Source organism: Plectropomus leopardus, chromosome 2, assembly GCF_008729295.1.
Source record: "Plectropomus leopardus isolate mb chromosome 2, YSFRI_Pleo_2.0, whole genome shotgun sequence".
Lineage (NCBI taxonomy): Eukaryota > Metazoa > Chordata > Actinopteri > Perciformes > Serranidae > Plectropomus > Plectropomus leopardus.
This window is the reverse complement of record NC_056464.1, coordinates 8905046-8977134: the sequence shown is the minus strand read 5'-3', so window position 1 is coordinate 8977134 and position 72089 is coordinate 8905046. Positions and strand designations below refer to the sequence as shown.

General features: G+C 38.5%; 2 protein-coding genes across 3 annotated transcripts in view; both read right to left on the bottom strand.

Moving 5' to 3' along the window:
- Positions 1-27233: 27233 nt before the first annotated feature.
- phf2 (PHD finger protein 2) lies at positions 27234-66321 on the bottom strand. Of its 2 annotated transcripts, none has more exons than XM_042499668.1 (22): positions 66005-66321; positions 50865-50950; positions 50534-50648; positions 49910-50070; positions 48415-48556; positions 48129-48315; positions 47728-47890; positions 46101-46188; positions 45623-45729; positions 41762-41853; positions 41582-41671; positions 40473-40826; positions 40178-40294; positions 37754-37869; positions 37359-37537; positions 35738-35805; positions 32830-32996; positions 31610-31938; positions 30670-30765; positions 30478-30587; positions 30083-30398; positions 27234-29103 (listed from the first exon to the last, which is right to left on the bottom strand). In XM_042499668.1, exons 1-22 carry the CDS (start codon positions 66100-66102, stop codon positions 29015-29017), a joined length of 3270 nt encoding a protein of 1089 aa, XP_042355602.1. In that variant the 5' UTR covers positions 66103-66321; the 3' UTR covers positions 27234-29014. The 2 variants fall into 2 exon arrangements, with proteins under 2 accessions (XP_042355602.1, XP_042355611.1); XM_042499677.1 differs by having other exon boundaries at positions 31610-31917.
- A 1683-nt stretch (positions 66322-68004) lies between these two features.
- LOC121952814 (constitutive coactivator of PPAR-gamma-like protein 1) overlaps positions 68005-72089 on the bottom strand; it is a 24658-nt gene continuing 20573 nt past the window's right edge. The window contains exons 16-17 of the mRNA XM_042499658.1: positions 71498-71594; positions 68005-69548 (exon numbers count right to left, since the gene is read on the bottom strand). Of these exons, the coding sequence (XP_042355592.1) occupies positions 69231-69548; positions 71498-71594 (415 nt within the window). The 3' untranslated portion in view covers positions 68005-69230. The remainder of the gene's footprint in view (positions 69549-71497; positions 71595-72089) is intronic.

Below are 72089 nucleotides of genomic sequence, written 5' to 3'. Positions count from 1 at the left end.
CCGAGAGAGGCACTGTTCTGTCAGGAACTGTTTGGCAGACTCCAGATGCCCCTCCCCTACTCTCACACACACACACATACACACACACACAAGGGCACACATACTACTTGCAGACCTCCCACTCGCATATTTTCACTTCATATTCCTCGGCCTGCTCATTTCAACTCCTGCCATCAGAATATTAGCCGTGTGTCAAACTAACCATGAAATAATGAGAGTAATGCTCCTGACATTAGCGTTGTGACTCATGCTGGCTCCGAGCACTCAGCAACCAAAATGGCACCCAGAAAAACTTGAACACACAAGCGAGGCTTTTGGAGCCGAGATATACTGTACTGTTAGGACAAAACCAAATTGTTTCCGTTTCAGATGGGAAAGGGGATACAAACATTTGGATGCTTGGCTTGGGAGTCTGGCAGTGACTGCTCGGTTGTCAGCGTGTTAATGACGGGCTTTGTGTTCTCAAACGCTCTCCGAGAGCGATGAGCCGTCCACGCCGAGCTGCAGCACAACCAGCTGCCTGCAGCCGGAGCAGCCGGAATGAATACAGTGGTGGCCCTCTCAGGGCTGCATTTTCCGCCCAGAACCTGAGCAGATCTGTGCCAACAAGGTTGAGTGATATCAGTCAGGGACTCGGGATAATGATAATGATCGCCTTCCAGGTCTGCAGGGTTTCTGCTCACTGGAAAGCCAGTTTTTCCGCTTTCTCGCTGCTCCTAATTCTAAGGTGATGAATGCTATGTCCCCGATAAGCCTTTTTGAGAGAAATGATCCAAGAAGAGGGTGAAATGAATCAGATTCTGCCGAAATCAGGTGTGGCCGCTTCAATTTCCCACCAACTGTTTTCTTAATCTTTGATAAATGGGCCATCAAAGACAAGTGAATTCATATCCTGTGATGATTTTGTCACACAAAACTCCGGCTCGGATGTTTCAGCAAATAGCCGCAGCCCTGCAGGACCGGCGGGGAAGCTGTGGAGCTCCAGTACTGTGTGTGCTTTGTTCTGGCAGTCACTCACTGAGCTGAAACACATTATTTCTCCTCCCATGCCAGGTCCACAGTAATGAATGTACATACATGCTGCTGTTTCCTCTACCTCCCCCGCTGCTGCTGAAACATGAATGACTCAAAAGCAGTTCAGGACATATTTCACAAAACTGTCTTCTCCCCTCAGAACCACTCAATCAAATGCCATTTACGTAGCAGTGTAACATGTGGTGAGGTGAACGCAGTGTTATTGTGTAATTTCGCTCACTTTTATTTGGAAATTACCTTCCCCGCCCTTCAGTGAAGAAAATGTCAAGGGAGGAAACAGATTTTATACTACAGAACTGACACTAATTTGCACCTAATAACAAAATATTCATTATTTCTTTTTCCGTTTTTTAGGGGGTCAAGTAAGAAAAGCCTTCTTGTTCATATAAATTCTTTGTGAAAGGAAAAATACACAAGGAGAGGTTTAAAGGGAGATGAATTCTTGGACTACTACCATTAATAGGCCCTTCTACTTATTCACTTCTGCCACGACTCCTCTAAATACGAGGCCATTTCCAGCCCATTGCCAGCGACAGGAGGTATTGTTAGGTTAAATATGTCTTCCTCTGCACTCATAAAGACATGTCAGGCCCACAGGACCTGCCTCCAATTTACATCATTAGGCTAAAATTATTGCTTCCTTCAGTCATGGTGGGAACACCATCTCACAGCAAAAAAAAACAATTATCATGCTCAGTATCATCAAAATGTTGGGCACGTAGATGGCTTTTTGTTGGTTGCTGGGGTGATTTTTTGAACTTGATAGAGTTGAACATTTATGGAAATATTTTCTACACTGATGTGGTCAGGTAAGAAAATCTGACTGAAAAGTTGTGCTTTAAAACAGGAAGATTAATGCCTCATTTTCAATGCATGGTTTTGCTCAACTCAACTCACTTTTGTTACCAAGTTTCTTCATTTTATACGGAACTACCCTGACATAACCTTAAATGCAGCACTAGCTGGATCCTTTCATCTGCAACTTAAAGAGGAACGTCTGCACTTTGTCAATTGTACACCATAGTGTGCGACATAGTGTATGGTGTAGTGATGATAGTTTGTGTAGTGTATGTAATCTACATAGTGTACATAATGCACACAGTGAACATAATGTTTGCAATGTACGGAATCTAAATAGTGTACATAATCTACATAGTGTACGTAATGTTTATAGTGTTTGTAATCTACTTAATAATGTAGTGTTTGTAGTGTACATAATTTACATAGTGTACATAATGTATGTTGTGTACAGCGTAGTGTAAACAATGAATGTAATATACATTGTGTATAGTATACATAATATGCTTTGTTTACGGCGCAGTGAATGGCGTACAATACATAACGTGTCTAGCTGATGGAATTATCGGCGTGTACCACACAATGTAAGTACTGTATGGCATAGTGTACAGCACAGTGTATGTAATGCACATAGTTTACAGTGAATTGCATGTAGTGTATGGCGTAATGTGCAGCATAGTGTAAGGGATTGAGTCCATCATGTACATAGTGTAGGACAGTGTAGTGTACAGCATATTGTACGTAGTGTATGGCGAAGTTTGGTGTGCTGCAATTTTTTAAATTGTGGGTCAAGTGAATAAAGAAATTGCCTATTAATGGAATGATGCCCCATGTCACACGAGTGAGGACTCTCTCTGACTAATTACAGGCCTACAGTGTTTTAAATCCACCTTCTCCACCTTGTATTCTAGTATCGGTCCAGGTTGTTTAGAACCACATACCTTGGTACCAAAAGAAGTACCAGGTACTATCCACAACATTAACGAATGGAAAACCATAAAAGAGTGAGTTATGTTGAGAAGAGCCATGCCGTACCATGCAGTGGAAATGCAGCATAAGTGTGTCAACGGGACCACAGAGAGGCAAAAAGGGCCAGGCCATTGGGGGCGGACCGGAGGTAAATGAGGGCAGGACTGAAAAAGGGTTCGGTGGTGGGGGTAGGTTGGTGGGTGGTTAGTCGTTGAGGGGAAGGGGGGCCACATCTGAGAGCAATCGCGCTGGTGTGACAAAATGCAGACATAACAGTCTGCCCCGACACTTGTTACCAGCACATAAACACTTGCCTCAGTGAGATAGCGGGAGAGTACTACAGCGATCTGTCGTTTATCAACCACTAATTAACTGTTAATTTGCCAACCTTTGGGTTCAAGCATGCAGCCAATTCATCACGCCGAACAAACAGCGTGTCCCACCTCTCCCGAGGGGTGGTCCCGCCACCCCTTCACACCATCCATCTGACGCCCTGGCTGAGCCCTGCGCTGACTGCATGAATCATCTGCTCGCTTTGTTCGGCTGCACCGTGATCTTTCCAAAGATGGAGGTACCCTCCTAACAGGAAGTTGTAAAGACTCATATGCTCGTGTTTGCTGATTATTGCTACTCAACAGATTTAGAGTGCAGACATTTTTCTTCAAAGCACATGCCATATATCATCACAAAGAGTATATACATGAAGTTAGACTGATGTATCACTCTGCTGATGTACTGTATAGCATACATCCTCTACAACTCATGCAGAATGGATTCATGTGTTTTTTTATGGCTGCACCATTAACTTTTGTGTTTTTTTTTTTCAATCTTATATGAGCTGTGCACTTTTGGGTGTATGCCACTTGAATAAAAATATCAGTTCATTGCAATTTAAAGAAACTGTAAGTTTTGTGTATCATTTTATACACATTTCCCCCACAGTTCAGCCTGACATATTTTAGATTTTAAGATTTTAAACTTTGTGAAGTTATTGTTAGTAGAATACAGTTTTGTGATTCAGAGATGTCAAATGAGCTGTTTTCCATGTCGCTTGTTAGTAGGTGACGTGCTAGTATGTTAACTGTTACGGTAAAAGTAGGATCGTTACTGCACGTACAGTATGGACCAGGCCCTGCGTTGAAGTCAAATTTTGTAGTGGCCAAACAATGCAATTACAACTTCGAGGTTCATCACATGATGCCAATGGGCCCCCAAACACTTTTTTTCTACTGACTTACTTTGGGAAAGAGAGGTCTGTAAATCAGTAACATGTAAACGTCCACACATAAAAACTGAAAAATCAGCCCAGGATATCACCAATTAGCAACTTCAGTCTATCCAAATCAGCGAAAGCCAGATGCAATGTGCGTGGTGGCAAAGACAACACACACACTTACCAGTTGAAATGATACGTGATGAAAAATGTCTCCGACTTCAGAGCCAGGTCGTTAATTTATTCCGGTGAAAAGCTGTCAACGACTGAAATATTTCTAATCCGGTATATCCTGATCGTTTTCTTGGCAGACAACAGGGGTGTGTGTGTTGGGGGGGATATATGATAGTGGGTGTTCTCCCGAGTGTGTGTTTGCCCTTTGCCAGAGAGTAAAATAAACCTGTGTGAATGTGTGTGTGTGTCCTAACAGCAGTGGCTGTTAGCGGGCAGATGGAAGTGTCTACCACACCGAGGTGACAGCACATGTCAGAGCGGCGGAGGAAATGCCCCCATAAAGCATCGCTGTTGACAGGTATGGCTCGGTCTGCCTGACACCCGACATGAAGCTGTGCGCCTGGCCGGGTCATGTCTGCTAACACACACACACACACACACACACACACACACACAGAGATCAAATCACTCCATTTGCAACTCAACAGGTTGCCTCTTCACAAGCTCAATACTACCAACACAAAAGCACAGCCTTCAGTGTCTGCAGCCAGGTTGGTATTAGCTGCAGCACACACATCATACTTGAAAGCAGGCCAACAGTAACATCCTCATTTTCTCCACTGACAACAAGAAGAGGGAGATTACACTCTTGCTTGTTGTGCAAAAAGCAAATAATTCCAAATAATGAAAGCAATTTTCCAAACCAATCTGTTGCCGTGCATGCTCCACTTAAGCACAATTACTCTGAAACAGAATGCGTGGGGCTAATCCATTTAAAATTAATCACAAATTCTATGATAAATCTCAAGCTAAGGTAAATGGAGCAGCCCAATTAGGGCTATTTGAAATCCTAACTTCCCCGGCTAATCACCTCTCGAAGCAAACACAGAGCGGGTTTGATTTCAGTCCTAGTTGTTATTAGAGGAAGGAATGCCCAGAGATAGCAAAGCTGGAACCCCACCACCACCACCCCTCCAGCAATTACGCTCACTCAAGCATACAAGTTGAAGACTGGTGCCAAATGAGGTCGTTTTGCAGCAATTTCACTTCCTTGAGCAAATCTCCGAGGTCCTTTTGAGAAAGGACAGACTGTTTACAAACAGTCTCTGATTGCATGTGTTAGTCTATGAGGGAGAGGAGCAACACACCTGTCAGACAGCTCACACACACACACACACACACACACACACACTGAAACTAACCTGCAGGCCTGAAAAATACCCCCTTATCGTGTGAATGACAGGAAATCAAGCTGACAGCGACTGAGAAGTAGCTCATAAAAAGGCAGCTTTATCTGCTCTGTCAGGTGAAGGCGGCGGGCTCTTATTTGCTCCTGCCTCACATTGCTATTTGATGATTAACGCCTGCATAAGTAATTAATCCTCGTTACATAGAATATTTGTGGAATAGGTAAATGAAGCCTCTTTTCCCAATTTGCCTAACATATTTATATTAGGATTAAAGCGGCAGCGTTTAGTGGCTGCTGAAATACTGCCCCAGTGTGCTCCGCCTGCAGCTGCGTGCTCCACAGCCGGGGCCTGCTCAGTCTAATGTGCTCTGATAGTCCCACCAGAGGATTTCCTTACACCAACTCCCGGCCGCCGCTCGCTTGATCAGGCCCAGGCCTCAGTGCGCTCATTCATCCCGCGGCCCCCCGAGCATGTGTGTGTCAGTGTGTGTGTGGGTCGGCGTGTGAGAGCTCACCTCGGCGGTAATGACAGCCCACTGAAAGGGGACCTGTGGTGAGCCCGAGCCAGCCAGATCTTTTCAAGATGCCTGCAATCAGGCGCTCAGGACCGTGTCATTGCTCTGCCCTTCGCGCTCGCACACACGCCGGTTCGAGCCCGCTGATGAGCGAGGTTTCCTCAGACTGTGCCACGGTGAAAATATATGCGAGTGTGTGGCCTCGCTGATGGGGATTCAAAGTGTCCTTATACTACTCCTGGACGCTTGCTGGCCTCTTTGCAGAACTCCCACTTTGCATACTGTTCACATTCAGCTTAATCATAACTGAGAGCTGCTGGATATTGCTTTTTTTGAGCGTTCAAAGCTTCAAACACTAACAGTTGTAAACACCAAAACCATTAAATCTGCTTGACATAATCTGAATCAGGGCAATGGTGAAGCATATCTCTCTGAAGTTTATTTCCTGTAACACATCATTTAAGGCCCAGTGTTCCCAACAGGTCATTAAAATCCCTATAAAAGGACAAAACTGCAAATGTTTGTGCCACAGGCTGGAAAAACAGCGTTCAATCAAAGCACTTTAATTTTAATCATTCGTGTTTCCTTTGCAGTTTGGTGCCCACGCTTTGAAACCCAAGAAACAAAAAATAAACACGCCGCTCCTGGTAAAGAAAACATGGACGAATTTACCCCGCTTTGTCTTTCTGTCTGAGTTTGTCCTACATTTCCCCCCCTGCAGAAACACACCACGGGGAAGAAAAATATGTATATTGATTATAAGATATACATAATATAAGAAAGATTTAATGGAATGAAAAAAATTTACAAAATGTACAAAAACAAAGGAAGTGTAGAACTGCCAAGCCAGAAAAAAAGAGATCAGTATTACATGAAAAGTTTCTTGTTATAACAATATATTCTCAGGTTTTTACAAGATACTTTTATGTTTTAACAAGATATGTTTTCAACAAAACATCATGTAAAAATGTGAAAAATATATATTTTTTATTTTAACATGAAAGCATTTCATTATAACATTCAAATTTTTAATTTCTAAAATTTTATTACAAGAAACTCTTTGTGATATCATAAAAGGTGTCTTATTACATGAAAACATCTTGTTATAACATGAAATATCTTGTAAAAAAGTGAAAAAACATCATATTATAAAAACAAACTTTTCATGTTATAACAAGAAAACACCTACTTAACATGGAAACATCTTACAATATGAAAATCTCACAGAAAAATGTTAAAAGATCTTGTTATAACACATAAGACACTAAAAATAAAAACTTTTCTTGTTATAACAACAAAGGTTTCTTGTTATGACGTGAAAACATCTTGTTATAAAATCATCAAATAAAAATGAGAAAAATATTCTGTTGTAGGATGAAAACATCTGGTTATAACATGAAAATATCTTTTAAAAAGGTGAAAAATATAAAATATGTTGTTATAATAAAGATTTTTTTCATGGCATTTATAACCTAATGCAAATCTTTTTTTCTGGCCTGGCAGTTCTACATTTTTTTAGAAAAAAAAGAAACTACTTAAAATTGTACTTTTTGTAAAACACATGTTGATAATATGTGCACTATTTTCCCTCCATAGCCAGGTCTGCCATGTGAGGTGTTGCAGCGAGACTCTGGCCATGTGCGGACACTGTGCAGGCCGGTCTGCGGCCCGGCTGCTCTGCAGCCCTCTCTGTATTATTACAGCTGTAAGTGTGCCAGCCAGGGGAAATTTGTCTGCAATTCACCTGAATTAGAAGCGCTAACCCAGCTCTCCCGTGGCACAACGTAATGGTTTGTTTATTTTTGAGGTTTTGCTTTTAGCAAATCAGTCCTTATCTGTCATGTGCTTATTGTCCCATTGAGTAGCTCCAAAAAGGGGGCTGTGGGGAGGAGGACACCGCCACATGGCCCCTGAAAAGCCCCACCTTTACACCCTTTAGTTAAAACAGTCCAACTCTGTGCAGGTAACACATCCATCCAAGTGCTTGCGTGCATGATGTGTTCTCTGCTCCACTCACTCTGGCCTTTTGTTTATCTGTCTTGTTTAAGATTTCCAACAAAGACAGACTTTGAACAAATGCCACAGTTATTCTAAATGAAAGATCCAAAATGCCTAAAAATAGCCCTTGATTATAAAGAGTTTCTCCGTGCTCACGCTCCCTGCAGTACACATTGTTTTAGCAGTGCAACTTGCTCTGTAATCAGCACGGCGGGCTCTGCAAATCCTCCTCAGTAAGCCACATGAATGAGGCCAACAAGATGTAAATTATCACATGATTGTCTATAAATCATGTCATATGGTGCACAAATATGGTAATGTGGTGAACATCTCGAGTCACCCAAATGCTACATTTTCTTCAAATAAGCATTGGATAATGTTATGCTTATCAATTTTCCATTACGCATTTTATTTTTTTCGCGTCAGTCAGAATTAGCATGTTCCCATAAACAACTTTTAAGCGTTCAGAGGGTCGGCGGAGAGGAAGGCGTAGGGAAAAAAAAAAAAACTGTCAAAGATGTCTAAAATCGCCCAAAGGGGAAAAGATCATTAGCGGACAAACAAATAGCCATTTGGAGGGAAGTTTAGCAGGAGTGGCACTGCGGCCAAGTGTTCCTTGATGTGCGGCTAAGTGTGTGTAATGGCCCTGCAGATGTCTTTAGCGTTCCTCCCCATTGAGATGTGGTCGGTGTGGGATGTGGAGTGGGCTTTTTTCTTTGCCGGGCAGCCTTAGCATTCTAAATCAGCCCGTCACACACCACTGCCTCCCTGTCAGAGGCCTATCTGCTACCACTTACTCAGAAATGCAACAAATTTACTTATAATTACTTAAAATTTTGTCGTGCTTGTAAATACTTGTGCTCTGACAGTTCATTTATTTTGTTTGATTGCTGCTGACTATTTATAGTGGAGGTCCGCCTTCATGCAGATTCCATGTGTCCTCTAGATTCTGCAATAAGACAAAAGTGGCTGTGGTGATTATCCACTAGTTTCGGGGTGTTTATTTACTCACTGAGGTCGAGCAGAATGTGGCTGTAATTGACGTTCATTCAAGCTTAGGATGGCGATCCTCGGGCTCTGTGTGTATAGCAGTGTCTGACAGCAGCTGAGAAGGTTCATTATCTGAGAAACCTGCAGAAAGATTGCTTCCCATCGTTTTTTGCTGTGGTTGGATGTCTAAAGTGAGAGGGTTTTTGGAAGCCAGTGCATGAACCCAAACCAGTGGAACATTTCAGACATAGAGTAGGTGTTAACTGCTCAGCAACAAAGATTTAGCCTCATGGAGAGAGTCTTATAATGCTTTTGGAGCCTGTTGTCCATACTGTCAAAATATCTCAGTCTTAACAGCTCATTGAGTCCATTTGTTTCCATCATTTCCATCAACTTTTTCTCGTAAGCCCTTAATACAAAGCTGTGTCTACAGCACTTGTGACCAGCTGTCCCAATATGCATTAAAGCTTCACTAATTAATATTTTCACATCAACAAAGTGTTTTATGACCGTATGTCATGTGAAAGGGGCGACAAACTCAAAGAGAATTATTACCTAGCTGCAGTTTCTGTCACATTTATGAGGCATTTACATTTCTCTTAGTGCATTGTTTTGGCCCACAACTTTACTGTTTTGGTTGAGTCTCATGGCTCTCATCAGCTTTGTTTCCAGCTGCAGCTGTTTTTAATGAAAAGATCTGATCAACTGTACACTGTACACTACTTGCCCATCATCAAATGGCAGACAGATAATGGTGGCAGCTACTACTACATTAGCAGAGCATTTTACTGATGAAGAGAAACAGTGGAGAACAAAACAGAGCTAAAAAGAGACCAAATATTGAAGTAACATTGGTCATGTGGCCAGAAACACGACTCCAAATATATGTGACTGTTGATCTGTGTCTGCTGGATGTGTACATGTGGTTTGCGAACACGTTTGTAAGGCTGTACCTGACTCAGAATCATGTCAGCTGAATCACATTTGGCTGTTCAATATGAACATTTGACTATTCATACCTTTTTTTCCTTACAGAGTTTAAGAGATTTCAACAGGATGTTCAGGGTGACAGCGACGTTAATGTATAGTAACCAAGTTACTAGACTGATGGCAGATCTTAAGTGCAACAATATTTTTTTTGCCAACAGATGTTATCAAACAAAAACCAGAGACTATATTATATTATGTTGCTGTGAAGGAGAAGATAACGCTATCTCAGAGCTCCGGGCAAAGCCTCTTCTCTTCCAAGCAGCTGCTTCTGTGTCCACAGCTGCCTGTACCGAAGAAAGTGAGGAGCGCTCATCTTGTAGTTAAGTCTGAGGACTAAAATGTCCACAAAAGTGAACTGCAAACTGACTGAAACAACAAACAAACAAATCAACAACAAACCAACAAATGATTAAACTGTATAACTTGAAGGAATCTTATTTTTTTGAGGGTTCTCTGACTGATGATTGAAATCTCCAATTTTCAGGTGCAGCCCTCCAAGTTTGCAAAAAAAGTTTTTTATGGTGATAATATGTCAGTTTTACTGCTGCGTAACAACAAAACAATTCCATCTTTAAAGGGTGTATTCTTATTTATTTATTTATTATTTTACCTTTTTCATCTGAATAGTTTTAGGGACCTTTTAAATCAAGTCCAAAAATATACATTACTTGGGGGAGGTTTTTTTTTTCTTTTCTGCTTCCAACGTAATCATAACTCAATCTATTATTAGGGCCAAAAATTCCTAAAAGTGAGAATATGCTAATTTTGTGACAGTTTTCAATTAAAACAAAAGTTGCTTAACAGGTTACCAAGATTTGTAATGTCTTGATACCTATGGTTCTTCCTTGTGCGATGCACCATCAGGGATTTCGAGACAATTCTTAAAACCATAGAAACTGCACTAGAATCACATATTTTTAATTCACTGTTAAAGTGCAAACAGGTTTTGCGCAATGAATCAGAGGCTAATTGACATGAAAAGAAAAAAAACAAACACATTTTCTCTTTGCTCTCCAACACTTCTCATCGCTGATAACTGCAGCCTCGTCCCTCACATCTCCGCTCCTCCAGCGCATGGACAATTAAGCACAAAGGGGTGACAATGTGGCTGCTGTCCATCTCCTGAGAGCCTCCAGCGGCTGCCACGCTCCATTTCAGCTCCACAAGCACACAGCGATGTTTTACTGATTAAAGGCCTGATAGCGAGGCTGGGGATGAACAGCGGCTGCTCAGCAGTCAAACGGGGTCACCGGTGCTGTGGGAGTCACCACGGAAAGATGAAGCCAAGATTGTTTTAATTAGATAACTAACAACTGAACTGCCAAAATCAAAACACGTTTTAGTGATCTGTAATGTCAAAACCACAACACCATCCAATCATATTTATATTTGTCATTGGGGAATTTTGGTGTGTAGTTCAGACCGCACTATTAAAGTACACAAAGACTTTAGCAAAGAAAAAGTCTCGCACCACAAGCTAATAATTTCCATTTTCAAGTCATTGGGTTCACACAAACTTTCTTGAAAAATCATTTGAATATTTCAGCGCTGCAGTGAAAAATTGGACGAGTTGATCTTACTGATAATAATCTTGGAAACCAATTACCTTGACAAAGGAAAGTAATTAGAACTATTAATCTTCTGTTTACTTTAGATCCAATTGTTAAGTTTATCCAAAATATGTCTGTATTTACTTTAATTTGTGAGGTTGTTGCAACTTAAAAATGGCAATTGAAATTACATTGTTCTTTCTTATTGTTTTCAACTTCAGTAAACCAAGTTTTTCTGACTTAACTTGATCATGACAGGTTTTCGCCAACGATGAAGTTAGGAGATCTGCAAGTTCTGTTTTCTGAATATACAAATATGACTGACTAGTTTGCATTCAGCAGAATAAAAAAAGTAAACCTGGTTTACTTAAGTTGCTAAAAGTTGGAAATTTTTAAGTTGCAAAAACTTTACAAAATCAAGGAAATATACGTAACTAAATTTCAAATATAATTAATAATCAGACATAAAACAAACATAAATCAAGATTCATTTTTGTATCTGCGTTCAGTTTTCAGGACAGTCAGTTTCCTGGATTTTTTTTAAAAGTAAATCAACGTGTCATATTTTGCAGTGTGATGATTTATCATCATGTGCAGAGGTTGCATGGTAAATGCCTCTTTCACTATGGTGGCCTTTAAACTCCACTCTGCCTTGTATTAAAGCCTCAATGTCTGCAAGATAACTGCACTACATTCATGGTCATAATAGAGCCTGGCTGGATTTGTCTCCCATAAGGAGCCCAACTTAGCTGGGTTAAAGGAAAGCATTACAGCCAGCAGGCATGTGACCGCATAATTTCAGCCAGAGAGGCCTACGCTTCCTCTGTTTGCTGTCATTATGCCCTCAGTAAGCCACATAAAGGCCCAGCCATCCTGCGGAGATCACTGCACTCCTCGCCGCTCCGCCTGATTGGCTATTATCTAAATGAACCAATGTTCTATATCAGGGCTTTTGACTACATAACTACCCTGTTAATATTCAGAGGAAGTGCTGGAGGTCAGGGAGCTCTCAGCCGCTTGACCTCGGGGTCGCAGGAACCTGAGCCGCAGAGTGGCACATGGCAATGAATGAGCCCTAATGATTTAGATGGTATCTGTTACACAGCCCGGAGAAAGCCAATCTCTCCGGGCAATCTGGCCGTGGAGAAAAGGCAGAGGTTCGAAAATAAACCCCACTTGTTTCAGAGAGGGGTAATGCTGCCTCACCAGCGCAGCACGTCATTGGAATTCCCATGTATGAATAATTACACACAGATGACCACACAGCAGCTCTGGACGCACCGCCGAGAGATGCATCGTGCGTGCAGTTGTTTAGGGAACTGAGTCCAGGAAATGCAGCGAATGATTTGGATTGTTTGTTTGTTTACTCGGTGCTTAAGTGACTTCAGCACCTTGTTAAAGAGGCCTCACGCAGCCCCTTGACGGCGGGACCCGTCACAGGAGCCTCTCCAGAGGATTAGGTGAGCATTTGCCTCAGCTGAGGCTAAAAACGGGCCCTTTGTGCAGCCGTTTAAGACACTTGTTGATGCGTGGCGTGGCTTTGAGTTTCCTTAAAATACTCGGGTAAACATTGGGCTTATGCACAGCAACAAAACCATGACCTTAAAGAGTGCTTTCAAAAGCAATTTCCCTCCCCTACTACTGCATGTAAACAGAGTAATTGTACTTGGGAGACTCCCAGTGCCAGCTGAGTGTAATTTATTTCCACGTCATCCACAATGAAATCAGAGCCACTATGATAACTGTTATGACAGCAATGCAAATAACATTTCTCACAATATTGCTAGTATTGTAACAGCCAAAATGATTCTGGATTTATATATATATATATATGATTGTATATATATATATATATATATATATATATATATTAGGAACACATAACAAACTAGAATTCATTACCCATGGATAAGCAGAAAGACATTTTAAAGTTGAAAAATATAAATATATAATACCCACAGCAATTATAATCCTTGACCACACTGGAAAATTCATTGAGATAAAAAAAAAAAAAAACAATAAAATAATCTTTTGATCTTTTGATCCTTGTCTCTCTCATGCACCATCTGATTTTTTTTTTCTGTTTTTTGACAAAATTTAAGATATTTGCACCACAAATTGACGCCAACAAGATACAAATTGATGCATAAACATCCCCAGAAAGCAGAATATTACGTGTCTCATGCTCAACATGTTCTGACAGAAGACTCCCAAATCACCTGATTCATGTCTGCCCTCCCACAATTTTAAAATGCCACCTATGCCCTGTCTGTACTGCAATTTCTTGTTTGTTATTGGCTGACATGCAGATCGCAGAATAACAAGATCAAAATTGGCTTTTATTCTCATCATTACCAGTACTATCTTCTACTCACAATGCAACTATTACTAGCCTACGTCATGTTACCAACAAAATCTGAAATTTTCTGTCACAATCCACTATCCTCATTATTGCTTCTGCTACAACTCAAACTAGCACTAATGTCAGTACCAACAGATTTACTGTTTCCAATCTACTGTAGTCTGCCTGAGCTGGCTCCTATAAACAAAAATCCTCTAAAAATAACTGCTCAGCTATGCTAACAGATGTTTGCATTTGTGTGTTTCAGAGTTAAATGTGTTGCATCTGTTGTTTAGCTTCTCTGTTTACAGAGATCTATCACAAAGTGCACATCATAGATGTTTATGTCAGGAGGCCTTGGTGCAATGACAGTGTAAAACACTTCACTCACTCATTTTCTCTTTCCCTGGACTAACGCACGCTCTCTCAAAAACAACTCGGTGTTCAACGCTGAAATGATCACATTTATTTACGGCGTGCAGCTACATGTGTCCAGAGGTTGAGCCAGCGGTTGGAGTTGGATACTAAAATACAAATCATGTGAAATGAAAAAGATGCAGGAGGTCCGTTAATTAGAAAGGAAAAGGAAATGAATAAGTCATTTGCAGTCACGGTTCTGTGAAAAGATGTTAATGTGCTGCAGCTATAAAAATATGTTTTATAGAACACATGCTGAAATGGAGAAGAGAATGCTATGAATGTCCTCGTTCTGCTTTGCTGTCTTTCTGATCTTTAGATTTTTTTATACTAAACTAAACTGTGCGTTTATTTGGAGCCATGTTTTATGGCAAGCCATTTTAACAATTATTGTCAGAGTTGACCATCCCAAATTAACATTACAGACCTCAACAACTTAATTTTGACGGGTTGTACTTACATTTTGACTAGTTTTTTCACACAAGATATCTCTAACGTCATATTGTTTGGTCAAATCAATAGTTATAGATATCTGTAATTCAGTTTTGACATGTCAGAACATTAAAAAAGAATGTTGGCTTGTCATAGTGTTTACCATGTTCAAGACATAAGTCCAAATTAACGCAAAGTCCAAATTCTGTCTTGCAAAGAAGACAGAATCACTGGCGGTCTCTTCAAAATAAAATGCTGAAATTGAGATTAATCAGTCAATTCAGCTACTGCAGCTTAAGAGAATTTATTTGAATCTGTTGAATGATATTTTTAGGTGGAGAAGAAAGTTGTTGCTGGTGCTGGTGCTGCTGTTGCTGGTGCTGCTGGTGCTGCTGAGAAAGATGTCCCACTGACCAGTGAGCATGGATCGCCCCCTCTCCTCCTGCCGTGACAAAGGCGCTGGACTTCATTGAAACAATGCTTGCAATCCTCCAGATAAAGGAAAATGTAAACTTCCTCTCATTTGGTGTGATTTGGTCCAGTGTTGTTTTGAAGTTGATTGGATCCTGTTTCCCGTCCAAGGACACCGGATACGGGGCGTGACATCGGGGGGCAGCGTTGGGCAGCACGGCAATCTTACATGGATCTATTATGAATCTGGATACAGATGGCGGGGCCTCGTTCATTCCTAAGAGAGCTGCTCAGTGGCACATGAGCAGAGAAAACGCTTTTAACCGGGTTTAGAAGTGTAAAATACTGGCCCGTAGAGTATGCGTAGAAGTGATTAACGACAGCCAAACGCGGCGGAGTGTACCCGAGCACTGACTCTGACTCAATGGCTCGCTCGCACAGATGCCACCCTTTACTGCTCACTTTGTATACAAGACGGAGCCATTTTTGGGACGGGTCAAATTTGAATTTTTTGCCATACTATAGTAATGCGATTTTTGTCATTTTTTCAACATGCTAGATTTCACGTTTTTGGCCGTTTTTAGCTTTTCTTTCCACTTTTTATACTATGATACGTCTCTCCAAAGCTATAATATTCATTTTCAGCCATTTTCGGGGACGGGTCAAAATTTTAATTTTTTGCCATACTATAGTATGCGATTTTTGGTCATTTTTTCAACATGCTAGATTGTCACGTTTTTTGGCCGTTTTTAGCCTTTCTTTCCACTTTGTATACTATGATGCGTCTCTACAAGCTAGAATATGTCATTTTCAGCCATTTTTTCGGACGGGTAAAAAATTTGCCATTTTTTACCATACTATAGTATGCGATTTTTGGTCATTTTTTCAACATGCTAAATTATGATGTTTATGGCATTTTTAAACCTTTTTTTTCCCACTTTGTATACAATGACGGATTTCTACAAGCTATAATATGTCATTTTCAGCCATTTTCGGGACGGGTCAAAATTTGAATTTTTTGCCATACTATAGTATGCGATTTTTGATCATTTTTTCAACATGCTAGATTGTCACGTTTTTGGCCGTTTTCGCCTTTCTTTCACTTTGTATACTGTGATGCGTCTCTCCAAGCTATAATATGTCATTTTCAGCGATTTTTGCCCATTTTTCAACATGCTAAATTAAAACACTGTTGGACTTTTTTGGCCTTTGATTCCACTTTGTATACTATGGCGCGCCTCTCCAAGCTATAATATGTCATTTTCAACCATTTTTCGGATGGATCAAAGATTGACATTTTTTGCCATTCTATACTATGCGATTTTTGGCCATTTTTTTAACATGCTAAATATTAACATTGTTGGACTTTTTTGGCCTTTGATTCCACTTTGTATACCATGATGCGTCTCTACAAGCGAAAATATGTCATTTTCAGCCATTTTTCGGACGGGTAAAAATTTGACATTTTTCATCATACTATAGCATGCGACTTTTGGCCATTCTTTCAACATGCACAAATGATGATGTTTTTGGCAGTTTTTTTACGCCTTTATTCCCACTTTGTATACAATGACAGATTTCTACAAGCTATAATATGTCACTTTCAGCCATTTTTCGGATGGGCCAAAGTTTAACATTTTTACCATACTATAGTATGCGATTTTTGGTCATTTTTTTCAACATGCTACATTGTCACGTTTTTGGATGTTTTTAGCCTTTCTTTCAATTTTGTATACTATGACGCGTCTCTCCAAGCTATAATATGTCATATTCAGCGATTTTTGGCCATTTTTTTTTCACCATGCTAAATTAAAAAAACATTGTTGGACTTTTTTTGGCCTTTGATTCCACTTGTATACTATGATGCGTCTCTAAAAGCGAAAAATATGTCATTTTCAGCCATTTTTTGGACGGGTCCAAATTTGAATTTTGTCGCCATACTATAGTATGCGATATTTGGCCATTTTTTCAACATGTTAAATTATGACGTTTATGGCATTTTTACAGTCTTTCTTTCCACTTTGTATACTATTACGCGCCTCTACAAGCTATAATATGTCATTTTCAGCCATTTTTCGGACGGGTCAAAATTTGAATTTTGTCGCCATACTATAGTATGCGATTTTTTGTCCATTTTTTTCAACATGCTAAATTATGACGTTTTTTGGCTGTTTTAGTCTTTTTTTCCACTTTGTATACTATTACGCGCCTCTACAAGCTATAATAATGTCATTTTTCAGCCATTTTTTTCGGACGGGTCAAAATTTGAAATTTTTCGCCATACTATAGTATGCGATTTTTGGCCATTTTTTCAACATGCTAAATTATGACGTTCATAAAGGCATTTTTTTTACACCTTTCTTTTTTTCCACTTTGTATACTATTACGCGTCTCTACAAGCTATAATATTCATTTTCAGCCATTTTTCGGACGGGTCAAAATTTGAATTTTCGTCGCCATACTATAGTATGCGATGTTTGGCCATTTTTTCAACATATTAAATTATGACGTTCATGGCATTTTTACACCTTTCTTTGCACTTTGTATACTATTACGTGCCTCTACAAGCTATAATATGTCATTTTCAGCCATTTTTTTCGGACGGATCAAAATTTGACATTTTTTGCGCCATACTATAGTATGCGATTTTTGGCCATTTTTTCAACATGTTTAAATATTAACGTTGTTGGACTTTTTTACACCTTTCTTTCCACTTTGTATACTATTATGCGTCTCTACAAGCTATAATATGTCATTTTCAGCCATTTTTTGGACGGGTCAAAATTTGACATTTTTCGCCATACTATAGTATGCGAGTTTTTGTCCACTTTTTCAACGTGCTACAATTATGATGTTTTTGGCGTTTTTTACGCCTTTTTTTCCCACTTTGTATACAATTGACAAGTCTCTACAAGCTATTATATGTCATTTTCAGCCATTTTTTTCGGACGGGCCAAAATTTGACATTTTTCCGCCATACTATAGTATGCGATTTTTGGCCATTTTTTTTTCAACATGCTAAATTGTGACACGTTTTTGGATTTTTAGCCTTTCTTTCCACTTTTTGTATACTATTACGCGTCTCTACAAGCTATAATATGTCATTTCAGCCATTTTTCGGACGGGTCAAAATTTGACATTGTTTTTTTATAGTATGCATTTTGGCCATTTTTCAACTTGTGCTAAATTATGATGTTTTTGGACTGTTTTAGCCTTTTTTTCCACTTTGTATACTATATGCGTCTCTACAAGCTATAATATGTCATTTTCAGCCATTTTTTTGGACGGGTCAAAATTTGAATTTTTCGCCATACTATAGTATGCAGATTTTGTCCATTTTTTCAACGTGCTTAAATTATGAGTTTTTTGCATTTTTTAGTCATTTTTTTTTTTCCACTTTTGCATACTATTACGTGCCTCTACAAGCTATAATATGTCATTTTCAGCCATTTTTTCGGACGGGTCAAAATTTGAATTTTGTCGCCATACTATAGTATGCGATGTTTGGCCATTTTTTCAACATGTTAAATTATGAAGTTCATTGCATTTTTACACCTTTCTTTCCACTTTGTATACTATTACGCGCCTCTACAAGCTATAATATGTCATGTTTTTTCAGCCATTTTTTGGACGGGTCAAAATTTGAATTTTGTCGCCATACTATAGTATGCGATGTTTGGCCATTTTTTCAACATGTTAATTATGACGTTCATCATTGCATTTTTACACCTTTCTTTCCACTTTGTATTCTATTACGCGCCTCTACAAGCTATAATAATGTCATTTTCAGTCATTTTTCGGGCGGGTCAAAATTTGACATTTTTTTTCGCCATACTATAGTATGCGGTTTTTGTCCCACGGGTCCAAAATTTTTTTTTCAACGTGCTAGATTATGACGTTTTTGGCTGTTTATAGTCTTTTTTTTCCACTTTGTATACTATTAGCGTCTCTACAAGCTATAATATGTCATTTTCAGCCATTTTTTTGGACGGTCAAAATTGACATTTTTCGCCATACTATAGTATGCGATGTTTTGGCCATTTTTTCAACGTGCTAAATTATGACTTTTGTGCATTTTTAGTCTTCCTTTCCACTTTGTATACTATTACGCACCTCTACAAGCTATAATATGTCATTTTCAGCCATTTTTCGGACGGGTCAAAATTTGAATTTTGTCGCCATACTATAGTATGTGATGTTTGGCCATTTTTTCAACATGTTAAATTATGACGTTCATGGCATTTTTACACCTTTCTTTCCACTTTGTATACTATTACGCGTCTCTACAAGCTATAATATGTCATTTTCAGCAATTTTTTTGGACGGGTCAAAATTTGAATTTTTTTCACCATACTATAGTATGTGATGTTTGGCCATTTTTTCAACATGTTACATTATGACGTTCATGGCATTTTTACACCTTTCTTTCCACTTTGTATACTATTACGCGCCTCTACAAGCTATAATATGTCATTTTCAACCATTTTTTGGACGGGTCAAAATTTGACATTTTTCGCCATACTATAGTATGCGATGCTTGACCATTTTTTCAATGTGCTACATTATGACATTTTTTGCCGTTTTTAGTCTTTCTTTCCATTTTGTATACTATGATGCATCTCTCCAAGCTATAATATGTCATTTTTAGCCATTTTTTGGACAGGTCAAAATTTGACATTTTTCGCCATACTATAGTATGCGATGTTTGGCCATTTTTTCAACATGTTAAATTATGACGTTCATGGCATTTTTACACCTTTCTTTCCACTTTGTATACTATTACGCACCTCTACAAGCTATAATATGTCATTTTCAGCCATTTTTCGTGACGGGTCAAAATTTGAATTTTTTCGCTATACTATTGTATGCGGTTTTTCGCCATTTTTTCAACATGTTAAATTTTGACGTTCATGGCATTTTTACACCTTTATTTCCATTTTGTATACTATTACGCGTCTCTACAAGCTTTAATATGTCATTTTCAGCCATTTTTGGGACACATCAAAATTTGACATTTTTGACCAAACAGTGTTCTGCAATTTTTGGCCATTTTTTCAACATGCTAGATTATGACGTTTTTTTGCCATTTTTAGCCTTTCTTTCCACTTTGTATACTATGACGCTTCTCTCCAAGCTATAATATGTCATTTTCAGCCATTTTTCATACAGGTCAGAATTTGACATTTTTCACCATACTATAGTATGCAATTTTTGGCCATTTTTTCAACCTGCTAAATTTTGACTGGCCTTTTTTTTCTTTTCTTCCCACTTTGTATACTATGACGTGTTTCATTTAGCCATAATATGTAATATTCAGCCATTTTTGGGAAGGGTCTTCCCACTTTTTTGGCCGTGTTTCCACTTCAAATTTTACATTTTTCGATTTATTACCCCATGGCACTTTTGGTAATTTTTTTGACATGCTAAATCTTGACTTTATGGCCTTCTTTGGCCTTATTTTCCACTTTGTATACAATGACGCATCTCTACAAGCTATAATATGTAATTTCAGCAATTTTTGGGACATGTCAAAATTTGTCATTTTCCCCATACTATAGTGTGCAATTCTTGGCCATTTTTTCAACATGCTAAATTATGTTGTTTTTTTCCTTTTTTGGCCTTTTTTTCTATTTTGTATACTATGATGCATTTCTACAAGCTTAAACGTGTCATTTTTAGCAATTTTTGGGAGGGGGCAAATTTGACATTTTTCGATTTAACACACTGTGCCATTTTTGGTAATTTTTTCGACATGCTAAATTATGACTTTTTGGCCTTCTTTGGCCTTATTTTCCACTTTTATACAATGACGCGTCTCTACAAGCTATAATATGTCATTTTTAGCAAATTTTGGGACATGTCAAAATTTGTCATTTTCCCCATACTATTGTATGCGATTTTTGACCATTTTTTCAACATTCTAAATTATAACATTATTGGACTTTTTTGGCCCTTGTTTCCACTTGGTATGTATTTCAGTTTTTGACATACTTCACAATGGCGCTTTTGGTCATTTTTTCAACATGCGAAATTATGAGGTTAATTGCCCATTTTGTCCATTTTCTTGGCATGTCAGAATTTCTGTTTTTTAGACCTGCTATACTATGTCGTTTTCAGTTGTTTTTTCGACATGCTATACTATGACTTGTCTCTACAAGCTACACTATATTTTTGAGTAAGTATCTGGAGGGGAAAAAACTTTGTGAACTGAAAATGTCCCCATTTTTCATTTATGAAATCAGGCCACCTTATCAGAAATCAGGCCACCTTATCTTACACTGCTCAATTCCTGATTGATTTGGTAATCCTCTCTGAAAGATGTGTGAGATCCTGAAAGCCTGCTCTTGACCATGTACCATCCCCCTCAAATAACACTGCAGAATCACAGCAATCTGATTATTTTTACCCGAGGTTTGGTTTTTTAACAATGTCCAGCAGTTGGTGGACACCAAGGTGTTGAAGCTTAAGTTTTTCTTTAAAAGGCACCAATAATCCACAACATTCATGATGACTGCAGTCACTTTATTCTTGAAACAAAATCCTGACTTCTGTAAATTACAAGAAAAAGATGAAAGCACTGGGTAAATTGCTAATCAAATTGCAGTGGGGCAACAGGAAATCAGCCCCACTTGGCATCAAATTTGTGCCATCTCATTTCATTGTTGGCTTTGGTATGTGGTTTTCTCACAATTAGGGTATGTGATATGGTGAGTGTAGGATTATTCCCACATAGCAGCCTTTCAAGCCAAGCACAATGAAAACACCATTTCAAAAGTACTCATCCTCATCATTAAAAGTCATCCACCAACCTTAATTTGTATACAACAAAGAATGACATATTAATCAATTATGATATTAATTTTTTAACAACTCAGTACAGCTATAACACTTTTTTTCTGATGCCAGCAGTGCTTTTAACCCAAATGACCTGTCGCCTCCAGGTGAAACAATTTGGCAATCCGGTAAAATCTGCAACAGAATAAAAAATCTAATTTAGGCCAATTATACAGTATGAGCTGTGACTCATGACATGTAAGTAGGAATGATGAGAAGTTTTTCCATTCCCATGAATGCAGCAATGCAAAAAGCAGTGAAAGAGGTTAAGCTTGGTTTTTAATTCCACTTTGGAGTTTCTGCTTATTTTACGAGTTGTTTTTCCTGGAAATTATACACTTCTTTGGTTTATTTTTTTGTGGTAAAACAAATGTCAAGGACATGTATTTAATCATGACTATGTAGGTTGTGCATTTTGCATTTTGGGGCAGAATAGTCTTCCACCATAAAACCATGATGAACATCTAAACCTTTAATAAACACATAACAAACCATTGGTGTATTATTGATATATAAATTACGCAAAAATCATGTCTGCTCTGACTGCTCCAGCTGTCCCTGTGAGCCGTCAGTGTATAAAACAACCTTTCTACCGAGGCCTTGATCACGCTCACATTAATAATACTCTCATTTGGGTGGGCTCTCACTTCACTCATGACAGTCGTTTCCTTGATGGGCGTCAAAAATTAACGATGAAGTGTTGTTTTCCAGTTCCAAAATTTCAGGCCTGCCAAAGGTTAAGGAAACACGGCACCATAAAACAGAGCCTCTGTGTTTGTCTTGAAACCGGGCAGCGTTTACTTGCACTTCTCAAGCTGTCGGACGTTCATTTTTATGCTGAGGCAACACTGTGTTTTGTTTGACAACGCTTTTCAAGTTTTTGCTTCCTCTCGCTCAATTGAAGGATCTTTAAGCCCTCAAAGAGAAAACGTTCAGAAAATTAACCCTTTCTACACTTGGTGGAGCAGCGCAGTGTCTTAGGAGTTAAATCTAATGGCCAAACGGTCTCAAGTATGATTCCAGTACACTGTGAAATCTGAGGTTGATTTTACAAAAAAAAAGGTCTTCAGTCTAAATATAATATGATTGTCTTAATTGTCTTAATTTATGTTTACTTTATGACAGTGTATGTAAAATTTTGTTATATTAATTTAATTTTTTACCTCTCTTGGACTGCAACCTTGCCGTTGTGGAGAGGCGTGTGTACTCCAGTCACCCTGAGAGTTACGCTGGAGGGGGTTTTATATCCCTGACAGGTTCAACCAAACCGGACAGGTCAAGCGGGAAGAGGCAGACGAACGCAGTCCCTAGTCCTCCACGTTGGGCTTTGAGCGTAGGGCTAACTGTCCTACCCTGTAAAAAAAGAGGGAGTTACAAAAACATCAAATGAAAACCAAATCAAAATAGAAGACAATGTTTAATTTTGTTAGGTTCATTCAACTTAAAAATGACAAGTTTAATGAAATCAATCTTTGTAAGTTCTAGAAACTTCAGTAAACCAAGTATTCTTTGCTATAAATATGTATGGTTGCAAACAGGGCAATAATATTTCTTAAACATGTTAAGAAAACAGAACTCGCAGTTCTCCTTACTTCATCTTTGGCAAAATCCTCTTTGTGATGATCAAGTTAAGTCAGACTAACTTGGTTTACTGAAGTTGCTAACACTTAAAAATGACAAGTGAAACTGCCCTTTTCTTTCTAAGTTGCGTAAACTTCACAAAATTAAACAAATACAGTTGAATGTTAAGTAGAATTAACAATTAGATAAAAAGTAACAAATTAATATTTATACTTACTTTTCTTTTTCAAGGTGATAGGTTTTCAAGGTTATTTTCAGTTAGATCAAACTGTCAGATTTTACAATGTACAAGTCACCTGTCCACTGAAATCCTGCTGACTCAAATGTAAATACACAACATGATAGCAGTCTGCTAAATAACATTATGGATGCTTCTATGAGTAATTTCATGGATACTTTTTGGGAAGAAAACCAAAACACACAGGAAAAAGTGTGTCTATGTGTCGGCAGAAGCCAAACGTCTCTCTGCACTTTCGAGTGAAACCCCAGCAGAGGAGTTCCTGTTGGCTGACAGAGCACTTAATCCACGGAGAGGGGAGCAGCTCCAAACAACTGCAGACTAACACAAGCTACAGGTCTGCCACTTTTCATCACCGCCACAAAAACAGGCAGCCTAAGCCTCTTTGTGAAGCAGATCGCTCCAGGGTCGATACACAGTTGCAGATCTCTCTGGCTTTACCAATCTGTTGGCAGAGGAATCACCCCGCATTATTACTAATGACAGCCCTGAACTCACAAGAATTGGAAAAATAAAAGGCAGAGCAAAGGGGGGGCGTTAAAAAAAAAAAAAATCTTTTAGCAACTTGCATCATTGCATGGCCATACAAAGGCAAAGCTTAACCTGACATTCTTGTGTAATTAACACATCTCTCACATGGCACGTTTCTCTTGACCACTTGGGACTCTCATACAGGACCGCAGGGTTTTCAAAGCAAGCGAGGGCAGCCCATTCACATCTGCGATCACTAAGCCGGTGCAGCGTGGCCATGAATGCAGTTAGACTGTAACACTCTGCAGGCATTGTTTTTAATACACTGACATTTAAATTGTGATCCCACTTGCCCTTTCGAGGGGACCAACTGCACCGGTGGAACTGACAAAGAGACGAGGAGGGAGGGGGCAGTGCTCAGGGATCACAGCTTTGAAAAGTAGAAAGGATACGTTGTGTGTGATTTTCTACATGTTCTACATTTTCTACATGTAGAAATCTACATTTACATTTTCTACTAGTTTTTCTTTCTTATAGGTGAAAAAAGATTATTGTTAGTGTTAGGGACTGTACTTTTTTTTTTTTTTGTGTTCAATATGGCGACCCTAACTGCTGTTTCTACAAATATTTTTCCTTGAGCCTCCATAAGTGACAGGAGGAAATGAATGACCCTTTCCTTCATATTTCAATGTTTATGGCTATGAAAGAGTTATTTTGGATATTTAAAGGCAAAACATGCCTTTAAAACCCACTTACTGGTTTTGGGGTTCTGAGGGTATTGAAGTAAATAAAAGTATAACCACTTAAAGTTGAATGTCCCACCACAGCATCAAATCAAAAAACATAACTCTCTCCCTAGTGCCTTAAAAAATATGTGAAGTACCTCCCCCACTTTTTTTTTTACCACTCCCTCAACTATCATAAGTAATGAACAGTCCCCCTTATTAATATTATCACCAATTACCATAATAATAATAATATATAATAATATATTTAAACCACTTTTTAACAGAATGCAATTGCAGTCAACTTGTTGAAGCAAAGTAAATCATTTCGAGTATATTTTAAAATTGGACAAATTAATTTGTATCGAGAAAAAAAAAGCTTTTTTTTTTAAATAAAGTTTTTATGGGCCACATATATAGACATAAACTATTAGACGAAATGGAAATTATTTTTGCACTACATTTTCTTTGAGTTTACTTTTTGTATGTATGTGTGTGTGTAAGTGTTTGTATAATCTATTAATCTAATATCAGGAAATAAACTATGTAAATTCAATACAAGTCAAAAGAAAATTTTCATCTACTTTTAGTTTCTTGACAACTTAAGATTTTATATTTAATTGCACTGAAAACGCCCTCAAAGTGAAGCCGTCTAACTCAGCCTGCTGCAGTGTGAGTGTGAGCTTTCATGTCGGTGCGGTGAAAATGATCCCTGCAAGAACTAATTATGTGATTGTTTCATTTGCTGATGTCGGAGCACTTCACGTTCTTGTGTGTTAACAATTAGCTAATCATAACAACTCACTTTGATGCTAAACCAGGGTGGAAACGGGGTCATGACCTTTAACAGCCGCACGGCTTCGCTGCAACGCCGCATCTCTTTCACCCACACTTCGGGTCTGATTGAGAAATTTCATAAAACATCAACATGGGGGGGGGGGCAGATTCCCATAAAGATCACTGTGCCTTTTTTTTGGGGGGGGGGGGGGGGGGGGGGGGGGGGGGGGGGTTGGGGGGGGGGAATCACTTGCGTCCAGATGTGTTATTAGGGGCCGGCATTAAGACATAATGTATGAAGGCTTCACATGATTTTCCTATTTATGTAATCAGTCTTTAATTACACAAAGTGAGAGTTAATTGACTTATTTATGTTGGACACACACATTTTCTTATAATCTTTTGATGCCCCAGCCTTCAAAAACTAGTTTTCCTTTCTTTTCTGTAACTGCATTGATAAAATCTCGAACAGAATGTGTATTAAAAGCTGACTGAATGGTCAAACTTTTAAGTCTAAATATGCAGCGCATACTAAAACACAACTGCTCTGCAACATGTGAATCCTGCATTTTGCGGTCTGCTTGAACATGATTGCATTAGGATTTAAAAAACATGCATGAGATGCTGTATTCTTATACATTTTTGGACTCCATCTAGTGGCGTAGACTTGCTGCTGCTTAAGAGTTTGACACGAGCATTGGCTGTCTGACCACAGATTTAAGCGCAAAATCAAACGTTGCGAGGCAGTAAAAAGTAAACATGAGGAAATACGTTTTCCTGACTGAGCAGAATCCTGTAATGAATTTCTGTGTATGTTGTCTTTAAAAACATTGCAACACCTGCTCAGGAGGGTGAGGGGGCTTTTCTCGAGTAAAGAGAGTCTGACTAGATGAGAGCACTTTTGCGTTAATACATTTTTAATGGTGTTGACTTTGGCTTGGTTTTAATTAATGACTCGGCTAAAGCAGCTGCTCAAGCTCGGGAGGCAACATCCTAAACTGAGTCCAGAACCTTGAAAGATTCGGCTGATTTAAAAAAAAAAAAAAAAGAAGAAATTAAAAAAAGAAATCTGCAATCAGTGTGATGTTGATTTGATGCAACTTCAAAGCATGACAATGTGAAGCAGGAGAAACACGCTTTAGTCGTGAGCACAGAAGCCGTCACATTGCGGGTGGGAGAGGAACACATTACAAAGGAGGTTTTCCACAGTTAACTGTATTGCAAAAGTAAACAAGGGCGGACAATCATATCATTCAACAACAATATGCTTGTTCCTCAGAGTTCGCCATTTCTCGATGTCTTAAAAAAGTGAGCCATGATCTCAAACAGAATCGTCTAAATACAGAAAAATATAGATTCAGGTCAAAAAGGATTGTAAATACTTACTAGTACTGCAAATAACAGTAAGGGAAGACAGCTACAACAGGTATCATTCACTGTCCTGGCACAGTGGATGCATTTAATAGGTCGGACATACAAAAATAAACCACGACAAAGCAATACACATATTGTACAAATAAAAAACCTGAAAATATGTCCCACTGACAGTTTGATCGGAGCGCATCTCGTTTCTGAAAGTGGACGCATGGTTTACATCTGTGACGATAACACTGCCGCTATAGAGTATAGCTCATTGAACGGTTCAAAATGTCCGGACCAAAAATAAAATGGTGTGATGGAGGCGTGGACGCAGCTGCTTATAACTATAATATTAACACAATAATAATAATATTAAATAATAATAATTATAATAATTATAATTATAACATGTCACGTTGGAAATGTTTCCCATGATAACATTGACATTGAGTGAAGACAGGATGGAGAGTAAAAAAAAAAAAAGCTAAAGTAGATTCTAAAATGTTCGTGATGCCCCCCAAACACACACACACACACATATTTAAAAAAAAAAAAAAAAAAAAAAAAAAAAGGAAAACAATAACCATCTGCTAAGGGTAATTTTCACAAGTCGATGAAATATTCAAAAACAAAAAACTCTTAAGAATTGTACAAGTATAAAAAAGCTACAAACATTAATAAATTACATCACTGACACATAAACACTTCACAAGGTGCTAGTAAAATAATTCCGAAACCCTTCAGGATACTAGAACTCGAACAAGAGGCTGGTCATAGAAACTTTGTTTTTTTGTTTTTTTTTTCCATTTTATATCATTTTTTTCCTCAAAGCTTCGTCTCTTGTTCAAACAGAATCACAATACAATTAGCTTTGTGTATGTAAGGCCATATGACAATAAAATGTATTATTTCTTCAGTTGGTTTCCAGGCAACACCTTTAAATCTAACAGGGGTAAAAAAAAAAAGAAAAAAAATCTCTGCTATAAAAAAAAAAATCAGGACTATACTGTATATCCATATATATATATTTTTATTCATTTATTCATAATTAGCAAAACTGGTAAAAATGTAGAATTAAGCCTTAAGGGGAAAGGATACAAAAAGTAGTAATTTAAAAGGCTATGTACAAGCTACATTCTATATACTGAAATGTGTGAAGCTGTAAAAACGCAGAGATGACTCGGTGCTGCCTGCGAAAGCAAAAGAAGAGAGAAAGTATCCCCATGTAACTGCAGACCTGACATGGATGAGGCTTATCATTAGCTACAGGTCCCACGTAGTGTCACAAATCCTATACTGGTACTATTTAGTCCTATGTCAGCCCAACTCCTGCTGTTTCACACAGCCTTGTTCATATTCCACTTTGTGCTTTACAGTTGTTCCTTTAAGTCCCGCTTCCTATCTACCACTCGACACGAATAAATAAATATCACAGCTGATAGTGCTCTGCAAATGTAAGTGTTAACATAAAGAGATAAATGCTCGAGTTGACCCCAATCGAAACCACAATACACGGAGAATCTGGGAAGGAAGAAAGGAGCTGATTTTTTTCCACCCGTCGATCATCAAAGTGTGGCTGAATGATAAGCTGCATCCATATATTAGGAATTAACGTGTAAAATCCCCGAACCCTGACCCAAGCGCACATGCAACTGAATACATGCAAGGGATACTTTCAAAAATCTTGGAATGACTGCAATGTACTTCTACTTCATGTTTTAGCAACCCCTGATAAACTGACAGCTGTAGTAAAATGAGACATGTTCTCTTAAAAAATATTTATAGTAGGTTCTGTACACTTTAATATCTGAAAGTTATAAAGTATAAGTAGAGGCAAAAACCTATTTGAGTGATGTTCTTCTTAGAAATTGAAAAATGCATGATTTTCTTTCTTTTCTTTTTTTTTTCTTTTTTCTTTCCATTGTTGGCTTTAATCAGTGAACAGGGGGTGAGTTTGGGATGGGACCCAGCTCATGAATTACCAGTCCAACAGCAGTCTGCTGCATGCTACAGGAGGAGCTTTCCATTTCGATGGATCTTTAAAATCTTTCCAAGTCTCTGTTTGGCTGTTGCCATGCCTTTCTTTAGCCGCTTAGCTGTGAAAAGAACAAGAAAAGACAAGAGGAAAGACAGGTGAGTGTGAGTATTCCTGCTGCTGTAGTAATTTACAACAGATTTTTTTTCAAACATCAAATCTTAACTCCCTAATGAAACAAAATACTACAACCTGCCCGGTCTACATGCATGCTTTCTGGCTCAGAGCTTAATTCTTCCCTGCCTTCATACTGCAGCGTGAGTTTGCTTCATGACCCATTAATGCCACCAACTGTCCATCAGTGGAATAACGTGAAACTGGCAGGAACGTGCATGAGTCTCCTGCATGCTTCCATCGGACCCACTTATGAAAACACTGATCTAAAGCGCCTCAAGTGGTCAAAACCTCTGCAGTCATTATTGTTGTAGTTCCTCTGTGCTGCCAGTAGAGGTCTATTATCATGAAAATGCATTTATAAAAAGCTTTAAGGACGGTAACACGAAACATGCATGATGCTATGTTAATGTTGATGCCGTATTGTTCATAAAGAATGTCACAAAAATATTAGCAAAATAATTCTGTGTTAATTATTTTACAATTTTTTTCTATTAATGTCAAGTCATTGTCCAGCTTGCTCGTGTTCTCAACGTGCGTCAGGGAGCTATGTAACATCCGGCTGTAAATTGTGGACAGAAAAAGTTAAGGTATTCTAACACTGGAAGGAATTGACGTTTACGTTTTCTGTTGTCAACAATCTCCACCAGACTCAGCTAATTTTACCATCCCGCTCCCGTCGACTGATAAGATATTGGGTTTGCCGTCTATCGTTTCCATGACGATGTGAACACAGCAGGATTCTTGGCTGCGATTGTCTGCACACGGCTCTCAACATGGACGTGGCTGAGCGGGTGGCTAGCAGCTGACGGTGCTAACAGCGCTAACAGTGCTAAGAATAGCATTGACAAAGCTAACGACGTTAGCCTGGGGGACATTTGCCTCCGTCAATGAAAGGCAGCAGTCTTACCAGCCTAATTACCCACCTTTGGCGTCTGCTGACACCACGCGATCCCCCTTCGCCATGCTGCTGCTGTTGGTGCTCGTGGAGTTGGTGCTGTTGTTGGGAGAAGACATTGATGGTCGCCTCTGGCTGAGAAAAACCCCCGGCGCCATGGGCTGCGGCCCTCCCGGCGACTTGACTGTTCCAGTGTTGAACTCGTGGTCGGTCAGGCTGCCGTCCTGGGAGTCCAGATTGTGCTCCGGCGAGCTACTGTCCTGAGAGATTTTCGGGGGCTCCTCGATTACTATTGCCTTCTTTTTGGTGCTTTTCTTCTTCTTCTTAGTTTTCTGCTGCTCCTCCTATTGACACATATTTGTCAATGTTGCATATTTACAGTAATATTTAACATTATTACGTCAAAATATTAACAAGACAAACCTGATGAGAAAGCTTTGCTGCAGCCGCGGCCAGTCCCGTTTCTATGGAGGCCACTCGGGCTCCGTCTCTCGCCGGCCGCTCCTGTCGAGGAACTGAGGGTCCTACACGGGCTGTGATGACATCAGTGTGAAGGTTTAAAACATATTTACTTCCTAAAACTGTAATTCTTTCATTAGTAATGCAAGTATTTACCTGTCGGGCTGTACGGAGTGTCGTCACTGCTTTTCCGTTTTTTCGATCTGGATTTGAAAACAGGATTATCCTCTTCGGATTCCAATGAGGGGTACACTGAAATCAAAAGATGAAACCGATTACTAACATGTCAGGCATGTACGTTTTTTTCTGTGAGAGGATGTAGAAAACATTACCGGCCAATTATTATCCCATATGCAAAGCATAGAATGTGACTTAAGTGCACTTATTTCTGCTTTCCGTGCATCGAAAATGGTGGAAGTTTCCAGTGACAGCATGTGGGACAGCTGTTAGACAGCTGTTGACTGCTCCCTTCTCTCCGCCTGCTCACACCACAACTATTCCACCCAGACGTTTAATATCTGATAATTGGATGATCAACTTAAAAAATGCCTGTTTACAAAAGAAGAAAAGAGTGCCGGTGTGGGAGAAAATCCTCATACTGGCTTGAAGATATCAAGGCTGAGAATGTTCGTGCTATGAACAACTAATTAGACACTAATTAGAAGTTCAAAAAGCATGTAAAATAACAATTCGTAACTCGTGTTAATGGCTTATTAACAAGCTGGGAGGGTCTAACAGCTGTGTTTGGACCCAGTTCACAAAGAAAACGTTCCAAAGGGAAAAAAAAAAATCACAGAAAGGGCGGATTTGGAAAGGAGGCATGAAAAATAAACACAAGCCCTATCATCTACTGCTAATGAAAAGGCCAAATTTAGAATTAAAGACCCACATGTTGATCCATCAGGGGTCAATCTGTTTTTAACAGCACCTGTTAGCAGCAGCGAGAATCAGGCATGGCAGATAATTATTTTCTCATTCGTTTGCTCAAAAAATAACCCTGTGACACCGACCTAACCTCCGCGAGCTCCACTTGTCTGGTTCTGAAAAATTCTAATAAAACACGAACGAGAGGAGTGAGTCAGCTCTTGGCGCTCACCGTAATCGGAGTCCTTGAAACACGCGTCCATGTGGTCCTGGTCGTCATCGTAATCCAGACTCTCAATGCTGCTGCTTTTCCTGGGTTTCTTCGGGAGCCGTTTGGTGGGCCGCTTGCTGTTGTTGCTGCCGCCACCTCCGCCGCCGCCGCCGCCTCCTCCGCTGGCCTTCTTGCCGGCCTGCGTGCTGTGCGAGTTGCTCTTCGACTGGCTATTGTTTTTGGACTGGCTGTTGCTCCACGGCTGCTGCAAGCTGTCTGAAGACGACAGGTTGGCCATGGACAGCATGCCCTGAATGGCCTCCTGTGTGCTGGGAGATGCAGGTGGCTGACTGTAAGTACGTCAATAAAAAATACACAACAACACAGCCATTACACAGCAGTCGACACGCTGGCAGAGTGACTGAGAGAAATTATTTAGAGAAAAAATTTAAAAAAGAAAAAAGCCATGTAAGTCCATGTAAATGTCACCAGTTGTGCTATTAAACATCATTATCATTTGACACCGGAAAAATATTTAAAAATGTGCCGAATCTGGTCGAGCAAAGCAAAACTGTCAAAAACTCTCCACGGACCTGTGATTACTTTAAGAAGCAGCTAAGGAAATAAACATATTCGCACACCTATTAAGTTATTAGCTGCTGAGCTGCAACAATGAGCGAAGTGACTGTCAAACACGGCCGTAATTAAGCGCGGCCGCTTCATTCTCTGCGCTCACCGCGCTCCCTCCTCAAAGCGGCGAAACAATTTGAGAAATTAACATATTTCAGCCGATGTTTCGCTCTTTCTTTCATTGCTCATTTGTAGCTTTCAGTGTGGTGGAAACAGACCATCAAGAGCTGAGCAAAACAGCAACCAGCAGCAGGCGGAGGGAAGAGCCTGGAGCCACGCAGCACTTTGATAGATTAAGGCGGGATGGAACAAACATTGACTTAACACAAACCGCTGACAGAATCTGCGTAAATTGTTGCCTCTGTTGATTTTTCAGCTCTGAGCGAAATTATAAAATTCAGCTTTTTCATGCAATTATATGCTCGTTGAGCCGGCCATTTGTTTGTCAGTGGCTTGCCCCATTAAGGAGCGTAAATTCATTTAGCGAGAGGAAAAAAAGGGGCCCCGCGGGAGCCATTCAGAGAGTAACGCTGTGCATGTTACTGTAACCTGAGTGTGTTTAGACGTGGTGTTGAAGGAGCAGAGTGACGTCAGGTGGGGGTTCAGTCTACCTGTTGGTGCTGTAGTCAATCCCTCCCACTTGCTTGCTCGCCTGCAGCAGGTCGAGAATCCCTGCAGCGCTGCCGCCCTTTTTCTTGACCTTGGAGTTGCGACTTTTGACCTCAGGCTTGGCCTCTGTGTCGATGTGCAGGGTCTCTTCGTCTGAGGAGTCCACGCTCTGAGTGTGGGACAACGTAGAAATAGACATGTGGAGAAATATATGTTGCTGTCAGTGTTTTTGGTTTGAAGGTGATTTCTCTGGATTTGACTTTTGGGTCCCTTTTAGGTGATGAATTTATGACTTCTAATGTTTTCATTCAGTTTCATTGTTTTTTACGTGACTGTGGCTGGCTGTAGCAGTGGACTCAAGTAGTGTACTTTAGTACAATTCTGAGGTGCTAGTACTTAAGTGTTTCCGTAATATGGTAATACTTATACTTCTACTCAACTACATTTTGGTAGCTAGTATTCTCCTTTTTTACTCTGTTACATTTATTACAATATAGTTACTAGTTACTTTGCAGATTCAGATTATTAATACAAAATATAGATCATAAGTCACAAAGCAGTATATAAAGTAATTCAGATTAGCTCCTCTTTAACCAGCTGCAACATTAAAGTGATGAACAAATTAATGCATCACTAAGTAAAATCCAATAATAATAAATATATTATTTTGAAATGGGCCATTCTACTTAATGAGTACTTTTGGTACTTAGAGTATATTATGATGAATTGTAAATGCAGTACTTTGATTTGTAACTGAGTATTTCTATGCGGTCCTATTGTTACTTTTACTGAATGCTTGACCAGCTCTCTGTGGTTACTTTAACACAAATGTATATTAAAATATGCTCCGTGTACATTTTGACACGTGTAGACAAAACAGGTAATAATACAGCTGCCTTCAGGCATTGTTCATTTCATTTGATGTTCCCAAACGCATGAGCATTAAATAAAAACCACAAACTGAGAAATACACAATAATCAGGGGTTTCTGTGACCCCTGACAAGGTGGGTTTTTTTTTGCCAAATTAGGCTCCTTTTGATAACGTTGGATGGATAAAATAGCGTTGGGCTGGTGGATGGAATTTGGGCTGCTTTTATCAGAATTTAGCACAGTCTTGAAAATATTGTGAAAATAGTATCAAGGCACGATCTGGTTCAAGGCACGATCAAAGATGACCAAAAAGATGTGAATTTAGAATTGTGACCAGAGTTGCCTGCCATGGTTTTATCAGCGCTGTGGAAGACTTGCTGGATATTAAACAAGATGTGATGAGGGTGTTTAAAATGCACAGGACCAGCTGTACCGTAGCTTTAAAGTCTGTCCTGACACCATACCTCAGAGAGTAGTTAAAGAAGGATATTGGTAAGAATAATAAGAAAACAAAAAAATTATTCATTAATTTAATATGCCATTAAATGCACCAGAGATAATATTTAAAATAAATGTAGGACTTAAATAATTAATTAAATGTAACATAAATTGATATCTCTGATATTTCTGTTTTAATTTTCTTCTGTATTCATTTACCCTTCTATTAACTCCCCTATTTTCCTTTCCCATTAATTTAAAAAATATATATATATTAATTAAATTTTATATATTTATCTGTGTATTTATTCCTGTATTTTTTTCTCTTTACATTTGAAGGCTCTTTTCTTTATTTCCATTTTACACTTCTTCAAATAGAAACATCAATTTATGTCACATTTTATTAAATAAATAATGCCTATATGCCTACTACTATTTTTTGTGCATTCAAAGGCAAACTGATTTATTTATTGTCATTTATTTATTTTTGATTTTTTTGGTTGGTTTTGGTCCCACATTAATCTACAGTTGTTTTAAATGGGTTGGATTTTGGTATTTTTTGAATGGCAGCATTTAACCATGTTATTGCAGTTTCAAGACGACGCCAGAGGTGCATTTTGCAGTATTTGGTTGTCTGACTTGATGCAGATTTAAAACTCTGTGTGCTTATGATGTGTTCTATTGTGTATGTAATGGTTTTATGGTTTTTACACAGGCTTCTGGCTAGGTTATGACTTGGGCATGTTTTTATTAAATTGCTCGGATTTAAGTTGTGATTGGCTGGGAACTTTCAATCTGATTGGGCAACACTGGCCCCAGCGGATCTGGATCCCCCCGAGGTAGTTACTGAAGTTAATTCTAAGACTACATTATGATATGGTTTCCACTGACTTCTCATTAGTAAACACAATAGCATCTGGCAGAAGTCTGTTTCTTTCTCTTCCGCCGTTCATGCCACAGTTATTTCCCTCATTAGTGTGTGGTGGTCCACAGCTTAGGCAGTTTCTTCCTCTGATTCCCCCAGAATGTTTTTTTTTAACATTTTTTTTCTTTTAAATCTGAGCTTTATAGGAACATGCAGCCTGTTCTTATGCATAAACCCCCCTAGAATGTGGTTGAAGAAGTTCCGATGTCACTGAACAGTCTCTCGATGAACAAAGAGTAGTGTAACTGTATTAAAACTGCTCCAACATTAGCTACTTAGCGTCATAACATTTGATAATTAATTAACTTATATTGACTTGTGAAGAAGGGATGGCATTAAATATGTTTTTTAACTTCAGCCCACTCCTTTTCTGACATGTGAACTCAAAACTGCCAAATGCAGCACTATTATTATTATTTTTGTTGTTTCGTTTGTTTTGGTTTTTTGGTATGAGTATATTATTTATTTATATTTTATTTTCTAATTTTGTGGCATTATACTTGTTCTTGTTTGTAAATGCTATTTTGCTTTCCTTGATTTGTTTTCTTCTGTTTGTTTGTGTACTCTTTTACATGTTTACATGTTCAAAATAAAGATTTCAATCAGTCAATCAATCAATCAATCAATCAATCAATCAAAAGACCATCAGTCAAAAATGAAGTCGTGTGGCACGTACCTTGGTCAACAGGGGTTGGAACTTTGGTTTCTTGGCTGGCTGAATGGGTTCTCTGATGTCCGACAAAACTGGGAAGCAAAATGAATTCACTGTTAACAGCTAAAACACAAGTTATTAAATATTATTGTCATCATTGATAGTAGGGCTGAGTATCAGTGCTAATACACAATACCTCATCTCCGAAACAAAATACTTTTTTTGGTGAGCATGTTCTTACTTGGCCTGCTATTTACACTGCATTGTTATTGCTATCATTTTATTAATTCAGGGTGTTATTGTGTTTGTGTCAAGTAAAGTCAGTTTTATTTATACAGCCCAATATCACAAATCACAAATTTGCCTTTAGGTGGGCTTTACAATCTGCACAGCATATGATACCCTCTTTCCTTTGATCCTTGTTTCGGATCAGAAAAAACATTTAACAGGGAAAACAAGGGCATGGCGTACCCTGGACAGACCAGTCAAACATGCAATAGATGTCATGTGTTCAGAGTAACCTGCATAATAAAATTACAGTATAGATAAAGACAAAAAATACACACAGTATGTATGTGAAAAACATACAGTATGAGGAAAAACAGATGGCTTCTCTGATGGTCAGATGATTTCTCTGTATACTCAAACACAGATCAAAAATGTGTCTGGAAATTAAACAGGAAGGCAATCCAGGCCCTCCAAGTGGAAAAACAAAAAAATAAGACAGGAAATAATAAGAGGCCTTTACAGTGGCTTAAAAGAGGCAACATGTTTGAGCCACTGCAGGGCTTCACCAGGGCCTTTTCGGACAGTTTTTAAAACCCAGATGCTATTTTTTGTGGGTGTAGCTCGCTAACTATGTTCCTCAGCCATCCTGTAAGAGATTACGGATCTTAAGCAGATCCATCAGAGCAGCCTCGAGTGGCATTTTAGAACAAAGTCAGAGACGTTGCGACCTGATCACTTAAAATTTGCTGCAACCGCTTTTAAGAGAGATGCCAAATCCTGGTTAATTCAGCAATAAGCTTGTACTCAAGTCTAGTTTTTAAAAGTAATGTTAATAATGTGAGTTTTATTGTATTCAGTTTACCCTCTTTTTACCTCACTGAGGACAAGTGCTGCTAACTAGCACCTGCTGTAAACACTATGATACTTGCACCGTTTTCAGTTTTTCTGTGTATACTACACTCGCACCTACTGAATAAGTCATGAATATATAAATATGTAGGAAGACGGCATCTCAACTTTTAACCCCACCTACAAATCTTTGATTGGTCAAACGTTTTTCCCACCAGGAAAATCAATAAGCTGGAATCTGGATCTGGAATGAGGCTAGTTTTAAGACTTTATTGTCCCAAAATATGCCAAAATGCTTAATGTATCAGTATTAAAAAAAAAAAAACAACATTACCCGAATAAAATATATACTTTATATTTATGTGTAGAAACTCAAGTTCCTAACTAAATTCCCTGACATTAAACATGAAATATCGGATGAAAGAATAATAAATACTGTGACCAGTCATTAAATGCTGATTTTCAACACGATTCTGAGCTCAATGCTACATACACATTGAAGTCAATCCTGAAAAAGAGTTGCGGTTGGATGGTTTAAATAAACTGAAACTCGACACAAAGTACTCACAGGACAGATCCCTCTTGACGGTGTTCTTTTTCCGCCTGATGGGGAATTCGTCAATCTTCAGCTCCCCCTCATCTGAGACGTACTCATACTCGTCTCTCACTGGCTTGGTTTTGTCCTCTTTTAGGTTTTGTAATGATCCAAAAACACTTGAGTTGGTCTGAGGTTTCAGCATCTTGGAGCTGAAAGGAAACCACAGGACAATACAGGAGTGATGCGGGGCTCAGCCGGCCACTCACGGCGAGGAGTCCTTGAATTTGCTCTAATGGATACGGCGCTGATAGCCACATAGCTCCATAATCACCGTAATACACCACATGAGACGGTTAACATGCTCCCCTCTCCAACGACCTTTCATGAAAACGTTTACATGGCAATCGCAGCCATTCCATACATACCCGAGCATTTTCTTGTGAGACATAGTAAAGCTGAATCGGTCTTTATTGCCAGACAGCGGCGTTCTGTCAAATCTGCACTCTTCCTCCATTTTCAGCAGAGAATCTGGTTTGCTGTTCTGTAAAGTTAGAAAGGAAACACATTAACACAGAAGCAAATGAAATCACCACCTTATTTTTTTTTTTACAAGGAATATTCCTTAAAATGCTGAAAATTAAATTAATGTACTTTTGCAATTCATTTTCTGTAAGATAATTTTAAATACATATTTCAGATTTGACATTTCCCTTTGTTTTTTTAATTATTATTTATTTATTTATTGCTTAAAGCTGTTTTTCCCCATGTTTTGAGAAATCAAACCAACTTGTTCAGTGTTTAAAGGTTTATATACTTGTGAAAGGCGTCTTGACGTTGCACAAGAAAACTGAGGACGATCGAAAAGAGAAATAGCTCCAAATAATTTCTGATGTTGCTCTGTGTCGGTCAAATGTATGAATTGGGATGTTAGTTAAGAATTTTACGAGGTGATAATATATCAGTGTGAATACAGGCTTGCCAAAATTACACTGTTATAACTTAGTACAGTCTATTTAATTGTAAAAAGATATTCAGATTTTTTTCATCTAAGATAAACAGAATGTTTTTTCATGTTTTTTTTTAATTACTTATTTAATTTCCACTGAAGCTGACTAACATACGGTTCCTTTTTCTGTTAGTGTTTTTTTTTACAGGTATACTTTTCTGTAAAATGCCCTGCTCAGTACATAGTCAATTAGTCAAAACTAATTGCCAATTTTAAATAGCCCATTTCAAAAGTCTTCAAAGGCAAACATTTTTAAAAAATCAAACAAACAAAAAAGAAACAACTTACACATTATTATTGCCAATAGCCTCAAACATCCAAAATCTTTCAGGGTCTAACACGAATAACAGTTTTACAATATGGCTTAAAAATTAACCTATAATTAATGCAATTTTTTAAAAATATATCCCAACCTACTTTCTTTCCAGAGATGTGCATCTAGTTGTGCAGATGTCACTACCTCCTCCATAACAAATGAATTTTTTCTCTAAATTAACAATAAAAGTGTGTCTTTTGTCATAAAGCGCCTCAATGTATTGTCTTCTGCCAGCCATATACATTTCTAATAACCTGCTTGTATCAAATCATATTAAACAATAAACATGATCAAATTCATCACACTTTGAGATGTTTTGTATGTAAAGCTATGGAGGCCTTCCTCCTACAAGAAACTGCAATCCAGTGTAGATGCCATGTATCAAGAAAACACACTAAGGTCATTATGTTTGGATTTTAATGCCTATTATCTGTCTCAAAACTAAAAAACTCCAACAGTAATTGCCTAAGTGACTCGTTTTAAGACACACAATACAATAACTACTCTGTGAAATAGCAGTTATAGAAGGGCGTATCTTGATTAAAATAAAAACATTTCTGTTAAAAGACTCAAATCATCATGATGTTAATCTCCACAGATGATATTCATTTATGACATTTTCTGGCCCAATCTAAACAAACCAAATTTACTAAGAGGAATGCAAAACGGCTGCCATAAAAATCACCACTGAGAAGACTGTGTAATTAACTGAAATACAAGAACATACATTTTCAAATATTCACTCCACAACCATTTTGACTCCTTAAATTAAAGGCATGTGACAACGGGGTGTAACCCGAAGCCGACATTTCATATTGTCTCATGGACTCTTTTAATTTTTAATTGTATCGGCCTAATTGCCCGGCACACGACACCGAGGAACTGTGAACTGATACATAAATCAACAATGATCACGAGTATAGATGTGGTCTCTGGTGACCTTGCTAAAAATCAAACAGGGTCTCTGCTCCATCTGTAAATGTTTGGCGTGATGTGAAGGAGCAGTGGGATGGAGATCCTTGGAGGGACTACGAGCATTCCTCAGCAGTTTGGCATTGAATTTTCCATGAAACCAAAGCCATTCAGCATCTTCTGCTCAACAAAATTACACTTTTGCTCCACAGAAAGCCTCCCCCTGTTGTTCAACAACAATAATACAACAAACTTTTTCCTGTGAAAATGAGGGCATATGTAAATACTTAGATGGAAGGCAATGGAGTAATTCCATTAGGTAAACTCTGGGAGGCTGTATGTTTCTGGAGCAGCTCTGATGAGCTGCAGGCCTCAAATGTGCGACTCGGGCCACATCATTATTTTTGCTGATTGCTTTGAAGTGAAGTGTGCAAATCACTTTTGGATGATCTTGCGTTTTTTGTTTTTTTTTGTTCAGCTGCTCAGCTTGTAACCTTCACGAGTGTTTGAGTCTTCTTTGCTAAAGGTTTATTTGAGCTTTTAAAGGATTGTGATATTATTTACTTTGGCCTGTAACAAGCAGCCATTAGTTTAAGTCAGCTGAAACGGCCTTACCTTATACTTCCATTTTGCTTCAGTCTTGTTTTTATTCTGCTCTCGGATTTCAAACTTCTCCACGTTGTTCTGCTTTGATATCTCCTTCTCTGACATACTCAGGACATTCTTAACAGCCTAAAGAAAGACACGGTTTTTAACAGAAAAATACATCCAAGAGGAACTAAAGGCTGCTTTCAAACAGGCATCTGCTAGAAGGGATGCAAAATGGCTCAAATAAAGTGAAAACTAAAGATACAAAAAATTCCACAAAATTAAAACACTTCAGATTACGCCAACATCACCATTCGCTCACCTTCGTCTTTTTTGGCTGGTCCATTTTACTCAAGATGTCCTTCGCATGGGACTCCAGAGCTGCGAGGCTGGAGGGTTTAGGAGGCGGCGATGACTCTTTCGCTTTCTTCGCTTTCTTCTTTCCTCCTTCCTTGACCTTGGGCACCTTCGGAGGTTTCGGGGCCTTTGGCATCTTTGGGGGTTTGGGAGGCTTGGGAGGTTTGGGGGGTTTGGAAGCTTTCTTTCTGGCTTTCTCTCTGCTGGGCGAAGGGACGTGGGCCGGGGAAACGGGTTCTTCAGGCTCGGAGTGGGTGGATGGGGGTTCCTCCACCGGTATCTTAATGCTGGGCTCATTCTTAATGGCTTTTGTTGCATTCTAGAGAGAAAAGCAGGAAAGTGAGAAAGTGTGAAGTGAGCTATGATTTTGTAATTGACAATTTAACCCCATAATAATAATAATAATAATAATAATAGTATCTTTACTTATAAATGTAGTACAAAACAAGTTGCAAAATGCTTTACATGCTATTAAAAAGACAATAAACAAATAGTTAATAAAATATTACTAATAAATAATACTACAACTATGAGAGAAACACCGGAAAGTCAATAAAAAGCCTAAAAGAATGAGTTCATACGAGTGTCTTAAAAGAGTCTTAAATTTCTCCAGTAAGTCATTCCACAACCGGTGAATCAGCTGAAGTTTATTGAGGTTTTGTTGTATTAGTCATGAGGAGAGTGCTTTTAAATAATGTAACTGGGGTGAAATAAATGTAAAAAAAAATATCTCTAAATAAAAATCTCTGATTTTTCTGAGTTTAATTGTAGAAACATTAATGCAATGCATTTGTTGATTTATGCAATGCACATATGGAGGTAATTTAATTGATTGGTATTACTAGTGTCAAATGAAAGATATAGTTGTGTATCAGCAGCACAGAAATGGTAGCTGATGATGTGAGCAAGTGGTAGCATGTAAATGGTAAATAGCAGGGACCCAAGAACGGATCCCTGTGGAATCCCTCAAAATTCCACAAACAATATAATTTAAACAAAACATGTAAATTACCTGGAGCATTTAGAGAACAGTTGTTTATGTCATGTTTGTTCCAAAAATAAACCAGAATATACCTCTGACAGTCTGATCTCTTTGGCAAGATCCTTAATGAGCTGTGATGGTTTCATGTTCTCTGGGAGCTCATCTTCATGTTCCAAGAGGGCCTGTTACAAGGAAAACAACCATAACTGTCATCACTCTTCATAGCAGCTTGGAGGGACGACTGACAGACACATATCCTAACGTGTGCACACCTGTTTTTTAGTCCAAGCTCTGAAGGCTCCATTGATGATTTTGGCACCATGTATCAGGTACGGGGCTGGTTGCTTATTTGCTTTATGTAAACCTACAGAAAAAGAAATGCAAATGTTATCATTGAATGAATCCTGACTTTTAAACTTTGAGAAGTCAAGGCCATTAATGACGGTGCACATGCTCAGTGCAGCAGAGTTTTAAGCCTCCTTACAAACACAGGGACGGATGAGCTGACAAAGAGACACCGTGTGAGGTTATTGGATTCTGTCAGCTGGGCGACTGTGTGTTTGGACAAACTGTCCTGTTACCAAAATGAACCAGAGCTGAGCAGTCAAACAGTCTAGTGACATGTTTGAGTCCTCAAGGTACACAAATAACATCTCCCCGCTAACTCACTCAGCTCCATTACTAAAATGTTTAATGTGACTACAGTGAGTACAGTATGTGATTCTGATTGTCTTGATAATTCTTTTGCACTTTTTTTTTTTTTTTTCACAAATTTTGGGGTCATTTCTTCTTAAGTTTCTCATTGCCTTTTTCCCTTGTTCCAGTCCAATAAAGCTGTTTTAAAGAACCATACAATATATATACTATGTAGTACTTCTATACCATACAATATAGTGTATGAACTATATAGGTGACTATGTAGTTTTGTATGTTTTATATATAAATCTTATGCAGCAGGGACATGAAAAATAAAGAACACGAAAATGCTTTACTATACTATTCAAAAAACACAATCAAAATGCCCCTTTGTCCATTTTTGTCATAATGTTCTGCACAAGAGTCTTCTACTAGATTTGTATATCATATGAAAATGTTTGAAACCACTGGCTGCCTAAAACTCTAGGAGCCACAGATATGTTTTGACTTCTCGACTGCTTTCTGTTTTCATTTGTCATCAGCTACAACAGCAAACTGCGCTTGCCATGCATACTTGCATGATAAGCTCCAGAATGCCCTATTTGACGTCATTAGAAGAAAACACCTTTCCTGAGCACTGATTTAAAAACTCACATAAAAAAGGGGTAAAAAGAAATCATTATTTTTAGTTTAGAAGCTACAGCATGCAAACTATAACCTGTCTTATCTGACCAATATTGGGATCTTGAGACCGATGTCAATATTTGTCCAATAAATCTAATAACATATTGGCCAATATTAACTTTTTAAACACAACATGAACGTACTGGATCAAGATCTACAGAAGCCAAGATTGACAGTGCTTGCAACAGTTTTTTTTAATGCTGTTATCTTCACATCACAAGTTAATTATTTCCTTGTCTTGGGATAAAAAAAGCTTGTTTTCTCGTGATAAGAGAATAATTTATGTTGGTTCTCAAGAAAACAAAAGGCTCATTTCTCAAGAAAACAAGATCAATTATCATGAGTGAACGACTTTTGATTCTCAAGGATGCGGGATAATTAGGGAGAACTCAAAAATAAGTGTCTGGTTCATTTGGCCACGCATGATTTCAGTCTTTGAGAACACAGTCATGACTGTCGGGGAGTATTCATAACTGCATGGATGTCAAGGCATAAATGTGCAGTTTTGTTTCCTGCAGTTACATCATTAGAGCAGACAGTGTTGTTTTATGGTTGCCAAATATGCAAGGTCGACCTACACCCATCTCTTTGCTTCGGCCAGCAGCTGCTCACATTAAGCCTGGGAAGCTGCAACTGGGCCAGTCTTCCACTTAAATAACGAGGATTGATCTAAATATTATCTTGAACAGAAAGACACAATGCAGTTTCAGTCTGTATTAGACTCTGATTGTAGTCTGATAGTCTGACAGTCTGATATGTTGATCAGTAATGGGTACTCCTTGAGCTGACATTTTCCGCTTAAATCCATTCCTACAGTTGTTGAGATGCATGCTGGCACAGCACTCTGATCTCTGATAAACAATCTAAGTAGCCTAATAAGAGGAAATGATCTCTTGTTTTCTTGTGATAACGAGTGGATTATCTTCGAGTACCTCCAGATAACAAAGCTTGTTTTCTCGAGATAACAAAAAAATTAACCTATGATCTTGAGATACTGACATTAAGAAAATAAAATAAAATAAACATTTGCAAGCGTGGCTGTTCTTGGCTTTTATGTATGTCCCTAAGAAAAATGCACAGATATTTATGGATTAAACTATTTACTTTGTGGTATTTTGTAGGTGAAAAATGAACTGTCAGTGCTCTCTGTTGGGCAAACTATGTAATGGCTTCAGTGTTTCTGTATGACCTCAAAATTTGTCAATTATTTGTTAACTGACACACTGCAAATACCAATATATCTCCAATAAAAGAATATCAGCCAGGCTAATGCAGGGATACTCAGCTCGCTTTGCTTGGGGGCCACTTTTGCCAAATGACAGAAGGCCAGTGGCCAGTCACAGCAGCCCCAGTTATGTCTCTAGGATTTTAGGACATTTCTTGGATTTTAGGACATTTCTAGCATTTAAGGATGTTTCTAGGATTTAAGGACATTTTCAGGATTTAAGGATGTTTCTCAGAATTTAGGACATTTCTAGGATTGAAGGATGTTTCTAGGATTTAAGGACATTTTCAGAATTTAAGGATGTTTCTAGGATTTAAGGACACTTGTAGGATTTAAGGACATTTCTGGGATTTTAGAACATTTCTAGGATTTTAGGATATTTCTAGGATTTTAGGACCTTTCCAGGATTTAAGGATATTTCTAGGATTTTAGGACGTTTCCAGGATTTAAGGATATTTCTAGGATTTTAGGACACTTCTAGGATTTTAGGACCTTTCTAGGATTTAAGGATATTTCTAGGATTTTAGGACGTTTCTATTATTTTAGGACATTATGGGTTTAGCTAGGACCTCTGTTGTGGGGTGCAAGCAATCCTACATTTTTTTATAAAGAAGCTCTATTTTGATGCTATTTTATGCAACGTGGCACCTTCTGTGTACTAAAAGTACAAAAACAATTCCCAGTATGAATCACTTAATATTATTGTGAATTAGAAAATGGTTAGGGGCCACTCTGCACTCTATTGGGGTGCCGAATTAGGCCTACAGGCTGTAAATGGAGTATGACTGCTCTCATGCAAACTCCCTGATATGGTCCTTTGAACAAACCAACACAAAGTCAGTTATACTGTCAGTGGCACCCCCCACGCAGTACCTCTACATGACTTGGACTATTTTAGTTGGAACTTTTGGCAGAGACTCACCAGTCTAGCTTTAACTGTGACAACTACAACCCTGATTTATGTGATATCATACAATGTCAGCTCTAATGTGGATTTCCTCTGTAATTTCAGTTTAATGGCGGCAAAAGCCCGGTCTGAACATCTAAGTAGCTCTATCAACTGTAAACAGGAAATTATTAATAACATCAAGGCAAAATAGCAGCGCTGAACTGAGTCATTTTCCTGCACCTTGAAGTTAAAAAGTATAATGGTATATTAATGGCGAGGACTTGTGGGTTAGAAGCAGTGTGCACCACACAATAGTAATCTGGCCTTAACACGCACACACATACACAGAAAATAGTGGAAACATAAACAATTGGCCCAGGCCAGCTGAGGGGAGTTTAAACACAGGCTTGTAATGGAGCAAGTGATTCTAGCTGGGCCAAACCTTTTGAAGCTAATCATCTGTGAACTCGGCGATTCACCGATTTAATGACTGAAATAATATTAGAGCATCCAGCTCGTCATCTGTGCAGCAGACACACAGCCATACTCTGACAGTGTTTGTGCTTTCTCTGCCTTCGTGAATTCTTCTGGAGAAATGGTGAGTTAAATGAGGATGTATGTTTACATTAAAATACCACATATTAGAGCAAAATACAAATTTCCAATCTATAAATACATCAAACCGATTTAAGAGTTTACCTTTGAATCGCTCGAGGAGATGTCGTCCCACATACCAGCACGCCGTCTCAAAGTTGGGGAAGGGGGTGAGAGTTTTGACCTTTAGCCGCTTCTCAATTTCATACGCTCTGAGGAGAATAAACCAAGATGTTTCAGCTAAACATAGTCATGCATTACCAACAGGTTTATTGCTACAAACTATGCAGTTCACAGGGTATTTCCAAATGCGGAGAATTCATAAACAGATTGGTGGAATTGGAAGCTCAAAACAAGTCCTAAATGAGGACTCAGTGGAAACTACTGTGTAAGATCAGTCAAGGCCAAATATGCAAGTCACACTAAATCCCCCAAATTAGGACCTGACTGTCTGTAGGAGGCACGCTGGATCACAGCAATTACGTTAAAAACACCAACGATGACATAGCAGCATGCAGGGGGGGTGTGTGTGTGTGTATGTGTGTGTGTGTATGTATGTGTATAATAAGACAGGTGTCCAAACCTCATCTGCATCTCCACGCTCAAGTTGTGGACGAAGTGTCCGGAGAACGCCAGGCAGTCGACCGGAGTCAGTATTGCATTTATCCAACCTGAAGAGACAATCACATTTTAACCACCAAAATAAAAACCATAAAACCACCAAAATAAAAACCATCCATATATACACATATATCTATGTATATACATATTATTATTCCTTCTTTCACTTTACTTTTTAGTTGAAATCCCTCTTCCCTTACCCAGTACATCATTCTATACTGGATTTTACCATAAACTTTTTTTTTAATTTATACTTTTTTTAATCACTGTGATGCAAGACTTCTGAAATTTTTAAAATTTTATTTTTGAATTAATTATGTAATTTTTTAAGTATCCTGAACCACATGGGATCAAGGCCTCACAATCAACAAGACCCAATAGGATTGTGTAATTATGCAATATGACACTATGATGCATCATATTATATATATTACATATTGTGTGAGCTCTCCCTTTAATATCCCTGGTTGCATTGGGCCATTGTGGACAATGTTGCAAATAAATGATAAATAGCATTTCTTTATGGCAGTTATGCTCTTTTGCATGATGATCACTAGGGCTGTGTCTTGGCAAGAATCAGGCAATACAAGATACATATCGAGATACACAGATTACATTTCAATATACTGCAATACTGTAAGCAAGGTGATATATTGATTATTGTTATTTAAATCTAATTTCATGAAACATGTCTTAGTATGAAATACACACCACCATATAAATAAAAAGCTTATTTTCTTTAAGTAATGACAACATTGGGATCTGCATTTATAACTGCTTTTAACCCTCTAGTGACATGTTACGGTGGAGTGGAAGAGTCCAACGCCTGAGGCTAGATTACATCACTGCGATCTTGCAGTCAGGGGATTAAATACAACACAAAAAGAAGCTCTGCTACAATTTTTTGCAGATAAACTATTAATTAATCTGTTCAGTGTTTTTGAGAATTGATACAGTGTGAGAAAACACTCGAGTGTATCAATATTTTCTTACAATCTCAATTTTTTTACATTAATGTAATATAGTACTTGATTTATCAGGTTTTTCATTTGCTGGATTGAGAAAAAAAATACATTACTCTTTTGTTATTTCATCCATAAAGACACATCTCAATTGATTTTGAACTGATTTACAGTTTATCAATATTAAATAGTGGGAAAAAGAAAATTACAACATCTACAAACTGGACAAAAAAAGAACATTTTAAAATTATTTGTTAAATTGTTGAAGTATTTCAATCTCTTGATGCCTGCTTTCTCTTAAATTCAGGAGATTTAAAGATTGAAAAATACAAATTTCTTTTCTGTCAATATATTTTTCAGTTCATTGATTAGTCTTTTTGGATCTAATGAGATCTGAGTATTGCCTGCCCAGCAGTCTAAAACCAAAAGATATCCAATTAACAGCGGTAGAAAAAAACTGAAAAGACACACAAAGTATGTTGAAAAGAAGTGGTTTTGATTTTTTGATTTTTTTTAACATTGAACCTTTAAAAGTGCTCTGACGATGGAGCAGCATCGTCTGTTTTATCAAGTGTTCTCCTAAATCACGTTCAGCTACATTCCTCATGACACGCGTGCGGCTCTGACCTGATGGGATGAACAGAGTCTGCCCTTGCTTCAGAATACACTTGTAACACTTGTCCACCTGGTCTGCAAAGAACATTTCGCTGTGATTGGACGATGATCTCCAGCGCTCGTACAGAGACAGGTTGGCAGAGGTGGGCTTGATGAGGAAGAAGATCTTCTCTCCCTGAAAACACAAACACAATCAGATTGTCTAACGTCATCATAATCATCGTATGATGACGTTTAATTCATTCCACATTTTCCCTTGAAAGCATTCTGCAGAATTAATTCAGAATTGAAAAAAAAGAGAGAGCCATATAAACTAATATTTCTCATCACATCAGAGGTAGACGACTGTCTGATTGCTATTTCTGTTTACAATTCTGACTGTTCACCCTGGTCTGATCATACGTGTGACGGACCTTTAGGACGTGGTACCAGACAGAGGCGCCAGCGCACTCGATGTGGAAGTCTGTGTAGCTGTCTTTGACACAGATGAGACAGTATTTGGTGACTTTTGGCTTCCCCAGCAGCGCGTCATCGGGCCAGTAGTTTTCTACCCAAGACAACCGCCGCACAATCTGTGGACTCTCCACTATACTGTTCATCCTGTCCCAGGAAAACAGAAAAAGAAATGAGCACCAGCAGTTTTCCATACTGCCGTCTTCAGAAGCTTCATTTCAAACACTTCAGACACAGAGCACGTACCTCGCGTCAGAGAACTCCAGGTTGATGACATTTAACACTTTCTTTCTGTTTGTGCTGTAGTAATAATCGACAAACTCTTTGAGCTTCATCTTGCTGTCAGTCTGTTTGGTGACGTCGACCACGTCCACGCCGACATCGGGACCTGAGACAATAACAGAGGACACAGAGGACACGGTAAAATATGATGAAGAAAAACTGATTGCCTACAAGCTAAACATTCCCTCTAAACAGGAAACTGGAGAACAAAATATGTCTGTAGCAGTTTGCTGCTGATATGTGACAAGTGATCTCATCAGTGAGCACCAGTGCTCGGAGAAGAGAGAAAGAACACATGCGCCCCCTGTTGAAAAGAAAATGGTATAGTACATTTCTTTTTATCTTGTCTTTCTTTTGTGGGAACTAAATTAAATGAATAGCAGTCACCAAGTAAAACGTAAATACAGTATTAATTCATTGGATAGCCATTAATTTTAATACAGACACTCAGGATGTGCATACGCAGCATATGCTGCTTAAATTACGTTTTTTTTTTTGGTGTGTCCTCTTCTATGCTCTTACTTTGAAAGCACTGCCCAGTTATGACTGCTCTGTATATAAAGATATTTTTATGGATATTTACAGTAATAGCAATAGTAGTAGAAGTAGTAATTTTGTATTTTTAGCAGTAACACTGGTACTGTAGCAGTATTATGGTACTATTGTTACAGCACCCAATCATATCATATCAATCAATCAATCAATCATAATTCTGTATAATAATTCTAGTACTAGTACAGTAGTAGCAGTAATATTATTGGTAATCATTGCAATTATGGTAGTACCAGCTGCAGCTTTAGCAGAAGTAAAATAGTAGTAGAATATATAGTATATATAAATATAAATATTTATGTGTGTTGGCTGTTTTGTTGGTGTGTCCCTGTGATGTCACAGACAGGCAGGAAAACAGGAAAACAGTAGAAAGCAGTAGGAACAGAGGTCTGTGATAACTTATCAGTGGCCTCTTCTCTTCATATATATCTTACTTATTCAGTCTGTCTTTCAAACTTGGTGCAGAGTAACTTTAAATAATATGCGGGTGTTGTATTCTCATCAATGCCGATCGGGTTTTTGTGCAGTGGGAATGAGACTAGAGTGACTGCATACGCTGCTGAGGCACCAATGTACTCTGTCACGTTTGTCACAAAGAAAATGAAATTGGAGTTTTAAAAAAAGAAAAGAAAGAAAGAAAACTGACTGTATGAAAGAAAGAAAACTGACTGAATAAAAAAAAGTGTATGAGAGAGACATGGGTCAAGAAAAGGAGGGAAGCCGACAGAGACGGCTTATGCATAGGGTCCAGAATCTGGTGCTGTAGCAGCAGCTGTAGTACAAATATTCATTGCAGTAATGCAGTGGCAGTAGTACTAAGTGAGACAGTAGATATGACAGCAATGGCAGCAGTTACAGTAACATTAGTAACAGAAGTCACAGCATCAATAGTGACCGAGGTCCTTACCAACATAGTTCTCCACATCACTGATGTAGAAGGTGGGAGCAGGCATGGACATGCCCAGACCGTCCTTCTTCTGGACCAGGATTGGCTCGTTGAAGCCGCCCTCCTCCAGGTAATCCAAGGTCAGCTGACCGCCGCTCAGCTTCACCAGGATTTCATCAGCGCTGGAACACACACACAACCACAGAGACCAGTGTGTTAACCGTGTGTGTTAAAGCGTCCCAAAAGCTTTTCAACAGTTATATCAAATAAAGCGAGATGTGATGCCACCAACGTGTGAAACGATCTGAAGACAGCTCTAAGAAAGTTATCAGACAGTGCCCTCTAGTGGGAATATTAATAAAGTGAGGAATATTATTGATATGCAAGAGTCCCTGGTGAAATTTCAAGGGGCCTAATCAATGAGAGGAATCGTTTAATTTCATTATAACTGGATCCTTTAAATGTGATCCCAATTAGAGAGTCTATTTCAATTAAATGCAAGGCTTTTATCTGACAGTTTCAACCCATTTGTGGTGTCGCCAGTTGTGTAGTTCAATACTGAGCTGAACAGAAACAGCAAAATGTGTATGTATATATATATATGTGTGTGTGTGTGTGTGTGTGTGTGTGTCTAAATGTCATTACCTTGGAAAGGTCCGACTGCGAAGCTCCTTTATGAAAACCTGGCTGCCATTCTGAACAGCTTTGATATCTGTGCTTTGCCCCGTGTCATGTTTGCTCCAGTTCTTTTTCTTTTTCACTGAAGAACAGGAACAGTCAAACATAAAAAAAACACTTACCAACATTTAGAACACAGCACCACAAAGCAGGTAATTTCCTATTATATCAAGATAAATCTTGTTTACCTGTACACAGTCAACACATGACAGAAGGTTGTAAAATGATCACCACAGCAGTTTCACTTTTTCTTTTTTAAGAGATATAACATTTCAGTCTCAGTGTTTTTGCTACTCACATGTGGATTTGCCGTGGGTCTTCTCGCAGTTTGGACAGTGATATATGTCAATATCTGGAGCGTCATCTTCATCCACCCCAACACAGCTGAAAAAACACAAGACACGCTTTTTTTAAAAAAAATGTTTCGGGAATGTGACCTTAAAGGACCCATTTTCCAAAGCAAGTTTGTGCGGTTTCTCTACATTTCCCTGCAGTATAACCATCAACTTCCCCGAAAGAGACTTGAAACCTGAGCTTCATAATCAGTCACAGTGACATCAGGCGTGCTTTCTATTTTTGTCAAAGTCACAAAGTTGTCACTGCATCGTCATTAAGTCATGGTCAGTTTTTCTGACAATCTTGATTAATCATGTGTAAATGAAACATCAGAAAGTAGTGAATAATGCCTATCCCACTTTCATAAGAATAAGGTCTGATCCACAGTCCCAAACCCAGAAACATTCAGATTACAGTGACACAAACACAGGAAAACAGCAGGAAACAGGGAATGTTACAGCTGTTGCTTGAAAAATAACCGAAACAAGTGGTTGTAAAATAATTTTCTGCTGGTCGAAAAATTGATAAATCAAACAATTGTTTTAGCTGTAATTGAAAGTGCATTTGTACCTTTAAAGAGTCTGAACTTGAATCAATAAAATTAAAATATAAAATATAATTAAAATGCATTATTTTGGCTATTAAAAAAAACGAATGTCTGCACACTGATTTTAGGAGTTAAGTGAGCAGAAATCGTGGCCTTGAGCAACTTTAAGTGTTTGCAATTTGTAATAAAATGGCATATGAACCATGAAAAATCACTGGAATAGTCCTTTAAAATGAGTCATAGTCCACAGCAGGAGGGCATCAGGCCCTCATATAAAGCACAGTGCAGGACAAAGGGACAGGACAGTGGAGGACAGCACACTACGTCCACCAGCCGACTATAAATACCCCTCTTCTCTTTAAATGCATAAGCATTGTATATTTTAGCGCTGTGGTTTACAGCTGCAGAGAAATGAGCGCTGGGTAAATTGATGCTTGTGCCACTGATGTAATAATCCTTTTTACAATTAACAGTTTACATCAGACAATAAAAACTATTTTTTTCCTCAAAAAGCTTGTAATGACTCAAGTTTAATCATCAATATCAATAAAGTCTCTTATGTAAAAAAAAATGAAAACTGTATTGCAGATATAAACTGAGTCTGCACAGGCCCTGAAGAGGACAAGTTACCTGTCAGTCTGTATAACTTCACTTTTACTCCTCTTGGTGAGTTTGTAATGAGTCAGTGTGAACTGTGCACTACTAAAATGTGATGATGTATCATTTGTCCCCCATTGGTCTGGACTATGGGCTGTATATAGAGATGGACAGTATGACGGATCGCCCAAGTGTAATTTTTCAATCTTGATCGCCCCCTGGTGTCTGTCTGCAGTAAAGGTCATAAAGCCCGCCCCTCCATGTTAGTGAATGGGACATAGGCCAAACTAAAAACTCAAATTACACACCAAATACATTTTTCCCCAAAAACGGTTTCTGTCACTGAAGGTAGTTCTCATCACCCTGATGTTTGTTCAAGTGTCTGTTTTTGTGAGAATTTTGGTTTTAATGTGTTATTAAATTTAAAAAAACGGGGGTTTTCCACCATGATTGACAGCTGTGACGGTCAAGCCGTGTGCTTGCATTCAACGGGGCTGCTCACGACTGGGCAGGCGGACATTTTGGCGGGAGCTCCCCCACTGCTGATACTGCTACTGCGAAGAGTCTGGCCCTCAATGACATCACAATCGCAAGAAGGCAACAGGTATTTTAACCTCGCTTGAGCATCGTCCATCTTTATATTCAGTCTATGATTTGAACCAAACTGCAGATGTAAAAGCAGCTCTAAAAATTAAATGTCAACATTGTGAATGAAACTTTGAAACTCATACTGAACTTGAAACTATATTGAAAAACAGCCCTAGTAAAGCTGTAATAATGTCTATTCTGTGTATGTTCACTGAAAGCAATATGAGGCCGGAGCCAAATCTCTTGTATGAGCACACAAACTGGTCCAGTAGAGCTGATTCTGATTCTGATCACACACGCTGGCTTCAGCAGTGATGCAAAACATCACAACAACAACAACAACAATGCAGACAAGACAATATGAAACACAAAAGTCCAGTTGACTGATCTGAAAACAATGCGTTTGCCTTGTTTAAAATGATGACAGTGAATGCCCGTCTCTTCCCACTGTTCCAAACAGCAGCTGTCACGGTCACTTGCACAAGCAAATTCCTCCCATTTGGAGCCGCTGCTCCCAAGCTCAAATGAACTGGGAGTTTCCCAGAATGTGGACTCCGTGGCTTTACTACACCGCCTACTCGCTTTCACTGAAGGCAAATACAACAGTGTGTGTGTGTGTGTGTGTGTGTGGACATAGTGAAAATGCCTGTTTGTTGACATCCTTAACTTGGCGCCTTGGGGGAAAACTACAGTTTACACCCAAACAAACAATAGTTAAGACACTTTTACTGACAACTTTTTGTGGTATCAAAGAATCCATTAAGAATTTAGTAAGGTGTGGTCACTTCAGTTTTTTTCTAACTTTCAGAAAAAAAGGGGCATGTACTTGGTTGAGATATGTTTTTACCAACTTTGGAGTAAGTTTCCAAAACACTGAGAATGTCATAAATATGTCACCTTGATGGCACAGCTTCCAACTTATTGTGCTGACAAGTTTCTGTATGTGACTGAACGCATCATAGGATCAGGTTTCCTCAAAATCAGCCTCCATATATTGTTGCTGTTTTAGTTTCAGAATTGATTTCTTGAGTATAGAATTTATTTTTAAACATGCACCAGTTTTAAGCACATCTGGGAGTCTTCACTTTATGAGCTGCAGTGCAGCATCGTCCTCAAACACTTCTGAAACTGACTTCAACCTCTTTCCTTCCTCTGTGGGGTGCACAGTAAATGACTACTCCTCTGCAGAATGATAACGTGCTGTTTAATAAGTTTCTGTACTACATTTTATGTAATAATACATAAAGGAACGTATTCTGTCGCTGTTATGTCTCTCATGTAAGTAATGATATATGTCTAAAGTTTGTCATTTACTGATGTGTAATGTGTGATTACAGTTCAGTGTGGAGCAGTTACTTAAAAAACCTAAAGTTTGAACAAACTAATGAGCATTTAGTTTGAATTCATTTGAATGTGCCACATAGCAAACACTATCTATATTACGCTCTAAATCTGACGCGCTGTGCTCCTGTTACTGTAAGGCAGTATTCGATGGAGTAGCCTTACAGAAATACTGAGTATCAGTTACTCACCTCATGTTACCTTGAACTTGTGTATTTGCATGCCTCAACACTTAATGAAGAATCCGAAAAAGGAGAAAATTCTTGATGAATTGAAGTAAAAGAGTTTAACAACAGCAAAAACAATATTAAAAAATCCTTTCATATTCTCACACAACACACAAGTTTCATTAAACCAGTCTGACGCTCAGTACTTTCAAAACACATGCATTTTCGCTAAAACCCAAAACTCTTCCTCATTTGTCAGTCTCACACACCGAGAAGTAGCACGCGAGGGAAAGTGCGTGAGTTTGAACTCTGCTCGTGCATTCCACTGAGCAGAGTTCACACACTTTAGCTTGACCATGCAAGCTAAAGTGTTTTAAATAGTACGCTTTAAGTGACAATCAATGCGTTTTGAAAGTACTGATCGCACAGCTGGATAAATGAGACGGCGATTATACTGCACGAGTTGTGTTAGAGTTTGTAAAAAAATGTTTCGATATAGTTTTGCCGTTGTTAAATATGGCCCATTGAAGTCCAATTCATGGAAAATCGTCACCCTTTTTTTCTTCATTTGTCGTGGAGGCATGTGAGAAAAGCTGTGCTCTTCATAAATTCAAGGTCACACGGGGTGAGTAACTGACACACAAATGATTTTTTTTTCTTTGAAGTATAACTGAAATTCGCTATTTTTTGATCCACGATGTCAAATCCAAAAATGCTTCCTCACATTACTGGTCGGGTGGTTTGGTGTCATTGTTATCCATTCAGAACAGCTCTCTGCTTGTCTCTTTGTGGGCTAGTGGGTCAGACAGACAGTGTATTGCATGGACGCCTCTCTCTGAACTGCAAGACAGGGTCTGCTGAAAACATTTGTTTTAAAGGGACATTACAAATTATATACTATGTGAATATAGCTTTTTCTCATGTCCCTACAGTGGTACGAATTTTGGATAAAAAGCCACACTGATACTACAGGGGCCATTACAAAGTATCTTGCAACTGGTATCATTTAGACTTTAACAATTATAGTAAGGAACACCAAAAATTAGGGTTTCAATTCATAAGCACTTTCCTTAATCGATTATTGGTAAAATTAACAATCAATTAATTCATAAATTATTTGAAAACAAAGAAAAACATAATAACTTTGCACAATTTTGAACAGTTCCAAATGTTTTTTTTTTTTCCTTTATCAAAGCTCGCGGCAACATATTGCACATTAGGCATTGACAGCAATGCATAACCTATTGATTGATTGATATAATTTCACATTTTCGAATAAAATTTTTAACGACCGATTACTTGATCATTGATTAACTGTTATCATCCCTACTAAAAATATCCCAAAATCTCATGTGGATGCTATTTGGAGGACACCCATAGCTGTAAATGCTGGGATCATCAAGTCCATTGGAGACACTGAAGCAGAGAAAGGTCATCAATGCTATTTAAAGGGGCACTCCACCAAGTTTATGCATGAGGACCAGCTTAGCATTGTTGGTACTACTCAGTGTGTGAAAACAGTTGTGTGCTACCTTCTGTCGCTCTGGAGGAGCTTTTCTGAAGTGGAGGAAAATACACTAATGATGTCATAATGATGTCATCAGGGTTATCTCAGTTGAGTTTTGATTCTTCACATTTTTAACACAAAGTTTGTGATACAAACCGAGGGTTGTGTAGTCTGAAAGATAATAGTGTCTACCGGGCAGGGACGAAAAAAATCACAAGTGAAAAGCATTCTGGGAAGTGTAGGATGCAGCAGTTTTGGAAATTGATGCTAACTAGAAGTCATCTCTGCCCCTCCTGCTTTGATTTTGATCTTTTTTTTTTTTTTTTTTTTTTTTAATAAAAGTCTGTCTCTCTCTCTTCAAGTGCAAGTTAGTGGACAAGCCCTTTAACAGATTCACTCACATATCCGCTGCTTAGAACTAAAGGTCAGGCTACATCACACACTGCAGGTCTGATCATAACATATTGTAGGGGGTGGATTTAGACATAAAACAGAGATCGACATGATAAAAACAGTCTGACATTCAGCTATGGGGCCTTCATTACTACTATTATGCTTTTCTACCACAATTATCTAATAAATCACAGATAAATAAAATAAAGGGCAATATTACACACATGAGCATCTCACTTAATTATTTTCTACATTTAAATTCTTGATTAAAGCATTAAGGAAATAATGCTAATTTTAATGCAGTTCTAGGTTTTTGCCTTCCGGGCAAACAAAGCAAGCAGTTAAGAGTTAACAAGTAATACATGCTAAATAACTTGATACAAGCATCATCAAACAAATATTTAAGTCCATGTAATACCAGCTACAAACAGGAAAACCATGTCTTTGACCAAGTCAAGACAGAATGATACCATCAATCAACACCAGAGAAGTAAATCGCTTTGGATTTAGTAGGCACGTGTTACTCAAGAGCTACAATCACATATCTGTGCACCAGCATGGTCACTCAGACCGACACACAACATGCACACTACACTGTAGTCCTGTGTTTTGAGTATGAAGTATAAAGTGTGTGTATACCTCAAAATACCACAATGTGAAATAAAATTAAGTGAATGCTGACAGCTGATAGCGACAAAAATCTACTGCAGACAGTGGTGTCATAGATCCAAAAACAAGTAAAAAAAGAGCCAAAAAAGTATTTGTGCTTACTATTTGACTGAAATTCGCCTGATACAATTGAGCACAACACAGGAGAATTAAATTGTCTTTAGTACACCACCATTACAACATACAAGGTGAGGTTTACAAGACTATCACAGGCCGCCAAAGGCAAGCTGGCTAGTTTTTGGTAGCTCTGCTAGCTCAGCTACTTGAACTGTAGAATTGTAAGCAGCAAAGAAGCGCCAACACAACTGTCCTTGAAATTAATAATTTAGTAAAACACTTCAGTGCTTTGTACATCAAAAACAAGGCAGCAGAATTATTTGGCTCCAGTGTGTGATTTTAGACAGCATGCAGGCATCATGGAATCAAAAAAAGCTTGGAGGGCATGATGTTGAACACAACAGCATTAGCCTCTCGTGTGACATATAACATGCGTCAGCAGTGCTTCATAAATAATAACAATGGCATAACATGACAATAACAATCATTTACCGTCCTATGACCACTGTTCTTCTTCTTTGAATTAGCCACTAACTGCCAACGGCTGCTTTTTAAGGCCACATTTAGACTAGAACAGCCCTACTAAAACTGGAAAAGTCTTTACTTTGTGATTTTAAAAAAAATCCATGTTTATATGGTGACATTGCGAGAATGACCCTCGTATACACACACAAAAACCACAAAAACAACTGAAAACACTGTAGTGTGCATGCCAGGCCAGTAGCTGGTGGTGTAACTTTGTAATGACGCACCATAGAAGAACATCACACACATGTGCAAAGTGCGGCCATGACATCCCCGTTCTCACAGGATCCGCGCATTGCCAGTTTACACAGCAAAAGGCAGGGTTGCATTTTCAAAAGATAACACCATGGAACCCGGGTTCAAAAGTTTGCGTTTTCAGTCCTCCGAAACACTGTTGTCATGTGAACAAAAGGCCAAGCCGCAACAAAAAGTTAACGTTTCATGCAAGAACTGTTGCCGTGTTAATGGTCCCTAAATCTCCTGTGGGTTGCATACATAACAAGCTGTCAAAATGTCCATGGTCCCCTTCTGCCAGTTTTCATTTTTCTACAGTGACCATTTCAGCACTGTTATTATCTTTCCTGGTGGCTAAAAGGCAAGACCATTCTGTCCCCCCATTCAGTGATCGCACCTTTTAAACAGAACAGCGAGGCGGCATAACAGTGTTATGTCAGAATCCCAAAGGGTTGGGTTGATTGAGGTCCTGTGCATTTTTTGTGACATGAAAGCTTGGGACAATTTATCTTATCATGGATAAATTATAGGCCTATATGAATACTAATAATAATAGGTTTTAAATCTGTGACAAGGCCCATAAAAGCGCTGTGAAAAGAGGCACAGCAGGTCATGTCAAATAACGTCAGCTATTATGTATGCTATACAAACGGTATGGTTACCAGGGAACAAGCGGTGTTGTCTGAGGATGGAGGCAGTCAGGGAAATGATTCGTCACAAATCAAAACAACAAATACATGACTGTACTTAAGGATATGATTAATGTTATTAAGTTGATGTTGATATGTACAATACTCAGCTGTTCTCACCTGTTTTGTCCAATATGACTAAGAGAGCACATCACCCACATAAGCCTGTTACCTGAAGCTAAAAGAATGACTGTTGTAAGGATAAAGAGAGAAATTCAACAGTCACTCCAATGAAAACCTGTTAACATTATTTTCTGGATAAAAACATATTGCTTTTAGATTGTTTTGAATATAAAACTTATATACCATTGGCACAAACAATGAAACTCAATTTACCTGCATTTGTATTTTTGTAGCATGAGAAATTTATAGACACATCTCAAACCCTCAAGCAAATAAAACTAATACTACACAGCCTGATACCACTTCGCTGTGACCATTCACGCTTTTTTTTTTTCTTTTCAATACAGTAGCTGAATAACAGCCAGAACCAAAACACAGTGATGTCAGTGTGGTGAAAGCCCACAGCTAATCCACTGACAGTCAGGCTTTGTGGACTTCAAGTCAAGTCCTGACAGATACATAAGTGCTTTTGACAAACCAAACAAATAGAAAAAGAACATAGTGTAGTTGATTTATTTTGCCAGCATGTCATTATGTGTAATATAGATGTGAATTACTACTTTAATTCTCTCCTTATTACGTATAGTTACAAGCTCATCACATACGTTTTGGCTCAGCGTTTGTGTCAAATTTTGCTTTACACGCACTTATTGTATAGCTCCAGTATCTATCTATAAATCTGACAGTCCGTACAGGTGAGTCACAGACTGCAGTGGCGAGCAGCGGTTACAGTGGGAGACGAGGTAGGTCTGCACTCACACATGTGTATTACATCTGGAATGAAATGCTGCCTGACAGTATGAAGCTTTTAGCAGAGGGAAGAATCCCTGGAGGTCAAGGGTGCCCAAAGTGGGGCATGTTGTCCAAAGATAAACCACGACTATCTTTGACATGATTCACTAAAATGTAATTGAGATAAAATTAACAATGCATCTCCATTTCTGTTACTTTTCATTTTAAGAAATTAGGAATTGATATAAATGGTTCAGTGATTATGAAAGGCCATAAACATGTTGCAGACTTTTTTTTCTCTAATGTTATAAGTCAAGATCCTGTTTTCTGTCCCTGAAGACAGATGTGACATAGATATGCATATCTTTGTGAATTTTGCTTTTTTCATATTGACTAATGCTTTAGGGTTTTTTTTCAACAAAAAGGGAAAATTTTCAATATTATTTTTATTATTACATAATAATTTTAATAATAATAATAATAATAATAATGATAATAATAATAATAACAATAATCAATCAACCCAACAACGCAATTATAATAATATTATTATTATTATTATTATTATTATTATTATTATTATTAATTATCTTCTTACAGTAGGAGACTTTTGGAATCATAGAGACGAAAACATTAACATATTAGAGTAATGTGTTATCACAGATCATTCTGGAAGACACTGATTTTTGTTTGTTTGTTTGTTTGTATTCTTAATTTTCAAAATATGTCAATTCTAAACAGGCATGGGATGATATGACAATTTTGTGTCATAATTATCCTGACCAAAATGGTAGTAATTCACAATATTATCCTAGCAATCATTAAAATATGCATTAAACCACTAAAATGGCACTAAAACATACTGGAAATGCTTTACATTACATTTTGTCATTGTTATATTTTTATTGCATCATAGAAAAGACATTCTTCTTTTTTTTTTAACATCTTTTTTTGTGAAAAACAAACAATCAATCAAACAATATTTAATACTCGGGCCTTTCCAAGTATTTAAAATTGTTTCATCATATTAAGAGATTAAATATGCCAATGCTTGATTAAGATCATTTGCAAGGTTTTTTTTCTTTTATGTTCTTTGCAGAGTCCCTTTTATTGTTGGATGCACAGCAGTCTTTTTGAGTTTTGCCAGATATGATATTTACAATTTCCTATCCCTATAATGGAAATTCACCACGATCAAATCATTGTGTTTTATCGCGATCCGATAAGGGATCTGATAAAGGATCTGATAAGGTCCAAACAAAGGCCAAACCTGACATTACCTGACCAAAACAGCCATGACAATGACATCATGGTGAACTTTCAGTATGTAAGTTCGTTGTCAATGTTGGTTGGAGGTTTCACTCCTACTCTCTTGTTCTTATGACCACCCACTGTTTGTGTTCTGTGCTATCATTAGTCTTAGTGTTCTGCACACTCAGCACTTCATCAGGCTCCCCTCTCCAGTCAACCACCAGAAGGCTTTTATTGTGAAGCAGCAGCAGGAAGTGTTGACTTAGGCTTATTCTATGCTTGGTACCTCAACAGACTTCGATAAATGTTTCTCAACAGAAGATACTATGTCTGTCTACTGAGCACATTAGTCTGCAGATATACCTTTGTAACAATAAGGGAAATGTGTAATTTGAAAAGGGGTCGTGCATAACAACAGATCCAAAAAGAATTTTCATTCCTCTTTTAGCTCATTGTTTAGGTTTTACAGCACATTTACGGTTTGGTTTAGTGTAACTGTTTCCTACACAGTGGATGAGACATTCCCAGTGGGGCTCCTGGAGACCAAAACAGAGATAAAAGAAATGTGAATACTGAAATCCCATTTGTCTGGTGGCCAGAAAACACAACATCAATGGGAGTGCTGGACGTGCAAATAGGCAAATCTTTGCTATCGCATTAACCACTGTAACTTTATAAGATGATACTATAAAGTCAAGGTGCCACTAGCTTCTGTAACTGTAAAGATATACATGTGATTTTGAGTCATCAAAGTAAGAAACTGATGTTACTTTACCAGCCGCTGGCCAGCTTACAGTACATCACTTCTGCACCATTTGTACCGCTGCGTTGCAAATACAGACAGGAAAAAAAGCCACTGAAGGTATGTAGTTCTCAGGGGGCTCCGCAGTGCCTCTAAAGGCCCTGACACACCAAACCGACATCAGAGAACTAGCAGTGACGAAAGCCCTGTGCTGTGTCACTCTCACGACGCAGTGTCTCAGCCCAAAAATTTCACATAAACACACCCAACCGACAGCCAACAAGCACGGACATTCTGCACCTGCATGAGAGGAGACACCACTCCATACCAGCAGATGGCAGTCGTCTGTAATAATCATTCAAAATTGGAAAACGATAGACCACCAAGATGCTATTTAGACAAATAGCACAGTAACAACACACTCCAATACTGAAAGAATAAAGCATATTTACTGTGTGCCACTAAACAACAACACATCCCATCAGGAACCATTTCTGTTACGAGCTCAGTGATTTGTGGAAAACAATCTTACCTCATATAACAAGTTTGTTTTAACTTCACTCCCTCTTGACTTTAGCTGATTGTTTACATTCCTCTCTTCTGTTTCTCTTGTCGTGCGCTGCACTGAACTGCCAATCAGAGTGATTTCATTTGCTGACGAACTCCACTGTTGCAGACACTGATTCAAAATGCTGAATCGCCAGAAAAAAGCCGACTGGTGCTGCCAAGGGCCAACGGTGTGGGACACACCACAGCAACGAGGGTCACTGATGTTCACTGTCAGTCCAACATGGATTGGCTTAGTGTGTCAAGGCCTTCAGCGAGTCCCCAGAACCGTTTGGTGCAACAATGCCTTTTGTGACACTATTATTTGTCATTGTTGTATTTTATAGTTTGAGTTTCTTTTTTTATGGTTTAGCTAAAGACAGACAAGAAAGGTGTGGGGGGTGGGGGGGCATGCAGCAGAGGGTCATGAGTCAGAATTGATCCCTTGGTGCAAAGGACTCTTCACCTATGGGGCCACAGTCTTCTCTACCAGGCGATCTAGAGGTCACCCCATGAAAAATGAGCTAAAAGAGGCTAAAAAGCACAATGCAGCTGCAGAGTTGGGCAATAACTGTCTGTGGGTTTGTCCTTATGAGTGACCTGTTTCACATTCCACACATTCATTTAATGCAATATAAAACACATTGAATAATGCATCTTGAGAAATCGAATGTCTAAAAAAGCTGACTTATGTGCATGTTTGACTGTTCAGTCAGCGTGGGATAAAACAGAAATGTACAGTAAAAACAAGACATTGTGGTTTTAGGAGCAGTTAGAGTTTGAACTATTTCCTGATCAACAACAGATGGGCACAACAACTGCAAGCAGCATCTCAAAGGCCCTCTCCTGAACGCTGGTGTGACTCAACACAACCGGAATCAAGATGACTCTTTTAGATCTAAATAAGACAGCTTAGAAGATTTAGGAAACGGTTGTTGTTCAGTTTTGATGCAGCTTGGCATATGGTTTACCCCTGCTGTGTGTCATTGTGAAGCTTAACTTACCTCAGACCAGTACTGGACAGCGAATAGACTACACATGTTCCTCCAAAAGATCTGATTTTTACCTCGTTCTAGCAATAAAACGCCTACATTCTAGCAATAAAAATCCCAGTAGTGAGCCTAGATGCTCACCACCACATACTGGCTGTTACCTTGTTACATATTGTATACATATGTCCACACCACACAAACTATGCACTGCATATTATTTTTTATAGCTTGACAATGTAATTACCACTTACAACCTCCTCTTGCCACATGCACAGCATGTCAGATAACAAATGCTATCCTTTGCCACCTCCAAGACAAATCCAGTGTATCTCCAGCTCATCACAACAGAGTATTTAAACAGCTGAGGTGCATCATACTGCATGTGGGATCCCACACGGCTCTATTATTGGTTCCCTGCTTTTAACTACGTAGATGTTGCCAGTGCACAAAGACCATAATTATGCTGATGACACGTAGGACACATATACCATAATATCATCTACAGTGACTATATACCAAAGCTGAGTAACACAAATCCAGTTCCGCTGAGAACATATTATAATAGAGTGCCCCAGAAATGAGTCCTAAAACCTGGAAATTAGTTGGCATTTTTGCACCTGATTGCCTCATCTCTAAATGAGTGGGTTTTTGAATGAGTTTTTGTTCAAATGTCTTAAGATAGGTCTGTGGTAAACACAAGCCTAAGAGAGTTTCACATTTTGTTGACATAAAATGCGTCAGTAACTACCGTAGTTGTGAATTTTTAAGCTTTTATGTGTTTCAAAAAAGGCAGATGCTAACAAGTGGCTAGATTAGTCTACAGAGCATAATCATGCCAAACATGGCTTTACAGTCTGATTGTGGTGTGGGAGTCATGCAACTGTAGTGTCATTCTTTTATAGCCTTAGCTTTTTACTTCTGGTGATTGCGTTAAGGCTTGAAAAAAATCATAAAAGCGACATTAATTTGTGAGGATTATCTTGCTGAACAAAAAATGTAAGTATCATAAATACTTGTTTACAACAGAGCTTATTTTCTGCAGTGATCCAAAATCCAAAGGAAAAATCCCACAAGCTTTTTGATGACGGAACCAGGGCGACGCTAACTTCTGCATCTGTCTACAGAAAAACATCCCCCCCGGGTTTTTGGTTAGGTACCTGAAATAAGGTCTGTGGTTTACACAAGCCTAAGAAGCTATCACGTTTGACTCTACGACACACTAAAAATCAGTAAATACCCTTCTTGTGAATTTTGAAGCTTTTATGAGCTTAAAAAAATGCAGTTGCTAAGAAGTGGCTTAATGAGACTGTAGAATGGCATAATGCCAAACACAGCTTTACAGTCTAAGGGTCCACACAGCAATGGATCATGAATGAAACGTTAAACTTTTGTCGCAATTTGGCCTTTGTTAACATGACAACAGCAGTTCGGGGGTCTGAAAACACAAACCTTTGAAACTGGGTTTCAGGGTGTAATCTTTTATAAATGCAACCTCTTCTGTCTCCGTGTGAACTAGCAATACGCAAATCCTGCGAGAATGGTGACGTCACTGCCACACTTGGCGCATGCAAATGGTGTTCCTCTATGGTGTTATTATAAAGTTACACCACCAACTACTAGCCTGGCATGCATACTACAGCATTTTCGCAGATCTGTGTATATGAGGAGCATTTTCGCAATGTTATCATGCAAACGTTGATTTTTCCATTTTTAGTAGGGCCGTCCTGGTCTACATGAGGCCTAATTGTGGTGGGAACATTAAGTCATACAACCATAGTGTAGTTTGTTTATAGGCTAACATAGCTATTTACCTCTAGTGACTGCATTATTTGGGCTGCAAAAGTCATAAAAGTGGTGTTCATTTGTGGAGATTATGTGGCTGAACAAATCTAAGTATCATAAACATTTATTTACCACAGGGCTTTTTTCTGCAATAATACAAAATTAAAAGGAATTTTTGGGGGGGGTTTTTGGTGAGGGAACCAGGGTGTTGCTAACTTCCACGTGGGACTACAAGAAAATGTCATCCCTGGAACACTATATATTTTATTTTTCATTCTAAAGGTACACAGCTATAGTGGTGGGTTTTTTAAATAAAATAATTATTGGTTCTTATTTCAAGCAGGGATGTAAGAGGAATCCATGGTAGCAATTTCCCGTTATAACAAGGATATAAACATTACAGAACTGAACTAAAAGAAATTCCTACTGTATATAAATGATATAGTAAGCAGCATCAATCTTATATATACGAACATTAAGGATCTAAAATTAAATATGGGTCTTTTTTCATTGTACTGCTTGTTTGGCTCATGCTGATGCGTGACTGGAGGTCATGGCTTATCCCCAGCATTTAATTCTCCCCTACATATACTGTGATAAAACTCCATCCAACGCCAGCAGCCAGGGGGAGCATTAAAGGGTTAACGTTCAGGCGCGTAAATACTGTTCATCGCTCTGAAGGGCTTGTTCACCAAAACGAAACACGATTAACAAATGATCTATCCCTAAAAAGACATGCAGAGTGCAGCCGAACAGCGTGAAACACAGCAAAACAAAGACGGGTGCAGGGACTGACTTGTGTTGCAACAACTACAACAACAGGAGGCAAATATAACATGATGATAACAGGGATTTGGCCGAGATCATTACAGCTTAGCGGGGAAAGTGATGAGCGGCGGCGGACGATACGTCTCCGTTTAAACGCAGTGAAACAAAAAACCTATTCGATGTAGCTCAAAGTGCTGACAAACCTCCTGCGTGACTGTTAATAGCTATATTCTTTCCTCTGCCGAGGCTTAAGGGCATCCAGCCCGGGCTATTGTCAGCCATAGCTGCTGCCTGGCAGGAAGGCTGTGCGGGGCTGAGCTCAGACTCGGGTCGTGATTTTCAGCCGTGCTCCGTGGAAAGACTCGGTGAAAGCTCGGAGGACGGTTCGAGTGTGGCAATATATACATATATTTTAAGCGAAATACCCCCTTGGAAGCGGCTATAAAGCGGGGAAAGGGAGACAAATGAGCAGCGAGACTGCCGAGGCTTCCCCCGCTGCCTGTGCCGCCCGCTCACTACAACAGGGACGGGTTAGTTTGGGGCTATGCGGGGATGTTAAATGCCCATTAAGTGAAGTTAATACACGAAACCCACACCGAAATCACTCTAAAAACCACTGTAACTTTTTATAAGGATATTCTGTTTTGTGTTATTCGAGAAAAAATGTCACAACCCCGGTCGGCTATATTTAACTCCGCCTTCTTCTTCTTCTCCAAGCGGCCTCTCTTCAGATGTAGACGGGCGACTGAGAGCCACAAAGCTGTCAAACAGCACCGAGACCTCGCCATTTTTGTTTGTTTCAAACAAATGCAAAGCGCCACAAAAACACCACGGTGAGCAATCTGGCCTTACCTGCCGTGGAACCAGTCCTTGCAAGCATCGCACTCGATCATAAACTGGGTCACGTCGTAAGGTAATCTGCAGATGCAATATACTGGTACAGTCGCCATGTTCAATTCACAACTACGTCGGGATAGACTGGGGGGGCTGCAGGAGGAACAACGTCCTGCAAACAATATGATCCAATATGATCTTCCCCAGAAAAAAAGCCAGGGGCAGACCCGCCGGACACATGAACCTAAACGCACATCTCCATCACACCACGGCCGTGTGGTGGAAACGATGGAGGCTCGTCGTAGCAGCAGGCTTTCCTGAAATGCATTATTATTATTATTACTATGTGCATGCCCCCTGGTGACTGCACGGCACCGAGGCGGTCATATTAGGAGCCAGAAGAAAATGTAGCCTCGATGTCGCTGCGAAATAAATAAATAAATAAATAAATGTGAAAGTTACGTCAGGGAGCAGGTTTAAATCAGCGGAGCTCAAATCAGATGAATGAATGTCCCGATCAATCAACGCTGCAGCGTTCAGACTCTGAGCAACATATAACAGGCAAAATAAAAGCCTTTTATTATTATCAGTCAGCTTATTTGTTAGCCGATGAATAAACCTTTTTTTTTTTTTTTTTTTAACAAAATCACATTCTTCCAGCTAAGATCAGATCATTTTGCTATTACATAATTACGTTTACGCGATCTCCAAATTTAATAACGATGCATTAATAAGAAAAATAATAAATTAAAAAGTGTGATCGTGTATATTATATGATAATTTATTATGCTTAATACTATAATATCCGATATATTATTATTTATTAGATAAAGAAACGAATTACATTATGTAATTTCCATAGAAATCAATTAATTAATTAATCAATCGATCAATGTCATTTCATTTTAATGGTAATCACAGGAGCTATTCATTGTTTAGTTATTTTTGTCAAATCACGACATAGCAAAATACAAGATTTGCCTTTTCGATTACTTTTTGGGGGGTTGGGTCATAGACCAAAGAGGTTATGGATCTGTAATATTTGGACATATATATGTTATAATCTTCCATTACATCACTGTAACATTATTGTTGGCTTTTTAAGACTGAGTAAGCTTATGAGGCTGGTTTTAGACTGAATGTTTAAAATTTTGACTGCTGTTTTTTTTTTTTTGTTTTTTTTAAAATCCAAATAAATTGAAATTTTTTTTAATAAAAAAAGAAAAAAGACTTTAAAAAATCCAAATAAATGTAATGAAAAATTTACATTTAAGTCAAAGACATGGATTTACACTCAAATATATAGTATCTTAATACCTGGCAGTATATATATATATATATATATATATATATATATATATATATATAACAGAAATTTTAAATTATATATATATATATATAATTTAAAATTTTCTGTTATTTCTGTTATGGGGGAATTTGGCCTTCTTATCCCGACAACACCACTTCTAAAGGGATTGTATTCATTACAGGGAAATGATCACACATTTATGGTTTCACAATAATATTCAAGTCCAGTGGATCCTTTCACATTATTGCATTCATTTGCATAGACATTCCAATATTGGAGAAGCAATCTGAAACTTTTTTTTTAATTAACTAATTTATTAGTCAAATAAATCTTACAGCTAGTCTAATATGGCTGAAACTCTGGAAAATGGGGATTGATGGGATTGGTTTGTCTGTAGTAAAATCATCAGTTGAACTAGGTAACGCCATGGTGTATTTTTTTGTATCTCGTGTCTTAAATGGTCTTTCAGATCAGAGAATCATTTTAAGATACACTTCCCATCTCTGCAAGGCAAAAACCCTGACAAGCTATGATTCTGTTATTTGGCCTTTTTGCATTCAGAGCAGATTTGCTCACTCTACTGCTTTTAAAAATGAATGCAATGATTTAAACATGCAGTCCGTCAGTGAGCGAGGAAAAGGTGAAATATTAATGCCTACATGCTGTTACAGAACGACGAGGGATAAATAAACAAACAACCAACAACTTGTACTAAAAGAATAGAGTTTTATTAAGCATCGTAGCCTTCAAATACACCACGCCACAATCCATCAGTGTTCAATCAAACCCAACAGCAGTTCATTCTTTTACAAACCATGAGTTAAGAAACTGATCAACTTACATAGAAGGTAACCTATTTAGCTCTGGCAAGGTGTGGGGGGTGGGGGGGTACACCATTTCTCTGATTACTAATGAAACATGAAAAGGAAAATTAAGTCAAACTGTTAAATGATTATTCTGGTGTAGTATGAGTTGAAAAACAACACTAAAATAAATCTCAAAATTGATTACTGGCTGACAGCTAAAGTCTTAATCGGAGGTGTCGAGCGCGTTTCAGCTACAAAAGGTGATTTTCAAAGCTTTTTATGTGATTTTTTTTTATCAGGTATCTGACTAATGCATAAAACAGCAACAGAGAACAATATTGTGTGAATACACTATTTCAAAGTGGGTAGATAACTTCCTGTTTTTTTTTCTTTTTTTAGTTAAATGCAACAGAGGTCACAAAAGAATCAAGGTCAGAACAAATTGTTACTAACAGTTAACACGTTTTAAGGGCCATCACTGATATTAGCCATTCGTTAGTTTGCGAATGTAAGGATGGAAGAAAAAGGACGACATGCATAATAACCACACGCCTCTGAAACTGTGAACCATGCAGAAGGTTTTTTTTGATGAAGCGGTAATACTACAGCTCTATGCCTGATTCGAGTTGAGTTTGATTTCTAGAGCTTTTTCTTGAAATCTTACTTACAGCTTAATGAGTGAAATGACACAGAGCTCATCTGAACTAACGCACAGATTTGCTTCAGTATAACCCAAAGTGGTGACCCAGGCGGATGTGTTGCATTTTTTTCCTCATTTATACGTTTGGTTTTCATTAAGCAGTTACCGGACAACACAAACCTGATAACAGTACTATTGCGACATGGCGCAGGGTATCAACCTATAAGAACTAAAGTATTTTCCAATTAAAGCTTCTTGGAGCTTTAATGCACTAATGAAAAGGAAAAAACATCATTCTCATAAACATGTAGAAATCTTGGTGATGAACAACTCCTTAAACTAGCAGTGTGTCACATTTTTTGTGTTTACTGAGAGGGATCCGAATCTCTTTTCTTTGTCTGACAGGAAAAAGGTACATTGACTTTAGGCTTTCCATATCTCCTAACCCTGTTCCATCATTCATCCTTCACCCTCTCTAGAAAAATAAGCTTACTCTTCTTTTTTTAAGACAGCGGCCTCCACACCTTCATCTCTATGGCAGCCGTTGTCTACATTTAGTGCATTTAAGTGAGGATTAGAATTGCACGTCTTGGAGTCGCTGCTAAAGGCACTTTCAGGTTGGATGAGAGCCCTGCGTTCCTCTTTATCTCCGTTCAGCTGGTCCGGCTCTTTGTCCTCCACGCCATTCTCCGTGGTCGAGCCGTCGCATGGCGCAGTGAAGGATTTCCTCTCCTCTGGTTTGGCCTTCTTTCTCTCCTTCACTGCATCATGTCCAGATGTATGAGCAGGCTTATGAGCAGGCTTATTCTGGTGCAGAGAACAGACAAAAAGGATTTTAAAGGGATGCCGAAGACATTTACACCTCAACAGTGACTGTGAGGGTTGTACTTTAAGTCATGTGCAACATGGAGAAAATACAGGTGTGGGCTGAAAGTCCTGCTAACAAACAAACAGACTGGAGAGTAATTTAGAAGTTAATTAGCAGTGAAATAAAAGGGTTTTAAACAGCACAGAGAAGTGTTGAGGGGCTCTTTAGTTCCCACTCATCCAGTGCTGAATGCTCAAACAATGGTATTGTATTGTGTTGCTGCTCTGTAATTAAACAGTGAAAAGAGCAACAGCTGTATTTTGATCTTTGTGAAGCACATGCAGTCTATGTTGAAGCTTAACCACCACTAAAGTGATTATCCCACATTCCTAAAAAAGGGATAATAGAGGTTGTTTTTTCCAATTTTTGAGAAATGTAAATGTAAATTTCATCAGCAAGTCCATATGTCTAGATCTACTGAAGAGGACCTTTAACGCTTATTTTCAGGTGTTTACGGTTTCTACTCGAACATGTTTACATGCTTTAAAGGTCAAAAAACACATTATTTTCCTTATACTGTCTGTCCAGGAACGCCTGTATTCACCCTTTGTCTGAAACGCTCTGTTTTATCGCCTGCCTCTTTAAGCCAGCTCCCCAAAAAGCCCAGTCCGCTCTGATTGGTAAGTGTTTTCGGGTCTTCCATATCAGTCTGCATTATCACTGCAGCCAGGGAACGACTCCGAGTTATATCATGCCAAATCATCGATACATGATTCTAAACACAATCGGACATGTTTCAGCAGAAATATGATCAGAAATTGTGGAAAACAATTATAGTATCAGCAACCAGGATTGCATATTTCCCTATATTAGCTACATGCAGCAGTGTGCCTATGGGGGAATGACTGTAATGTAGAATGGCGGCACTTTCTACCATTAAAAAAAAATACCAATAAAAGCTTCTAAACACAACTGAACATGTTCAAGCAAGAGTATGATTTTATATCAGGGAGAAATTAACATCAACAACCAAGATGCCATGTTTTACTGATGTTAGCATGTGGCTACATGTAGCAGTGTACTTGCAGCTGGGGACTGAATATAATAGAGAAAAGCTGCACTTTCTATCATAAAAAAAACACAAATAGAACCTTCTAAAAACAACTGAACATGTTCCAGCAGAAATATGAATTGGGGAGAAATGTACAACAGCCCTGATGTCAGCATGCAGCTTAATGTAGCAGTGTAAGCTGAATATTATGAACACTTGCAGTGGCGTGCCTGGAGAGGAAAACCATATAAAGAAATCTGGCCCACTATAACATCATACTGTAACCAAAGTTGACAAAACTGAGTGTTCACTATCGTAGTAACCTGACCATTTTGCTCAAGGGAATTACTTTACATACATTTACCTCATTATTTGAAACATTTGCCACATTAAATATGAACATCCTTCATTGTAACACTATAAATAAGACACAAAATACAGAAAAGCATAAGAGGTCCCTCTTAGATGTGTAGTTCCAACATTGTAAGCTTAATGCAGTTATTTTGTTAATGTTGTCCGCACACAATATATGCCTCCAGGCCAGCAGGACCTAAACATGTCTGCCCTTCAGTCCAGAGAACTTTTGGTGAGACTACTGTTAAATTTAAAATGGACATTTATGATTTGCAGAGGATCATTTCTAATGATTTCAGTGACTTTCTAAAGAAATCCCAAAACCCAGATTTCCATGATAGTTTGCTATGGATATTCCTGGTCCAGCCCTAATTTTTCCACCAGGCCAGCACTGAAAGGCTGAGAAGAGCTTCTACCCTCAGGCCACTAGGATCCTAAATTAAGACACTGTCTTAAATTGTTTTGATGTAACAAGTTTTTACTTTTGAGTACATTGTGAAGGTCTGTGTTTCCCATGTGGAGAGTGATTGATCTCTGACTTACCAGGAATGCTACCTGACTCTTGAAGGCTCGAGTGTGGTACCTGCCTCCCCGACCAAACGTCCTAATGACAGGTGTGGAGATCACACCTCTGGGACGACTACAGGAGACAGAAACATGTCCACATGATTTAAAAATAAAAAAAGCATCAGAAAAAATAGACACAATAATGTTGACACATCACCTGTATCGACAGATAAAGGCTTTAACAATCATTATTGGCCCAGAATGAACATTTATGCCACTAGTACAGGTAGATAAGATTTGGATGCTATTTAGTCTAATTATTCAAAATAGGTCAAATTTGTCCCCAATCCTTTCAGGACAGTCTCAAGGAGAGCATCATCCAAGCCTGTTAAAATAGGATGAATTTGACATTTGTTTAAAAATGTTACATTAAAAATTAATATGGTGCATTTTACATGTAACAAAAGATAAAGCAGTTTTCTTATTTTTGCCCCGTGGATGTGTACATTTTGAAAAAGCATCGCATTTTTAAAAGCATTGTATTTATGCCTGTATCTGCCAAAGGGCCATTATGATGAGAGTAGCCAAAATATTATGTTAATTCCACAACTGGAGAGACTTGAAAAAT

Excerpts from the sequence above, each read along its gene's own strand:
- phf2 (XM_042499668.1), bottom strand. The coding sequence starts at position 66,102 with ATGGCGACTGTACCAGTATATTGCATCTGCAGATTACCTTACGACGTG. Across the intron at positions 47,891-48,128 it reads TCTGGTACCACGTCCTAAAG|GGAGAGAAGATCTTCTTCCT; the intron begins GTCCGTCACACG and ends TTGTGTTTTCAG. Across the intron at positions 37,538-37,753 it reads TCTCACAAGAAAATGCTCGG|CTCCAAGATGCTGAAACCTC; the intron begins GTATGTATGGAA and ends GTTTCCTTTCAG.